The sequence below is a fragment of the Neomonachus schauinslandi genome, chromosome 6 (genome assembly GCF_002201575.2).
Source record: "Neomonachus schauinslandi chromosome 6, ASM220157v2, whole genome shotgun sequence".
In the NCBI taxonomy this organism is placed as follows: domain Eukaryota; kingdom Metazoa; phylum Chordata; class Mammalia; order Carnivora; family Phocidae; genus Neomonachus; species Neomonachus schauinslandi.
The window spans coordinates 76942726-77014554 of record NC_058408.1 but is presented as its reverse complement, the minus strand read 5'-3'; the positions used below and the strand labels follow the sequence as shown (position 1 = coordinate 77014554).

The following is a 71829-nucleotide window of genomic DNA, read 5'->3' as shown; positions in this document are numbered from 1 at the left end:
AATCATCATAACTGTAACATTTATTGAGAACTCATAATGTGTATGCCACTACAAATTATTTTAAATGCTTTTTTAAAAAAATCTAACCCCCCATCATAAGAACTCTATGTAGCATGTACTGATTTTTTTGCTGTCTTACAGAGAGGAAACTGTAATTTAGAGATTTAAATACTTTACTAAGTCACCCGGCTTCTAAGGGGTGGAGTCCGGACTCAAACCCAGGCAGTCTGACTGTAGAGCATAAGCCCATAATCATCACGCTCTGTCATCTCTGTGGTCCTAACTTTACCAGTGTTGGGATCTTGGACAAGTCACTACGATTCCTTGAGTCTTGATTTCCTTGTTTGTCAATTGCAGAGAATAGCACCTGTCCCAGATTTTAAAATGCATGGTCTCAGTTGAGGTTCATGCTCTTTGCAAAGGGTTACATGGCGTTTGGAAAGATATAGCACTGATTTCCTGGGAATGATCTGGAAGAACTCCAACTGCAAAAGCATTTTCTTTTCCTCACACCCCAGAAATTTCCTTAAAGGAATTGCCTTTTATATCTGGGTCTGGGTGTGCAGTGAGTTCACCAACTTAGAAGAATCTTCCTCAGATTGAAATCTTAAGATCTCGAAGTCGAGCAGAGAACTCTGGGTGTCCCTCTCTTTACGAGATATTTCCACCTAATTCTGCTTGGAAAAATGCAAGGGAATCTAAACTGAAAGTCAAGGAGGTAGCCAAAGGGACCTGATCTCTGATTCAACTCTCCTCCAACGCCCTGCGTGCCCGTGAGCAAAATACCTCCTCTGGGTTTTCTCATTAATAAAAATGAAGGCAGTGAATGAAAACGGTCTCTCTAACAAACCTTCAATTTCCCAAATCTATAAAGTTGCTACTTTTGCTCCAACCTTTCAAATTTGGTGATAGGATCCAAGCATAAGAGTAGGATATTAAAAATATTGTTTTATTACTAAAAGAATACATGTTCAATTTAGAAAACATGACAGGACCCAGGAAAGATCATTAAAAACACAAAACCCCCCCGCTTCAAAATAATACCCATCAACGTCTTGGTAAATATAATTAATCTTTTTTCAATGCATAAAATACATTTTTAAATAGAATCATATGATGTTATTTTCTCTAATCTATCATTCTTACATGGAATATACTTTTCCCTATCCTTTATCTTTTCTAATGGCAGCAAGGTATTCTACTACCTGATGTGTAATTTATTAGCCTCTCCTTCACTTGGAAGTTTAGGTTAGCTGTGATTTTCATTAATGGAGAATAACGGTGGCCCCCTAAAATTTAAAGCACCTTCTTAGAAAGTTTCAATTAGCTCTAATGGTTTTCCAAACGTAAAATAACAGTTCTCAGGTCCCAGAAGAGATTTTTCAATACTTTACATTAAACGTTTCAACATCTCAGCATTTCCAAATTTTCCCATGCTGCCCATCCCTCAAAGTCTGCCCTGTTAAGAAAATCTTTAAACGTGATAACCTATCTAGAAAAATGTGTTTGGGTTGATACAGACAGCAAATGCCAGAAACTTCTTTAACATATGACAAATGACTTGTCTCTGTGAAGATCTGATCTCCTAGTCTGATATTCCCATCTGTGCTCTACAGTTGCTCATTCATTCACTTCCTTGGTCATTCTTTTTTTTTTTTTTTAAGATTTTATTTATTCATTTGAGAGAGAGAGAGAGAGAGAGAGAACACGAGCAGGTGGTGGGGCAGAGGGAGAGGGAGAAGGAGACTCCCCGCTGAACAGGGAGCCCGACGTGGGGTCAATACCAGGATCCTGAGATCATGACCTGAGCCAAAGGCTGATGCTTAACCGACTGAGCCACCCAGGCGCCCATTGCTTGGTCATTGTTTAAAGTGCTTCTCAGATGATGGGCCAGCCACTGTGTTGGAGGCCAGTTATGAACTTGGACTTCTGAGTTGTGGCTTGTAAAAAGCTTTCAGGCTAGTTAAAGTACTTTGAGATAAATGCTGTGATAAGGGCCTGTGGTGTGCGCTCTAGGAGTAGAGAGTAGGAGTGGTCAGTCAAGTGCCATGATCTCGGGATGACAGCTGGGTGGGCTTCGTCCCTGTTCCCCTAGGACCCTGTGAAGCAGCTCCATCAAAATGTGTGAAGAGGAGGACAGCACTGCCCTGGTGTGTGACAATGGCTCTGGGCTCTGTAAGGCTGGCTTTGCTGGGGACGATGCTCCCAGGGCTGTTTTCCCATCCATCGTGGGACGCCCCAGACATCAGGTGAGCAATATCGTACCATAATTACCTAACGCGATAAATATCGCAACATTCACAATCACAGGACAACATCGAAATGTATCAAGATAACGGCTGTGCACCTTAAACTCACACAATGTTGCACATCAAATGTATTCAATAAAAACAATTCTGATTGGAATAGAGAGAAACGGGGCTATAGACGAGGTCCCTCTATGTCTGTGTGTCCGTGGGTATCCACAGACCGTCTCTTGCTCTCTGCCCAGAAATTATGTAACCTTGTTATAAACATACCTCTGATGATTGATGTCTAGGAATAAGTATGAATTTCATACACCATGTAGACAGATTATCCGGTGGGTGTCTATCAGACATAAAGTTAACCTTTTCTCACAATTCCTTTTTGTCTCGATACTATCATTATCGTCATCAGAAATACTGTGAGTTACCTAGTAGTGCATACCACAGCCACTCTTTGGAAGGAAATTAAAATAAATGCCTAGATCACTCACTCTCAAAGATCTTGAGATTAGATGGAAGGAGGCATTGCTACCAAATGTAGTTTTACATATTTTAGGAGTCAGTGACATAGGGGACAGCCACCTGGTAATTTTATAGGACGTTACGTGTAAACAAAACGTTGGGGGCACCCACATGGTAAAAAGGGGAGAATTTCACCTTAGAAATTCTCCTTCGCATCAGCAACGTAGTTGCCTATCTGATTGATATTTATGGCTCTCAGTTTGGCATATAGTCATAAGAATAAATAATAGCCTCCTCCAATGAATGAAATCTGAAATCAGCCTCTGAACTGTGTGCAATGGAGATACTTCGCACAAACCACTAGTCATGGCTCTCTAGTAACCACGACTGTTTTGCAATTCTGAAAGTCACTCCAGTGCCATTTAAAATCCCAACAATGAGAATTTCCTTTCTCTTGTTGCTTTTTTTAAGCTTCACTTTAATGATTAAAAACATACTTCCGACTAGTTTAGGCAAATGTCTTAATGTTGATTGGTATGGAGTTATTTATTAGAAATCAAGCACTGAGTGGTCATTTGCCTATATAATGCTTTTGCTTATAATGGTTAGAAAATATTCACATCTCTTGGGTGGGTGACAACTTTAACAGTATAGTTTCAAGGATTTATAAGAGGCAAAGTGCCATTTAACTTATATGTAAAATTTCATGCATTCATTTAACAAGTAATTATTGAGTGATAAGTACTTGCGGGGCAATTGGTTATAATGACGAACAAGACAAGGACAATCTCTGCCCTAACAGAGCTCAGTAAGAAACAGAGCAGATAAAAAAAATACAATGTAAGGTTGCTTTACCCATGGGGCCCTCTGCTATTTAGAGACTGATTCAGGCCTGTTGCCCATCAACTGAGGGACGTTGCTTAAGGGCATAGTGACCATAAGACAGAATGTCAAGTTGCTGGCACCAAAAGAGGAACTTCCTATTGCAACGATTTAACCCTTTGTGATTGGATCATCATCAGTTCACAAGTTCTGGGGGCGGCTGACTCAGGCTGTGTTGAATCTTTGTAGGGAGTGATGGTGGGAATGGGACAAAAGGACAGCTACGTGGGTGACGAAGCACAAAGCAAAAGGGGAATCCTGACCTTGAAGTACCCGATAGAACACGGCATCATCACCAACTGGGACGACATGGAAAAGGTACTGGGAGCTTCTCTGTAGCTTGAGCCTTCAGGATGCATAATTTTCCATGGCCTGGTTCAAAACATCTTGCTACTGTTGAAAAAAAAAAAAATCCTGAAATGCTTCTAAAAAAAAAAAAAAATCCCTTGCCTAACAGGGTTTATAAACTAGTTAGAGGGAGACTGTTTGGCAGATGAGAACAGTAGCCCTTTGCCAGGGGTGGGAATTAATAGTCTGTTGGGTCAGTCAACTGGATTACCCTCCCAGGGCCTGCAGCCAGGGGAATTAACCCACCCCCACCCCCCTTGCTCACCAGCAGCAGAAAGGCTGTGCCTCCCAGGCGAGGAGAGGAGCCAGGCCACGTCTGCCCCATCCATGCTGGAAAGCTTTTCATTAATCACCCTGAACATTTTTTTAAGTGTTTTAGTTTTCACTATACAAGCAGGACCCATGACATTGCAGATTTGGTACATTCCTGAATGTTCCCCAGTATACTGAAGCACAAGGAACTGACAAAAATTTTTAAATATTTTAAAAAGTACCTCTCTGTGTTGCATTAAGTGAATGCTTTATCTCCCAATTTCATATAAAAGAGCTTATGGGAAGAGTTAAATCCTAGGACTTTTTTTTTTTTTTTAGATTGGTGAGGGGCAAATGAGGGCGGGGAGGGGAGGAGGGGCAAGGGGAGAGAGAGAATCTTAAGCAGGTTCCACACCCAGGGCGGAGCCCAGTGCAGGGCTCGATCTCTCTACCCTGAGATCATGACCTGAGCTGAAATCAAGAGTCAGATACTTAACCGACTGAGCCACGCAGGCGCCCCAAATCCTAGGATTTTAATGTTTGTTATTAGACATCGTAGAAACACAAGTGATTGGAGAAAGAGCAGACAGGCTAATGAGAAAATGACATTAATTTTTTTAATGTTGCAAAATATTAGAACCACAATATCTGGACTTTTATTTGTCAGCTCCCTACACACACACACACACACACACATACACACACACACACAGTCTCACCAGTTTAAGAGAAAGAAAATAGTATTGCTAGAATTTATCAGTAATAATGCCAAGGACTCTACTTCTCTTCAACAGCATTTCATTAGGTTTGCTTTGTCTGAGATGCCGGATTTGGTTAAAGCTGCAATTTGCAGAGATGAGAAGGTATTAATAGCAGTAGGAAATACTCTAAGAGTTTCTCCATGAGGCTGGCAGCATCTCAGCTTGCATGCACCTAGAGAATTGGGATGAATAAAGCATTTCGTCATTTCTAAAACTGAAATTTAAAGTGTCTTCTGGAGAGAGAGAGAGAGGCGAGAGAGGGGGTTGGGGAGAGAGGTTTGCCGGCGGGGGGGAGGGGTTGGTTGTTTGCTCAATGTGACATTTCGGGCGGAATTTCTTGAGCACTCTGCTACTTTTATTCCATCAAAGGAGTACAACATTCAAGAGCCTTCTTTCCTTTTTAGAAACCACAACTTCAAAACCAAAGAAACTGGAACAAGATAAAGAATCTTTAAAGTCAATCTGGCTTTTGTGGATTTATAAAACTTTTGCAAGCAGTTCTTGTTTTGTTTTGTTTTGTTTTGTTTCAGTTCTGGATGAATCTAATATTCCTAGTGCTAAAGAAGACTTTTCAGGCCCTTAAAAATAATTAATTTGGCCCCCTTTTTTTTTTTTATTTATTTGAGACAGAGAGAATGAGAGACAGAGAGCATGAGAGGGAGGAGGGTCAGAGGGAGAAGCAGACTCCCTGCCGAGCAGGGAGCCCGATGCGGGACTCGATCCCGGGACTCCAGGATCATGACCTGAGCCGAAGGCAGTCGCTTAACCAACTGAGCCACCCAGGCGCCCTAATTTGGCCCTTTTTACAATGGTCTGTTCTTTTTGGCATTGATGATTAAAGAGGATGCTCAACCATGAAGCGAACACACTCATGTCCAAGTGCATCATACAGATGCGCCATCAATAGGCACAGGCTATTTTCAAAACACCTGAAGGCCAAATATCTGCCCACGAATGGAAGGTCTGGAGCGTGTGCATGAAGGCAGGCTTCTCCTAGCCCTGGAGAGTAGAGAGGGGGACGGAGGAGGTGGAGGTGGAGACGGGGACACCTGTCTTCTTAGCATAGGTTGCAGAGGGAAATTTCCCAAAAAGTATTAAAAATGGTAACTAGATTTTCAGGTCAGTTTCATTCATCTATTCATTCATTCACTCATTTGTCCCTTTACTTGCTAAACTAAATCATTTTCCCATGAATATTAACTGAAGTGGTAGTAGGGGTAAAGATATAGTTGGCACCCGGCTGGCTCAGTCCGAAGAGCATGAGACTCCTGATCTCGGGGTTGTGAGTTCAAACTCCACATTGGGCATAGAGATTACTTTAAACAAAGGTATGGTTGATTAATAATAATAATAATAATATTTGTTCTGGGCCAGGTGCTGGAGTAAATAGTAACTCTAGGGTTCTCGCCAAGACATACTAGTTATTTTCATACTACCCATGGTGAGGTGAGCTGGGAAGGATTAAAATTTGCCTTAGCTCGCACAACCAAGAAGTGGTTGAGCTGGGATTTGAACCCAGATTTGATGCTAGCTAGACCCTGTGCCCTCAACCGCTAAGCCATCCTGCCCCACTGACCTGGGTTTGGGTTTTCGCTGAGTCACCTCCTTGATGTGAATCCTTGGGTAAGTTACTCATAGTCTTTGAGCTTCAGTCTCTGTGTCAGTAAAAATGTGGATATTTTGTGAGGGCTTGTAACATACTATTTGGTCCTAGTTTCAGCTAGCTCATTCTGGTCCCTTTCTGGGGGTCCGCAGCCCTCCACAACATCACCTCATTGTGTTTTTCCTTGGTCCCCCGCTAGATCTGGCACCACTCTTTCTACAATGAGCTTCGCGTTGCCCCTGAAGAGCATCCAACTCTGCTCACCGAGGCGCCCCTGAACCCCAAGGCCAACCGGGAGAAAATGACCCAGGTAAATAGCCGCTCCAGGATCCAGCACTCTGGGACTTGGGGAGAGTCCTATTTGAAAGGGACGGGACAGGACAGCAGAGAGGAGGCCCACCCCAACAGCCCACTTGCAGACCAACAATTTTCCAGGAATTTGGGGATTCCCAAGGACAGAAACATCTTGATGGTACTCATATCCTTATGGGAGGGAACTGCCCCTTGACTCCAAAAGCAATAGGAAATTAGAATATGTAATGGGAAAGGTTGGACGTGTTAAGTTAAAAACTTCTAAGGAGAAATCATTTCAAAATGCAGGGTAACATACAGCCAGGGATCTGTCGCTTCTCAGCTACGTGAGCTTAACGAATCCACTTAATTTCTTGGATTCCTGATTTCCTTGTCTATGTGTTGGGAATAAGACTAGTACTATTATTTTTCAAAGTGTTGATGTGAAGATCAATGAGGCAAAATGTCAAATGTGTTTTGCAGTGCCTGATATAATAAATGTTTAACAAATAATAGTTTTTATTGTCATCATTGTGACTTGTCTGAAGCTCAAAGACTTTCCAGTAGGAAATCATCCATTCCACCAGCCAGACAAGCCTTCCAGTTTGGATGAACTATCAAATAAAAGCATCCAGTGTCAGCTTAATGCTTGCTATAGTGAAGCTCTGGGTTAAGCGGTTTACGTCCATTGTCTCTTTAAATCTGAACAACGTGAAGCAGATTATATTCTATAAATGAATATACAATGATATATCTGATTATATAAATGAACAAGGATCGCATACACGAGGTGAGTGTCCCAAGGTCATACAGCTAGAAGTGGCAGAGGCTGCAGTTGACCTTGGATCTTTGGGGTCAATAAATGTAAATACTGCAGGGCCTTTTCCTCAGAAGAGCTCTGGGTTGGCGTGCTTACACCAACACACGTGCGGTCATTCTCTGCAGGGGGACCTCTGTGCACCTGGGTGTCCCTCCATGTGGCGAGCGATGTCGTTTCTGATGGGTGTTCTTGTCCCTGGGAATGGTGTGGGGGCAGAAAAGCAGTTGGGAATCATGGTGGTCTAGCAAACGATGTCAGATATTCTGGTGGATAGACCAAGCAGGATTTGGTGGATGGGGAAGGGGTGGGCATCTCCGTGTGCTCAGCCTTCTCACGAGTGACCTGCAGCGGCTCTGGTCTTGTCCCCAGACTGTGTGAGCTGAGGCACTGGTGTTCATATAGGGCCCTCTGCTACCAGTGGGCATTTCTCGTCTTCCAGGATCAAGGTCCCTTCCACTGCAGCCAAAGTGGCCTTGGATTCTAGGGCTGACATTGACTCAACAACTACATGAAAAAATGGAACAGATGAACAGGAACCTCAGACGAATCACAGAAATGGGCTCCTTCCCAACCAGTCTGAGCTTCTGGTCAAAGGTCTCCTTCTGTAGACCAGAGAAGTCTGAACCTGAATGTCATCTTTTCTTTATCTTTTGGCTTTGATATCATGAACAGGTCCTAGGCTGCTCACACTGGGAGCTCGCCTAGTCCAGACCCCTCTGTTTACAGTTGAGCGACGAGCAAGGAAGCCCACAGTGGTCAGCTGTATACCCCCACCAGTCATGTGTGCACAGAGCCCCTTCCCTTGCCTGCACCCTCAGGGCACAGTGTCCTCTGCCCAGAGCCAGTCTATATTCTGAGCCCACCTGCAGGGGGCGCTCTCTTGAATATTCTGGCCGAGACTGGCAGCAGCATCACTAACTCAGTGCTTTGGCTTGCCTTGCAGATTATGTTTGAGACTTTCAACGTCCCGGCTATGTATGTGGCTATCCAGGCAGTGCTGTCCCTCTACGCCTCTGGACGCACGACTGGTAGGTGGGAGCCCAGGTTGGGTGCACCGTCCATGATGGGGTTTGATGGTTGTAAACATGGTGTTTGGACGGACCGGGGGCTGGCTAGAGCTGACAAGCCTAATGCCAGCCCACCTTGAAAAATAAGCCCTCGAGCTCTTATTTCCAGCAGGCCTTTTTCTCTCGCTCTTCCTCCTCTTTCTCTATCTTCCCCAAGCCCTGTCCTGCCTGTCCTATGCTCTCACATGCTCTCTCTCTTCTCTTTCAAATCAGAGGCTCAGAAACTCCCCTGCCACTCGGCCAGCCAGGGCCCACGCACCTGCTGCTGCGGTCACTTTCATCGTGCCCATTTGTCCCCCAGGCATCGTGCTGGACTCCGGGGACGGGGTCACCCACAATGTGCCCATCTACGAGGGCTATGCCCTGCCCCACGCCATCATGCGTCTGGACCTGGCCGGCCGTGACCTCACCGACTACCTCATGAAGATCCTGACTGAACGCGGCTACTCCTTCGTGACAACCGGTGAGATGGGTGGGAGGGAGGGCTGGGGGCGAAGGGCCCGCGTCTCCTTCACAGCGACGTGCAGGACCCTGGTGACCACCCAGGGAAACAATGGGAGGGGACCGTGCGGGTGGCAAGGCCTGACTCCAAGGCCCACAACAAAGCACGGTCTTTTTGGCTCAAAGTGATGGTTGGCGCTCTTGGAGACACCAGGGAAGGGCCCAGGGCCTGGTCCTGCCCCCGCCAGCAGGGTGACCCAACCTCACCAAACCATCTGTAGAATGGGGGGTCACCCCTCACATGATTATTGTATTGAACGACACCAAGCACGTGGAATTCCCAGCACTGAGTAAGTCCACATTTGTGAGTCAGTTAGTCAATAACTGTTAGCTAGTTTGAAGGCCAACCCAGCAGAAAGCTATTCACGTGTCTTTGGCCTCCAAGCTGGTGCCGCCCCGTCTGTATCTGCAAGAGGCGACCTCAGCTGGTGCTGGACACGTTGGGGCATCCTCAGTGCCCATGGCCCTGGCTGCCTGCCCTCCCCCCATCGAGCTGGTGGTGTCCACACGTTTCCGTGTCTGGACATGCCTGAGGTTTATTATAGACTCTGAGCTTGAGCTCTGTGGGTGTTAAATTTCCTTCTGGGGTAGGGAGTTGAATTCATTCCTACATTCCTCTTCTGCTCTCCACAAAAGAACCCCAGAAAATTTCCAAAAGGCCCCAGGGGCCTAGGTGCAGCCAACACTTAGAAGTTCAGAGTGCAGGAGTCTGAAAGGTACTGGCTGCCTGCTTCTTCCACACCTCCTTCACTATGCATCCCTGAGCCTCCTGGGCCAGGACCGGTCCTGAGCCAGGGCCTGCCTCCTTCTGGAAGGTGATGAATATGCCAGCGGTGTGAACTGGGACCTACCTGGGCCGGGCAACATGGGTCTCTGGAGCTTTTTGAAAACTGTGGGGGCCCCAAAGCATAAGACTTCCTGGTCAACTGAAAATCCAATATGACAAACTATTATAAGACAATTGTAACAGAGAGTGAATAGTTAATCCTGAAAAAAAAAAAAAAATCCCAAATGTAACGTATAGAAGGATGCCCTGCTCTATGCCTTTAGCTAGCTCCTTTTCTTCCTGTCATGCATTTTCCAGACCATATTTTTGAGGAGCCTATCCCTCTGCTAGGGACAGGAGTGGCTCCCTCGAGGACCTAGAGTTTAATTGCCATCATGGATTTTGGGTTGCATGATATCGAAGTTACACATGGTTTTGAAGGAACCCTTCTTGGAGGAGAGACCCAAGTAAGGTGGGTGGATTTTCACCACCTGCACAAACCCTCATGTTTGTATCTTGACAGCTGAGCGTGAGATCGTCCGGGACATCAAGGAGAAGCTGTGCTACGTGGCTCTGGACTTTGAAAACGAGATGGCCACAGCTGCGTCGTCTTCCTCCCTTGAGAAAAGCTACGAGCTGCCCGATGGGCAGGTGATCACCATCGGGAATGAGCGCTTCCGCTGCCCAGAGACCCTGTTCCAGCCCTCCTTCATCGGTAGGCTTCAGCGTCCTGTCCCTGGGCGGGGGGGGGAGCACCCTAACCCCCCGAATCCAGCCAGCCCCTGGCTCTCAGCACCCTTCTGCATGTGGGGACCTGGGCCAGGGGCCGCAAGACCAAATGCATTTCTAAACCAGGGCAAAGGAAAGAGTGTCAGATTTCTAGAGAGAGCAGAAGAACGTCAGGAAAGGAGTTTTCTTTCTAAGCAAACACGGTCTACGCTGTAGTCAAGCCAGAAGCATCCTTGGTGTGGGAAGTATGGTGAAAAAATCAGATATTGCCTGTGCTAAGGACACAGTGGAGCCATCGAGGGATGGGAAGGGTGTGCTGAATGCTGAGACTTTGGGAGGAGTGCAGGGGTTGGGGGGAGAGGAAAACGGAAGAGCCCATTCCTACATTAGCATTGACCTTGGACAAATATTAGCATAGTTGTTTACAGAGGGTGGGCTCTGGGAGGGATGAGCCCAGGCTTGGGTCTCAGTTCTCCTGTCATGATCTCGGGAAGGTCACTCAATGTCCCCAAGCCTCCGTGTCCTCATGTATGAAATGAGGATTGTGATGGTACCTGCATCACAGGGTGGCCGTGAGAAGTACAGTGTGAGGGGCGCCTGGGTGGCTCAGTCGGTTAAGCGACTGCCTTCGGCTCAGGTCATGATCCTGGAGTCCCGGGATCGAGTCCCGCATCGGGCTCCCTGCTCAACGGGGGGGTCTGCTTCTCCCTCTGACCCTCCTCCCTCTCATGCTCTCTGTCTCTCATTCTCTCTCTCGCAAATAAATAAAATCTTAAAAAAAAAAAAAAAAAGAAGTACAGTGTGGGACACTTAACCCAACGCCTGGCCGAAACAAACACTCAGGAACTATTAGACCTTGTTGATAATGAATAATCAGGTATCATTACAATTACATTCCAGCATCGCAAAAGGTGAAGGGCCACCTGGAGGTTCTTTTCAAAAGACCCACATCAGAAATTTTTAAAAATCCAGGCAAGCAAAACAAAACAAAACAAAACAACCAACCCCAAACACAACTATTATCAAAATTGAAGAAAAAGGAGCCTTTGTCCAAATCGGATGAATCACCTTCCCTGGGATTCGGTGCCCTTTGGCTTTGAGGGGTGCGAGCAAGAGAGCAGGCAGAGAGAGACTTGGGCTAGCCCTGAGCTATGCCTGGGCACGAGCTCTGCACTGGACCTCCTGTGGGGAGCCTGAGACTCCGCCCTTACTTGAACCCCACATAGTGGTGAGTCAGTTATCAGCCCTTACCCCCTGGAGGTGCTGCTGCAAGGCTTCCTCACTAGATAGAGGTGGGAGCGCAGGAGACTCTAAGGACGGGCAGTTTCCACACTGCGATGCCTACCTAGCTTCAGTCCAACGTAAGACCCTCCAACGGCCCATGCAGCTCTTCCTGGGTTTTTCCCCACCACCCAAGGATCATGGCCCGTGTCTCCTTTGCAGGGATGGAGTCTGCTGGCATCCATGAAACCACCTACAACAGTATCATGAAGTGTGACATTGACATCAGGAAGGACCTCTATGCTAACAACGTCCTCTCGGGGGGTACCACCATGTACCCCGGCATTGCTGACCGCATGCAGAAGGAGATCACCGCGCTGGCGCCCAGCACCATGAAGATCAAGGTATGGTTCAGGGTCAGGTGCCACGGCTATGCTTCAGGCTATGATACCAACTCCATCACCAGACGAGACGGGCCTTTCAGAGGCCACGTTGTGCTCACGTGTGCTCGTGGTTTCCAGGGCTAAGCAGTGGGTCCATATCCACAAGTTCTGCTCTTTATAGGATTTAAGTCAGTCCAGTTCATCAGAGAAGCTAAATTATTTTGCACAAAATTTAATCTATAATTACCTTTGTCCGTCAGCTACTTTCAGGAGTGAAGTTCATCAGAGCTCCCCGTGTGAGCATATCCCTTTATTTTTCTATTGAGATGTAACTCACATGTAACATTCTATTAGTTTCAGGTGTACAACGTAATTCAATATTTGCATATATTGTGAAATGATCCCCACAGTAAATCTAGATGATTTCCATTATATCTCTTAAAAGTAGACATGGTGTCATTTTCCCCCATCACAGAACTAGTGCATCTCACACATAAAACATTATAAAAAATCAGATGAGCCAGACGTGTTTCCAAAGAGGTTTAAATACTGTAGATTCTAGAGCATGTACTCTTTTTCCAAAAGTGATCACAGCTCAGTGGCCAAGAATTAAGAGTGGTATCTTCAGCTCTCTGTCTGGCACTCCTTTTGATCTAAGTGCTCAGAAGCACAGAATCCCTCCACGATGACCAAACTTGGTCCCTGAGCTACCAAAGACCCTTATGTTATGTGTTTTGAGTCCCAGTCGCGGGAACTCAGAGATTAAAAGGAGATGGTTCTTTGGAGGCAACTTACGTGTGCCTGGCGACTTCTCAAAAGCTGTTATCCCGCTCTGAAATCAGAAGCCATGCTGGGACTCTCTGACCCGTGTCCCAGGGAGCAGAAGAGAGGACACTCCGCCTGCAGTTCACACCCGCACGCGCGAGAAGTATTCAAACACATTCTCTGTTATTTGCACTCCCTTGTCCTTTTTTGAAGAGGGTTTGCCGATAACAGAAAGAGAGCGAAGCTCTCTGCCTGCATCACAGGCTCTGAAAGACTGCATGGTAAGAGGAGAGACTGTTTCCTGAGGCTGGTGTTTCTTGAATGCTCCTCTGATCGGCTGTCTCCCCCTCTCCCTCGAACACCTGCCGGAGAGACATGCAACCAGCTCTGGGCTCACTGACAAAGCCTGCCCGGGTGGGGGTGTATTACACACAGCAGCAGCAGCCAGAGCTGGCCCGGTCCTGCTTCCCCAAACCTGGCTTCTCGAATAACATGAATGTGGAACGTGGGACTCCCGTGTGGGGAGAGAAAACCCGTTAAAAAATCTGGGGCCGTAAGGTGATGACTTTAGGGAAAACTGAAACTGGATGGCGGGGGTTATAGGAACTCTGGACTGTCTTTTACCTACCACCTTTCTATCCAACTAAAATTACCCCCAAATGGAAAGGTTGTTTCTAAAACAAAATGAAACAAAACAAAACCACACCTGGAAGAGATCCAGGTTTGAATATCTGGTCTGACAGGTGCACAACCAGTGTGACCTACATCAGTTACGTAAACCTCTCTCAGACTCTGTTTCCCCATGTGTAACATGGCACTAATTCAATACTCTCTAAACTGGTTTGAAGTAATACATGTAAAACGCTTAGCATCGTGCTAGGCACATAGTAGGTGCTCAGTAAGTATCAGCTATGTGTATGAAAAATAAACGTTCAAACAGAGCTTGGGGGATACACAGAAATTAAACCTTTCCACCGTGGTTTCGGAAATACCTTGTCTTTTTGCCCAAGTCTCCATATTTGTCTCTACCTAAGTATCCAAGTCGGGAGCGAGATTGGGAAGTGCTCAGCTGTAGCTATGTTTTGGGGTTCCTGCGGGTAGATGGGACCCCTGGCATGAGTCAAGGAGAGCCAGCCAGGGCAGCTTACTGGGACCTACCCCAGGGAAATGGTCATCCAGCAGGGCACCCTGAGCCCTCCAGTGTGAAACAGTGCATCTCAGTGGCCTTAAACAGGTGGAAGAAGACTCATAGAGTAAGTTCGGAGACTCTCATTGGAGAGTCTCTAAATTCACTAGTCGCCTCCGTTGGCTTAGGGTCAACGTGGGGTTAGGGCCAGGCGTCTGACAGCTGAGACTGTCCCCGCTGTCCATGGGACTCCTGCGAGGTCCACCCAGTCTGCACCCTGGGGGAATGCCCGGCCCTGTTCTAGCGTGCTAACCGTCCTTCTTTCTCATCCTGGCCAACAGATCATTGCCCCTCCGGAGCGCAAGTACTCCGTCTGGATAGGGGGCTCCATCCTGGCCTCTCTGTCCACCTTCCAGCAGATGTGGATCAGCAAACAGGAATATGACGAGGCCGGGCCGTCCATTGTCCACCGCAAATGCTTCTAAAACACGTCCTTGCTCTCTGTCTCTGGCACACAACTGTGAACGTTATGTGGAGTAATGCCTTCAATTCTTTTCCAAATCATTCCTAGCCAAAGCTCTGACTTGTTACCTATGTGTTTTTTAATAAATCTGAAATATGTTACTGGTAACCTGCGGACTTGGCCTCTGATGGGCACCCTGCGGCTCCCGTTTCTGTAGGTGGACCAGTGGCTCCCCCTAGTGGTGGATCCTGGGCACGACACCGCTAGGACGGGCTCGCTCACACTAAGCTGGGAAGTTGGACTAAATGCTGTCCGTGGAAAGAACTTGAAAATACACGGGAGATAAATGGAAACGTGGATGAAAGTGTATCGATAGGATAGCCCACCCTGACTTCACAACTTGCCGGGTCATTACATTACCTTGCTGTCTTCTAACCTCAGTACTGGGCCCCTAATGTGCAAAAACAGAATTACAATAACTGTGTATTATAGATACACAGATGTATGATTATAATATATATGAAACATGTGAAACAATAAACATACAGATTTTCCTCGACTTGCAATGAGCGAACATCCCGACAAACCCAACCTGAGTTGGAGATATCGCAAGTCGAAATGCATTTAAGGCACCTAACTACGGAACATGGTCGATGAGCCCAGCCGACCTCAAATGTCCTCAGAACACTGACAGTAGCCTCCAGATGGGCAAAACCATCTAGCACAAAGCCTGTTCTATAAAAAAACAAGTGCTGGATAGCTCATGTAATTTATGAAATACTGTAAAGTGAAAGACAGGATGACTGCATGGGTCCGAAATAGCAGGAAATGTGTTTGTCCTGGACCCTGGGAGCTGTGTTCGCTGCTCCCACCCAGTCTCAAGAGGGCGTATCTACCACACAGCGCTAGCCTGGGGAAACATGAAAATTCAAAGTACAGTTTCTACCAAATGCCTTTTGCTTTCACACCATCATAAAGTTGAAAAATCTTAAGTCGAACCATTGTAAGCTGAGGCCATCTGTAGGTGTATTAAAAGAAAGTATAGAGTCTTTCAGGGGAAGAGATTCCTAAAAGAATAAGAAACTCTGCTCTAAAATCTCATTACACATCTCGATCATCAGTTGCTTTTCTCCTGATCAGTATCTGTCCGAATAAGATGCTACAGATATATTCACACCAGAAGGGATGGGAAAGTTAACAAAAGTCTCCAAGGCCCACCTCTGTCAGTCATCACACAAAGGGTTTTATATATCTCCTCCCTCATCTGTTCTTCAGAACAAGGTGGGCACAATATTACTTTCGTGTCCGTTTTACAGATGAAAAAACAGAAATTGTTCCCTTAATATCATTATACAGAGAAGCTGTCTTCAACTTCTCTTTTACCCATTTGGCCTGGGAGGTACAAAGAAGCATAGAAACGCCTTCCCTACTCATAAGGGCCTTAGTCTCAAAGCGCTTTTCTGCCCAGGCTGTTCAGTGCCCTCAGCAGCCCCCCAGCTGGGCGCTGCTTTTCTCTTGTGTGGGAAAGTCTAAGTGGGAGTCAGCAATCATTGGCTGTCCTTAGAGGGAGACGTCTCTGTCCAATGCAGCATCTGACTGCACAGATTTACCCAAGACTTAATGCCTGTTTGGCCCAGAAAATCCAAGCTTTCCCTGGTCTTCTCTGGCCCTGTAGCTTGAGCTAATTAATATTAATGCTACAAATAATAAGAGTTGGCATGTGCTGGGTACATACCAAACCCTTTATATTAGGACCTCATGTTATCCTACGACAACACTATGGAGTTGATATTCTTACTGCCTTTTGACGGATGGAGGACCTGAGACTCTGAGTGGTCCTACCACTGGCAGAGGGGTAACTTGACCTTGGTTCCAAGCCCAACTCTTAGCCCCTAGGCCAGTGGGTCTCAAGACGTAGGCCACACAGGTCAACTTCATTGGGGGCTCATTTTAAGTGGGCAGATCCCAAGGTCATAATCCAAACCCAGTTGAGCTAGAATCTCTGGATCCGAGGCTGGGAGCCTAAGTTTTAATCAGATTTCTCTGATGATTCCTTCGCACATCAAAATTTGAGAACCGCTGTAACATGCTATGACTGAGGGAAATTTCCCAATTGCAGATTTACATTTACCAGGCAAGGGCACTCCATACCTACTAGAACCTAAACTTGGGCATTAGTGCACAGATAATTGTAAACAGATCGCTCTTGTAATTCAGGCAAAAGTCACCAACCGTTCCCATCCTCACTATTGGGTTTACATAGAGTAAAACCAATTCGCTGCACTTTTTTACTTCATATCTGTCACCAGGGGATGTGAGCTCTCTGATAAGGGAACGAGGGCTTGGAAAAGTCCAAGAATCTGAAAGCACCATGGCCAGAGGCAGAAATCAGGAGAACTAGAACCACTCACTAAATGGGCATCCGTGAAATGCTCCTTCCTTGTGAGCACCCAGCTTAAGTGCCTACGCCCCTTTGCCCAGTCTCAGATCAATACCTCCTCCCCTTGATTCCACAAGATGCCCGGTGATCTGAAGGGCTGGACAGGTGTCAGAGTCTTGTGGATGAGCTTCATATGAATCTCCAGGAGATAAAACCAGCAATATATTTGGCTGCCTCTTGAACCCTGGAGGGGAGGAAGGAACCCCTGGAGGAGGAAGAGGAGGGAATGACCCAGTCCTAGATGTGGCTGTTACATATCAGAGTCTGAAAAATGGATGTACAAGTCATGGTCATTCCCGGGAGACCCAACTTAATTCAGGTGCTGCTTGAAGAGCCACCTGCTGTCAGCCAGGACTGGGACAGCGATAAACCATACAGAGAGGATAGGCATGGCTCTGGTGGGCGGAACTTCCGGTCTAGTTCTAGTCAGGAAGGTGGACATTACACCGGTAGCTAGCGTGCTCTGTGAGGATCACAAAAAGGGAAATATGGCTATGAGGGACCAGTAGGCCCCCCTGAGGAGGTAGTGCTTACGAGAAACTTAGAGTTAACCGGGAAAACAGGGCAGGGACCTGAGGGGGTTGAGGCTGGGTAAGGAGAAGTAGGATGTAGGTGGCCCGGGTTCCTGGCAGAGGCCGAGATGAGGCAGGGTACTCCTATGTGGAACTGAAAAAAGAACCCCAAAGCATCAAACCACACATAGACTTCAGAAGTCTGACTATGACTGTGATTTTCTAAAGCAGAGTTCGTAACGTTTTCTCCGTGAAACGTCAGTCTTGAAATCAGACAGCTGTTACAGACCATGACAGCCATGTTGAGTGAGAAAGTTGGTATCTGTCGGGTTCATGTGCCATTCACGAGTGCTTCATCTGGCAGGTTAAATTCGTCATCCCGTTTTCAGAAATGTATCCGGGAAAACGAACATCCAAGGACTGCTGCCTCTCTGATTTGTTCCTGATGGTTACAGCTCTTCTAGAATGTTCTTGTAATAACTCCATGCCCCCTTTGAAGTCTGAAGGGAATATAAATGATTACAGTTTGCCAGCTGCTTTTGTAACATATGCTATCTTTCAGGAAAACTGATGAGAACACAGGCTTTTACGTAGTATAGTTAATGACAGTTTTTCAGAGGCTGAAGCTCAGATGTCCCTTTGAGAAAAATCGGTGGCACTCTAGACCCACCAAATCCAAAGATGGTATTTTCGTATTCTTTCTTAGGTCATGTCTCTTTCTTACACTCCACATTTGGTTTTGAAGCTTATTCCTCTGTCCTATCATTGGACTGATCATTTCCTCCTCTCTTTAGATCGCTCTGCAGAGGCTACAACCCGAAACCCCTTAAGAAATGGCCTAAAATCATCCAACATCAGATCTTCCTTTACAAAATGGCATCACCTGTCCACACAAAAATTCCGTCCTTCAAATTAAGAACTAGCCCTTGTTCTTAAAAAAAGGAAAAGTTTTTGATTTCAGATGGATGCTCCCAGGTAGCCTTCTCCCGTGTGAATACATCAACCACTGAGTTTCACACAAATAAAAGTAGTATTTAAGTGCCATTGGTATGGCTCTTGTCAGTTCTCTCTCCTGTATTTCTAAGATTTTTTTTATTCATTTATTTAAAAGAGAGAACAGGCAGGGGGAGGAGCAGAGGGAGAGGGAGAAGCAGACTTTCCACCAAGGAGGGAGCCCGACGTGGGGCTTGATCCCAGGACCCCTGGGATCACAACCTGAGCTGAAGGCAAACTCTCAACCAACTGAGCCACCCAGACGCCCCTCTCTCCTGTATTTCTAATCCTACCCAGTCAAAAGAGTTGACCTTGATAGATGCCTGGGACTGGATGTCCCACAATCTGTGATGACAGAGAGTTCTAGAAGCCTCAGGCATCTTCATAATCAGCTTGGATTTTATTATTAGAATTTGACTTTGGGATGCCTGGCTGGCTCAGTCAAAGAGTGTGTGACTCCTGATCTCGGGGTGGTGGGTTCGAGCCCCACAATGGGTGTAGAGATTAAATAAATATTTTTTTAAATTTTGACTTTAAAAGAATTAAGTTAATAATGTACTGTTCTGTCAGAACCACTATGAGATACTACAAAACACACCTACTAGGATGGCTATCATAAAAAAAAATAAGTGTTGGCAAAGATGTGCAGAAATTAGAACCCTTGTACATTGCTGGCAGGAATGCAAAATGGTTCAGCTTCTATGGAAAACAGTTTGGTGGTCTCTCAAAAAGTTAAAGATAGAATTACTATATGATCCTGCCATTCTACTCCTATGTATATACCCCCAAACAATGAAAACAGATACTCAAAAAGGACATCTACACACATGTTCATAGAAGCACTATTCACAATAGCCCAAAGGGGGGACACATTCCAAACATCCATCACTGGATGACTGGATGAACAAATTGTGACATATCCATTCAGTGGAATATTAGTCAGGCATTAAAAAGGAACGAAGTACTGATACATGGTACAATGTGATGAACCTTCACAATGTTAAGGTAAAAGAAACCAGACACAAAAGTTCACACATTGCATGATTTCAATTATATGAAATCTCCAGAATAGATAAATTTATAAAGACAATGCAAGTCAGTGGTTGCCAGAAGCCAGAGGGAAGGAAATGGGGAGGAACAGCTTAGTGGGTGAGGAGTTTCACTTCGGAGTGATGGCAATGTTTTGGAACTAGTCAGAGGTAGTGGTTGCACGATATTACGTAGGTACTGAGTGTCACTGAATTTTTCACTTTAAAATGGTTAGTTTTACGTCGCATGAGTTTTACCTCAACAAATAGTTTTTTAAAAACAGGAAAAAAATATAATGTATTGCCTTGCAAAAAAACTTCAATAAGTACAACATTTTATTGCTGCAAGGAACCTGCCAAATCAGTAATTCATACACCTCATTTCTAGAAGTGAAGAAACCTTGCCTGAACTCAGGAATAGAGCAAACGTCTTCTAGTTGTTTTGTTTTGTTTTTCTTGTCCATCAGCCTTTAGTGAGAGAAAACCTTGTGAAACTTATTTTTTGACCAGTCTGTCCATGCACTTCTCTCTTGGAATAACTGCACAGAAGAATTTTAAACTTGAATAAATGTGGCTGTGTAGGGGGCGCCTGGGTGGCTCAGTTGGTTAAGCGACTGCCTTCGGCTCAGGTCATGATCCTGGAGTCCCGGGATCGAGTCCCGCATCAGGCTCCCTGCTCGGCAGGGAGTCTGCTTCTCCCTCTGACCTTCCTCCTTCTCATGCTCTCTGTCTCTCATTCTCTCTCTCTCAAATAAATAAATAAAATCTTTAAAAAAAAAATGTGGCTGTGTAGGTAATCCTCCCTGCTGGAGGGGAAAAATTATCTCCATGGTTTTAGAGTGTCTTTTGCTTTAGATAATGCCCAAGGTATTTACTTCAAGAAAATTCGGTACGGCAGTCTACAACACTCATCCTACCCACCCCTTCCCTGTTACTCTGTTTTCTCTCCCTCATCCTCTGCACTGCCCCAACTGCACGCTGAATTCTGGCTAGTTTCCTTTCTAAGTAATGTTCTCTCCCCTGGATTTTTGTCATCTTTTCCATTTCTCCAGCTCCTCTCTGATCATTCAAACATATACAGGAGTATGGATTTTATTAAATTATTTTAATTATAAAAAATATTGTAAGATTAAAAGCATAAGTATAAAACTTTAATATAAGATATATTGCTTTAATTAAAAAAAAACACAACCCTTTCTTTTAGAGAAATTTGTTCTTGGAAACTAATACCTAGTATGACTTAATCAACTGACAACTATCTTCTTAATTCCGTAGATCTGTTTGAAGGCATTTGAACACCAGATCACAGGGACTAGAATAACAGCTATTCACATTCTCATGAATGGTTCTTTTTAATGTAATTATGGGATTTCAGATGTACAGCAACGTTTCCAAAAAAAAAAAAAAGGCAAATGGATAAAACATTAGCTTTTTGGCACTTGCCTTGCTATGGACTGAATGTTTGTACCTCCCTCCCCCGCCCCCACATCCGTATGTTGAAATCGAGTCCCCAGGGTGATGGTGTGTGGGGGTGGCTGAGTCAGGAGGGTGGAGCCCTGATGATGGGACTTTAGTGTCCTTATAAGAAGACACTGGAGGAAGATGAGCTCTGAACCCAAACGTGCTGGCATTCCCTCAGACGTCGGGTCTCCAGAACTGAGAGAAATAAATGTCTGTTGTTTAAGCCACCCAGCCTGTGGTATTTTTGTCAAAGCAATCCAAAAGAAGACGTGCCTTTTGATAACTAAAAAAAGAGTCTTCTCGGACATCAGTATGATGACTCAGAGCCACTAACGTTTTTGTCAACTGTCCCCAAGGAAAAGACATTCTTGCCTCATGAAGAGCCAAGACACTAGAAAAGGAAACACGTTTCTTAAAGGAACAGAGGAGAGTTTTTTGGCTTATTTGTTGTCTTTGTGACAAATAACACGCTAAATTCCAAGAATAAGGAGCTGAACGTTTTCCTCTTTTCCTTGATCAGTGCCCAACACTTGACATTTCTCAAGCATCCTCTTCACATAGAACATTCTCTCACTACATAATTCTATAAGACGTGCCAGGTGAGAAACATCTGCTTTCCACGTGTGGGGTCACTGTGGCTGGTTCCCCAATAAAAACCTCAGTCTCAGTCCAAGCAGCTGTAATAACACAGTCTCTGGCATGACCTGTGTGTCTGCAGCGTGGGATGAAGTGGGGGGAGATATATGGAACCAGCCCTGGGATATGACCTTCACTGACACTGCATCTCGAATATAATACCAATTGTTCCGCAAACAAACCACTTCTCAGAAGAATCCAGGAGCACCTTCAGGAGCTGAGAAAAACCCACAGAAACCTGCCTTGCTCTTCTACAACTGACAAGGTCTGTGGAGAAGAGAGTAATTTCTGCGTGACAACAAAGAAAGTCATTTCCAATTCCGTCCCGCGAGAGAAAAAAGAAAACAACGTCAGTAAATATTTATTAAGTACTGTATGAGTTTGCTGGATTGCCATAATAAAATACCACAGATTGAGTGGTTCAGACGACGTGGAAATTTATTTTCTCATGGTTCTGGAGGCTGGAGGTCTGGGATCAAGGCATGGACAGGTCTGGTTTCTTTGGAAGCATCTTTCCTTGTAGAGGGTTGTCTTTTCCCTGTGTCCTCTCGTGGTCTTCCCTCTGTGTCTGCATCCTAATCTCTTCTTCATTAAGGACCCCAGTCAGATTGGATTAGGGCCCTCTAGTGGCCTCATTTTACCTTAATTGCCCCTTTATTTTTTATTTTATTTTATTTATTTTTAAAGATTTTATTTATTTATTTGACAGAGAAAGACACAGCAAGAGAGGGGACACAAGCAGGGGGAGTGGGAAAGGGAGAAGCAGGCTTCCCGCGGAGCAGGGAGCCTGATGTGGGGCTCCATCCCAGGACCCTGGGATCATGACCTGAGCCGAAGGCAGACGCTTAATGACTGAGCCACCCAGGCGCCCCTTAATTGCCCCTTTAAACGTTTTACCTCTGAATACGGTCACATTCTGTCTCCACAAAGTTTTTCCTCCTAATTCAACTGGCCAATGTAGTCCACAAACCTCCCCTTCCTTCTATTTAATCCCTGTCTTTTGACCCAGGTAAATGCTTTTATTATCTAGATACCAGTCACAAATCCCAATCGAAGCCTTGGTAAAACCATGTTGTATTTATGTCACCTTATTCAGCTTAAGGGTATTTTTCTTCCAGTTCCCTGTGCCTTGATTTATAGGTAGGTGCTTTTAATTGCAAGCACACTTTCCAAATTATTTTCTTATTCTCTTAGGCTGAGAATTATCAGTTATTTCCTACATTTCATTTCTTCTTCCCATCGCCCCTATTAACTTTCACGGTAACAAGCTGTACACTTTCATCTGAGTCTTTTTTCATTCTTCTCTCAAGCGTCTCTGCTTTTAGTCCTCTCAATCAAGTTAATGAATCATCTGCTAACCCCAAGCCCTCTGGTACCCCTCCCTGAGCAGAAGCTCGCTCTTCTGGTATCCTCCACTAGGATCCGCTGCAGACGTATCTCTGAGCTTGACACTGAACACAAGACGGCTCTACCGTCTACAGCCACGTTTCTTCTCACACGTGGAAACTGCTCATTTTCGACCACAGGGAAGCGTGGCAGAAACAGACGGCCTGTCTGAGAGACCCCCTGGTACTCAGCATCTCTTGTTTGGAACAACCTTTAATAGGAACGAGGACAAGAAAAATACAGCGAAGCATGGAAAGCTCTGAAAATGCGCGCGGAGACCTCTACGAACACCGGACGTACTGTTGTTTGCAGCATTATTTATGGTGTGGTTGTAGTATCTGGGCGCATTCACAGCTATTGATGGAACCCAACTGTGACTTCTCCGGAGACAGAGCAACCCAGAAAGGAAACTTCAAAATGGGCAAGAACAATAAATATCAAACTTTCTGATCTAAAATGTATAAATACAAAATATCAGTCACTTCAGGAAACGTCTTAAGAAAATCCACAACTGCACGTCCACGGGTAGGTGTCTGGGGTCGACGGTGCTAATCTTCGGAACACATCACCTTAGATCCAGCATGGTTATTTTTATGTCTTTTACCAACACATGTTTGCATATCTAGGTGAGAAAAAAATTGGTTTTACATCGTAATGTTTACCCTGGTTCTCTGCAGAAAGGGAATATGAATTTCCTAGCTTAAAAACGTTCCTAATTTTGAAAATGTTTCCGATCAGAACAAATAGAATCGTATTTATTCATTTCCAACCGAAACACACGTACAGACGTTGCCAAGTAATTGTCATTTTAAGTAGATTCTAACTTCAAAATAATGTTTCTCTGACGTTACCACCAGAGAACCACCAGGCAAGCATTTAGAAAGAAAAGATGTAGTCAAATAGTGTTTCTTTGGGGCTATACATAGCTAACCAAGAAGTATGCTTACAGTTTTCAGTGTACTGTTACGAAAAAATTAATCTGGCCACATCGGGCAGAAAGAATTTATGAGACACTAAATATCATTTTATTTCATTGTGCTTACTTGGAGTCTGAGGAAAACTGCATTTCCTTAAGTATCACAGAGAAACATTTAGAAATGGAAAGGTAACTTTATGCACAATCAACTGTGCTCTGTAGCTGGTATTCTCTTGTAAATAAAATGATCGTGCAAAGAAATCAGAAGTAACTACAAAGTTTGATTAATTTTCAGGATAAGAAAGCCCCAAACTAAGCACTTCAGTGTTTTATCCCATATTATACTGTTACTGTTTCTCTCCTTCAAGGAGAAAAGAAAAAGGAAGAGGTGAAAAATAAGTATCTGTTAAAAAAAAAAAAAATAGCCAGCGCAGTCTACTCACACTGAACAGCCTGGGGTCCTTGGTGTGTGGATGAAAACCCTTCTTTTTACAAGCAGAAACCTCGAGCATGCCAGCGTTGGTGAGTCTGAAAATGCCAGTGCTGTTACAGGGTGGAAACAAAAGGAATAGAAATTAAAGATCATTTGGCTTTCCAGGGCGAGCAGGTGGGGGAGGAGGGGGAGAGAGAGGGAATCTTAAGCAGACTCCACGCTCAGCGAGTAGCTCGACGCAGGGCTCGATCTCATGACCCTGAGCTGAAATCAAGAGTCTGACGCTTAACCTACTGAGCCGCCCAGGCGCCCTCCATAGCGATCTTTTAAACCAATTTTGCAACCACTGGCCCAGAGCAGAGAAACTCCCGAGGGGCCAAGGCGAACTCCACGCACCTGCTGGGCTGTAATGGGGAAGAGGGGCAGCTGAACTGTCCTGTGAGACCAGAATGGAAAATGGAGGCCCCGTGGGAGGAAATCACAGGTGGAAAATATTTCTACTTTCTCTAATAACACAGACACTGTTTAAAGAAACAGCAAATATTTGTCAAGTGCTAACTGTGGGACCAGGCACTATGCTAAGCCCTTTCTACACATCAGCTTCTTCACATCAATCCCGACGGGTGGTGTCAGAGATAAAGAGACTGAGGCTCATAGTGGTCAGGTATCCTGCTAGTCACACACCATTTGAGGCTGGAGGCAGGATTCCACTCGAAGTTTGTCTGACTCCTCTGCTCATAATCACTCTCTCACAGTCACTGTCTCCCAAACCTAGAAAGGCTTTGGAGGTCATTAAGCTAAGGCTAGAAATTTTCTTACAACAGGAGAATCATGATCTCAAAAGGCAAACTGAAATAACATCCAGTTTATCCACTTGGAGATCATGCTCACTAAGTAAAGACAGCCAGTAATTCTACTATGAAAGGACCTTAAAAACCAAAAGACTGCTGAGCTATCGGTAAAAGGGAGCTGGCTGGCACCAATCTCTGCTTCCCAAGGGCACCGGGTGCCTGTCTATCCAAGAGCCACCACCTGCCACGTGGACGCACTTGAACCCAGCAGCCCCAGACAACGCCTCACTTGGACCCCGTCCACAGGTACACTTACTCTTTATGCTTTGGTGAACAAACAATGGCAATAGCCTCTGGCAGCATGAGCTGATAGGAACAGTGAGTGTGAAGATCAACACTGGACAAGAACGCAGTTTGGGTCGGGTGTGTCTATAAACAGAAAAGAGGACAATCTTATTGGAGGAGTTGTCTTAGCCGAGGCCACAGCCCATTCGAAGAGAAATCTCTCATAATTGGCTTTTTCTTTTTTACCGTCATTAATCAAACCAGGATTTTAAAAAATATGTCGCTGACATAATCCTTCCCCTCATGCACCTTGGCAATAACCACGACTTTGAGAAGAGGCTCTTGGAAGTGTTCATGCACTTTCTGCTTATTAGAACAGACAGAACTCTTCTCATCACAACGCAGCTAGGGGATGCTTCTATTAGCATCTCAGTTTCACACACAGGATCCCGAGGTTCCTTTAAGTAACTTGCCCGTGGTCACACAGCTGGTCAGGAACACAGCTGTGATCGGAAACACAGAGATACTTTATACAAAACCATGGACACAAAAGGAATGCTTTCAATGAATTTACCACATTTTGCTGTGTGTCCTTTTGTGGATCATCATTCCCTACAAATGGGAGAACAGAATTCTCCGAGTTGTTGGAGGCGTTTGGGACTGATCTCCCACAGTAAGTAAATACCCATATGATGAGAAGGAATGGGAGATTATAAATCGAAAGATGTATCTTCCAGGTTTTTGGCTATATACAAGCTTGTGTATACGAGAGACAGATCAGAGGTACACACTTGAATATGAAAAATACCTGCACCCAACATGATTTTAAAATTCACAGTCAACCCCAGTTACCCTTGAAAAAGGAATGTGACCACTTTAAGCATGAAACCAAGGTCCCCGGCATGCACTGTCTGGGTCCTGGGCCCATCGCTCACTGGCTGTATGATACTAAGATTAACCCCCTCATGCCCATTTCATCAGCTATAAAATAAGGACAGTAATCATTTTCTTCATGGGGTCGCTACATTAAAATTAAATGAGACAATCCATATAAAATTCTTAGAACAGTGCCTAGCACAGAAAGGAATCAAAATCATTCCCTGTGTTATTGCTGTTGTTATTTTAATATCATCTTTTTTTTTTTGAGGGGAGCAGGGGGAGAAGGAAGAGAGAATCTCAAGCAGACTCCCTGCTGAGCATAGAGCCCCATGTGGGGCTTGATCTCATGACTCTGAGATTGTGACCTAAGCCGAAACCAAGAGCTGGGGGCTTAACCGACTGAACCACCCATGCACCCCAATATCGTCATTATTAACTAAAGGGCACGGCTTCATGCCTTTACACGTAACTATGGTCTGCTAAAGAAATGCAGGATATTACAACTCATTTCCACTTTATTTAACAGATTTAACAGAATGAAAGTAAAAGTCATTGATATCTATTTACAGAAGTTATGTATTCTGTGAGGAAAAAGTAACTCTTGGTCTTGGTCTACAAAGATGGAGGTCAACTTAGGACTGGAAATTATCCTACCTTTTATTTTATTTTTTTATTTTTTTAAATGTTTTATTTATTTATTCATGAGAGTCAGAGAGAGAGAGAGAGGCAGAGGCAGAGAGAGAAGCAGGCTCCCCGCCTAGCAGGGAGCCCAATGCGGGACTCGATCCCGGGACCCTGGGATCATGACTTGAGCCGAAGGCAGACGCTTAACCGTCTGAGCCACCCAGGCGCCCTTATCCTACCTTTTAAAACCCAAAGCTTTAGTGAGGGTATGAGTAGGAGGGTCTGACTGCCTGTTCATCTGATTCAATGCAAACCTTCTGTTACTACATACAACTGTCTATGCCTCGGTGAGAAAGTATGAATTGCTCAATGGGACTCCAGCGCTGTGGAGGCGGCAAGCAGACTGTCAAAGAGACAAATCACTCTGCCTGTCCATTTATTTGCAGACTGAAAGCACATTTCTGCCAGGAGGAATCACTGCTACTCAGATAATAATAGCTCTTCCATGGGAGAATGGCGCTCCCACCTCACGCCCTCGATGGAAATAAAAATGACCATGACCATGGCCAGGACCACGATGATGATGATGGCTGCAGATGTCATTCGCTCAGGCACTGAGCAAATCACCTCCCATGCATTACCTCATTCAACTCTTACAACAACATGAGAAAAGTGCTATTACCATGCCCATTTTACAGATGAGAAGACTGAGGTAAGCAAGAGAGTAAATAATGCCAACGTTCGGGGAGCCAGTTAAGCTAAGTCCACATGCAAATCTAGCCCTATTTGATTCTGATTCAGCCCTTCTTTCCTAGGACTAGCTTACATCTGAAAAAAAGCTAGCTCTGGAATGTGTTGCTACTATTATTCAATAAAAAAAAAAAATCACAAAATGTCATTTGCAACCATTAAAATTTAGAAATACAATGTTTTAGGGTTTGCATCAAACCACAATGATTTGCCATGGTGAAATAAACAAAAAGCAAAATCCTGGAATTCTAAAATTTTGCCAAATTCATCATCTAAATGACTTAACTTCACTATTGCATATATTATATACACAGGCCATAAAGGGAAAACCTGTTTTTAATTTGGGAAATGTTTTATAAGATAAACTAACACTGACTCTTCGGTGTAAGTATAATATAATGGACTGTCATTCTTACTCAGTTTGTGTTATAATTTCTTTGCTGCAATTTATTTTGCTTTAAAATACATCCCTGTTACAGAAAATCACATTAAACTAAAGAGTGCCTTTAAAATTCAGCAATTTCTAAGCACCCACTAAGGCACATTTCTTACTGTTAAGTAAAACAAATAGACATATGGAAGGTTTTGTCAACTCTTCATCATCCATCATTTCTTGCGTTTGAGAGGTGGTTTATATTTTTCAAAGGGCTTTCACACTTGATGTCTTGTTTATGGCTCACACAAAGCCAGTGAGGGAGAGAGGGCACTCATTAGCCCCAGCTGCTCAATGCGGCACCTGGAAGCAAGGAAGTGACGAAGAACACATAGGAACCTAGGTGGAGGGGGCGCCTGGGTGGCTCAGTTGGTTAAGTGTCTGCCCTCAGCTCAGGTCATGATCTCAGAGTCCTGGGATGGAGCCCTAGGTCAGGCTCCCTGCTCAGTGGGGAGTCTGCTTCTCCCTCTCCCTCTGCCCCTCTTCCTGCTCATGCTCTCGCTATCTCTCTCTCACAAATAAATAAATAAAATCTTAAAAAAAAAGGAACTTAGGTAGAGCTGGGACTAAAGTCTCTTCTACCTCTGAAATTATGTAACACCAAGTGCTTGCCGATTTTGTGGGTGGGGAGGGATGGGGCCATCCAAGCATGTGTTCTGCCCCTCTCTCTGCAAGGGCTCTTGAATTCTTCTTCATTCTCTCTGAAAATCTTGGCCATCATCCCATGATAGTGGGATGATTTGTCTCTACCCCAGGTCCACATGTACAAGACTGAATGGAAAAATGTCCCCCAGACAGATTAAACCATGGACAGGAAAAGTAGAGCATCATCACCAAAACCAATGGCTACCATTTTTTGAGTTCCTAGAAAAATGTGTCACGAAATTCACTGGCATTATCTCATTTACTGCGGATCACTGCAGGAAGTCAATTATTATGACATCTGTTCTATGGATGATAAAACTGATGCCCAGATTGTTTACATAATTTACCAACATTCCTGTAAGGAATTTTTAGCAGAACTGAGATTTAAACTCATGTCTTTCATTCATGCCAAGCCTTTTCTTGCTCCTATGATGGCCCAGTAGATGTTGGAACCCAATATTTTTGGCCCCACCACAGCTGTTTGTACAGTGATAAATTCCTCCTTGGCCTGGAGGGGAGATGTGGAAGAATGTATGGTTCCTGTTTAATATATAAAAACATCTGTTTCAAAGAAACATTTTCAGCAATTTTCTTAAAATAATCTACTTTTGACCCATGGCAAAGAGAAAGAGAACATTAATAATGGTCTCATCGAATTAGTTAAAAATCTGACTAGGTCTCCATTAGACTCTATAAAATCATCAAAGCAAGTCACCCAATTTCCAAATGTTTCTCTCTTTTAACGTTGGATGGTAGGAAAAAAAGCATAATATAAGCCTGTCCAAATCCAGATCTGACAGATTTAGACATGACCTAACATTGAAGAGAATGTTTAATATGATGACCTTTATTCCACCTGAAAAAAATCAAGAAGAAATGATTTAAAGGAAGCTAAATTTCCTCAAGAAGGAAAACGGCACCCCACGGAAAATATACTGAAAGCCAAAGGTCACACGTACGTGGATCCATCCGAGTGTGAGGAGGCCATGTTGGTCCTGAACGCCAAATAATTCTTCCACATTCTCCACGTCACAGTAGTCCGGCCCCGCAGACTGCTTTGGCACAATTACATGGGTGATAGTAAATTCATTATGTGTCTAAAAAACAATCAGCAAAAAGAATAACAAGCATCTGGGAGGAAAAAAAAAAACAAAAAAAACAAAAGACCACAGCCTGAGCTGGAACTACAATGTTTTGCTGTAAGACTAGAGAGTGCCCCACCATCCACATCCTCAAAATCAAAGCCTCACACTTAAAAATGGATAATCTGCCAAAAATCTGAGAGGTAGCTCTCTGGACCTCAAAACCTCTTTTCACAATAGAAAATGTATAACAAATAGGAGTTCGCACCCCGGGCTGGTCCATGATCGTTCAGTTAATAAATAATGTCTTGATGTACTACATTTGCAGAGGAAAAAAATCCGAACAAAATAGCAGCAGGCTTATTTGGAGGGGGAGATACTAGTTAAATGATTTTGTGGCTTTACTGAGGGACACTTCTAAGGTTTGTGGAGGTTGATGGTCTCGTTTTTATTTTATTAATGATACTTCATTTCACGTCCAGACCTAATTTTCCTCCTGCCACCGGGGGAACTCACTGAGATTTTCCATAAGTAAGGTGATGTTTTGGGTTTGCATTTAGAAAATGAAAAAGGAAAAACACATTGCTCCCTTCAGGTCAAGGGAGGAGTTGAAGGAAGGGGGCTGAGAAGAGGTGATAGGATGCTCAGGGAGGAGCTGCTGGTACTGGGAGGGGCTGTCCGCCCTCCACAAACACCCCCTTCTCTCTGGTCTAAGGGCTTTCCTGCCCCACTGAGAATTAATCATCTGGCTGGTTGTTCAGAGGCATCATGTGAGAAAAGACTATGGCTGTTGGAGGCTACAGAATGCCAAAACCAAGCACAGTGCCTGGCACATCTAGGTACTCAGTACATGTCTGTCCGATGAAGGAGCAAATGAGGGAATGAGTGAAGAATGAATGAATGACTCCATCAATCAATCAAACTAGGTACCACATATGGTCTTGAGGAAGCATCCAGAGCACATTGCCCCTGAAGGACAAACAAGGTGGCTGAGGGGAGCACAGGGTGGGTCACACTCCTATGTTGGGTCATCTGTGCTTCCTCTCTCCTGGAGGACACATGAAGATGCAGAATGGGAATACGGTAGGGACACTGTGTGCTGAATAGAACGTATTCGGTTAAGCAACAGTTCCCAAGCTAAATGTTTAGGGTGGAAAATGCGCCTGGACCCAAGTGACACCATAAAGGGCACCTTCCACAAGACATTATTTAACCTTCTTGCAACTAGCAAATTAAATGCATCTTCTCTCTGTGGCCCTCCTTCTATTTTGACATTGTCTTTCATCACATATTTCTGATAAAATCTTCCATACGTAAATAGGACCTGTGCCGTAAGATTTCAGCTTGTTGAAACTCCTGTCTGCAACTAAAAAAACAAAAAACCCAAACAACAGAACCCTAGTTTTATTCCACATGGATCTGCAAAAGGGTGGCGAGATGACACTTGCCTCAGATCAGAACAGGGAGTTAATTAGATAAATATATGGGAAACTAACAATTGCAATAGAAATCTGATTTAGAAAACTAGATGGCTTTGGAAATCTGGAGACCTATAATCCATCATTTTTCCTTTTTTTTTTTTAAATTTTATTTATTTATTTGACAGAGAGAAAGAGAGACAGCAGGTGGGGAGGGGCAGAGGGAGAGAGAGACTCTCAAGAAGACTCCGAACTCAGCACGGAGCTGGACTCGGGGCTCGATCTCACGACCCTGAGATCATAACCTGAGCTGAAACCAAGAGTCGGATGCTCAACCGACTCAGCCCCCCGGGTGGCCCTAATCCATCATTTTTTTAAACAAAGGTTTACATGTGGTTTGAGTCATTCTTTACAATAAGTTTTTACGGTATCCCTAAAATTTTACAACCCATTTCCTGAAAGGGCCATTCCACGAATAATGACAGTGGTTTTGTGTTCATTAATCTAGGTAAAGATAACCTCATAATTTTTGCAACTGTTAGGATGCGTTTATTCTGTTCTGCTTATGACGAGAAAGTCACGACGACTGAACGTATCGTGGGCAGAAAGATATGAAACAAAGGGCATACCAGTTTTCCACAGAGTATTCCACAGGTTTCTATTCCTCTGAGTGTGTTAGATTCTGCCAGCAGCAGAAATCTCTGGCAAAGGTCTCTTGATAAAACTACACACCGCAGTCCTTCGACCACTAAATCTAAGAAACAGGAAAGGCAGAACAAGCTAAAGAAACAAATCTTACATCCCATCCATCAGAGCTGTTTTTGGCAAGCAACTGCAGGGCCATCGAAACATAAAAGATGAAATTTTTAGGCGCTCCACTTTCTGTATTTTATTTTTAAACTCTTTAACAGTAAGCATTAACGAGAAGGAAGGTAAAATTCCGCTTTGCCTATAAATTGTCTCATGAACAAGGGGGGGAGGCACCAGCATTTTAACACCTTTGCACCTTAGATCAACTGTTTACACGTATGTGTGAGGTTTTTTTTGTTATTATTATTATTTTTTTTTTGTGGCACAGAGCAAATACACTGCTAAGTGCCAAGGTTGCAGAGCATATATCTCACAGACCGTAAGACATAGGAGAGATGCTCTTCACTGTGTCTTCCACATGTTACTTTATGTCTTTATGGAAGTTGGTGATGGTTAAATAAGAGCACTGTTTTCAGGAATAATTCGCGATGGGGTAATTTATAAAGCGGTTGCCTACCACAACTCTTTTAAAATAAATGGAAACAAGACACCATCTGACAGGGTCTGCGTTTGGATTTGGGAACTTGTCGGCGGGGATGGAGCCGCCCCCGAGCAGCCCTAACTGTGGGCAGAAGCACATAATCCACCTGGAGGTTGACTACCTGTGTGCGCAAGACCCTCCTGGGGCAGGTAAAGGCGAAACACTGACGTTTTAACCCGAGGTCTGCGCCAACCATTTTCTCGGCATCTTCTTTCCAGTGTTTAAGTGTCCACCTTTAAGATTCAGGTGTTTCTTGGTAGAAAATACAGGAAAGAAAAAAAAATGCTCGGAATTCTCTTTTCAAATCTCTGGCCCCATGACCACATAAGGGCCCCGTTTATGAGAGAGTTGCTGCTCTACGGGGGGGTGGGGGGGGAGCAAATTGTGCTGCCTGAACGTTAGGTTACGGCTGCGGGAAAGCCGGATGGCACTGAAATTCACACCACACCCTGCCGCCGCGCTACCACAGCGGATAATGGGAAGAGGAGCCCCGTCCCAGCCGTCGCGGAAAGGAGGCTCGGTCAGAAGCGAGGCCGGGCCTGGCAGGGAGGCCGCCCGTCACTTACTGTGCACGGCGCTCAGAGCGGCCGCGGGCTTTAAAGCCCGGTTTACGGGAGGTGAGTGCCTGGCGTCAGGGGCCGCCTCGCTCTTAGGAGGCTGGTCTGCGAACACATTCAGCAGGGCACTGTTCCGCTGCGCGGACAAGCAGGACAAAGCGCTCCCGTCAATCTGCTCCGCCAGCGCCGGGGTTTCCTGGCTTCGCATCTGACCCCGGGCTAATTCCTGCTTCTTGAGCTGGTCTTCGAAAAATAGGAACTGCTCAGACTCCAGCTGCTGCTGGCGCATCCGAGCCACCCGCTTCCTTTCGGCCTCGATCAGGCTCTGATGTTCCAGTTGTTTGAGAATTTCCGCCTTGTATTTGTTCTGGAAAAGGCGCCAGCCAACTGGGATTAGACATTTAACTTCCCCGCTTGCCAAGGACAGAGAGACACAGACGCTGCGGTTCGCGCGCAGGGACACGCAGGTGACAGCGAGGGAAATAAGAAACCATCACGGCAAGAGCCCCTTAGTCTGATCAAGGCGGCAGCTCCACGTCCACTCATTATGTTACTGGGGGCAGGCCGTGACAGTCACGTCCCCTCCATTCCCCTGCGCGTTAGAAGAATATTAGAAAATCAAGGTCACGGTTGGCGGCGTGGCCTGCCTCACCGATAACCAGAGCGAAATATCTCGGGAACGGTTCTATCACCCCAGACCTCACTGGCCAATACAGTAGCTGCCAGCCCTGTGGGCTACTTAAGTTTAAATTAATTCAAGTCTAATGACGTTAGACATTGAGTTCCGCAGTCCTGCCAGCCACCTTTTAAGTATCACGTGGCTGGCGGCTTCCGCACGGAACATTTTTCTACCATGGGAGGAAGCTCTGTTGGCCGGTGTTGCCCTAGAACCTCTTGCCTTGGACTCTAGAACTCAGACTGCTGGAACTTTACAGAGAAGGGGGAACCCCTAGGAAACGGTTCTCAAAATGGGGTCCAATCATCTCCATCAGGACGAGCCAGGAATTTTGTTAAAATGAGGATTCCCAGGCTCCCTAGTCTTAGAAAAAAAAAATCCAGGCATTATTAGGTCAGAGAATATAAATCTTTAATAAGCTCCTCAAGTGGTTTTGATTAAAAGTCACTTTGGGAAGGGCAGGGTGGGGGACACAGCTTACGGCAGCAGTTTGGGGGTGCGCACGAATCCCCCAGGGTCTCGTCAGAAGGGCTGATTCTGACTCAGCAGGAGTGGGGGGTGGCCTGAGAGTCTGCATTTCGAACAAGCTCCCGATGATGCCCGTGCTGCCTATGGCAAGGACTTACTGATGGGCATGTCCATCTCTCCTAGGCATAAAGGCTGCCACTCTATCTCCACACAGATTTCTCTGTGACATATACTTTGGGACACTGTTGCCCACTGGGACCGAATTGGTGTCATCAAAGGCAGACCGGGCTGTCCCTCCCTGGGAGACCCTGAGGGGACGACCACACGCACACTGCTGATGGGAAGGAAGACTGGCCTGGGCCTTTCTCTCCTTTGCCGTTGCTTTGTCTGAACCTCCAAGAGCATTCTCATCTATCATAGTTCAAGTCAAATCCAAATCATCCATAGCCGCACTTGAGGCAACGTTCGGATTTCAACATTCCCTCTATCCCTTGGTCAAAACGCCGCACTCAACCCTGACTTCCAGCTACGCCCACAGGAAGCCCGGAGGTTCCCGGGGCCACATTCAGAGTTCATGAGCCTGAACTCAAGCGAGAGCCAGCACAAGTGACAATTTCAAAGCACATAAACACACAGTCCAACAAAAAAAGCAAAGCGATTTTTATAACATTGCTGAAGACATTAAGAGTTTGAGTTTTGAACTCGAGGTCCTAGAGATCAATTTTTTCTCTTAATGCCATTCAATCTCTTAGACATCATTATCATTGTCACTCTTTATGTAATAATGATGCAGAAGCCACCATCCATTGGTGATACGATTACATTTCACTCATTCCCTCTCAATGTAATATTGACTGTAAGACTGAAGAATCGAATTCACATTTCCAAGGCCTGCATAATAAGGTAAGTCAGAAACTATGTACTATTCTCCCTATCTCCCACTGCCTCTGTTCATCACCAAAGAGCAGTCATCTGCCTCAAGGTTACAGTGGCCAAGAGTTGGTCAAAAAGCTCCATTTAAATTCACTGTAGGAAGTTTATTTTCTAATGCATTACATGATTAGGTGTTGCAGGGTAATAAAAATACCACATCTTTGGTGCAAGTGCTTAACCCGTATATCAACATGAATTTTTTATTGATTTTACATCACTGCGTCTTTAATTTTTAATTTAAATGCACAAGCCATTCGAAAAACTCACATGAACATGAAATTAAAAAAAAATGTTTGCACAGAAAACAGTCATGAAACAAATGTACCAATTGAACTTACTTTGCTTTGCAAATATTCTTGGTATTCTATGTTATATTTCTTTAAAAGGTCCTTTTTCAATTCATCTGTCCTTGGGAATGCAATCTCCTTCAGTTTCTTTTAAAAATATATATATACATATTGATTAGTGGGATTCTCAGTATAGTCTTTCAGATCATCAGCTGAGAAAGAAAAACAACTTGTATGTGTATTAGAAATCAAGACACAAGTAACCAAAGATGATGGTGGACATATAAACCTCTCCTTGCTATGGCTCCAAAACACAAATTTTCAGTAGGGAAGGGAAAGCATTATCCCTCTCGTAAGACCTCAATCGACTCGGTTAGATAAGCATTCCGTCTAGGTAGGTACCCCGTTTTAAGCAGTGGGTTTGTAACTGCACATTCCACTGTATGCAAATGCTATGGCATCATAGTTCGAAGCGACGCTGGAGAACACGGTAGGTAGGAATTGCTAGGCTTGACTGCAAAAAAGAGGCTGAGGCACTTTGTATACAAATACAGATTCCTAGGCCTCCTCCCAGTTCCCCTGAATCAACATGTTTAGAGAAGGGGTTGGGGGATCTGGATCTCAAACAATTTTCCTGTGATTCTTCTTAGTGGACAGAAAATCTGGGAAATCTGATTAAGTCCAAGTACCACCCTCCTTTTCAGAGATGAGGGAACAAAGGCCTATAGAGATTAGAAGTACTACTAGCTAGTGGCCCCATTATGACTAGAATCCAAGTCTGACTCTGGCCAGGCTCTTCCACTAAAATTTCTTTTCTCTTAATCTTCTGCCATCCATCCATCCGTCCATCTATATCCATCCTCCCATCTATCCATCCATCCTCCCATCCTCCACCCATCCATTTATTCAACAAGCATAAACAAAGAAAATGTATATGCTTTCAGAGAATGGCTTCCTATGAGAAGAAATAAGAATAAAACTAAATCAGAGTAAAAGAGTCAGCTTGGCAGAACATACAGAACAGCCTGAGTTTGAATGAACAAGAGAATTCGGTGGAAAGGCTACACAAGGCATGGCAGTGAGTGCCCCTTCAGATAAGTGTGTATAGAAATTTTTAAAAATGTAGATGACCATTTGACACAATCTGGGTTCTTACAGGCAGCCTCAGGCCAGACATAGTGGTAAGAGAGCCTCTCATCCATTATATGGTCAAGCATCTTCGGAGAGTTACTTAAAATTTCATGGCTTTGTATATACCGTGTTATCTTCCTCCAGATATAAGATCAACCAAACTACTTAACACAGATACATGGGAAACATTTTAAAAATGTTATTTAAAAGGATATATATATATATTCTCAGCTAAAAATACTTGAAGCTCTATCGGCTGCCAAGGTTGACGGTGAATACAGAACTTTTCAGCAACCATCTTCCTTTTCCTTGAGACTATTTCAAGCCACCCCTTACCCTTAAACACTTGGTTACACCGTAGGCTAGCACCCCACAACACCTTCATAATATCCTGCTTTTCTGGGTACTACAAGAAAAGAACTAGAACTTTGGGGCCACCTTTTAATCAACACTGATTTTCAAACACTTCTGAGGTTCAGGACTGTATGGAAGAATCAAAACCCGCCAAAATGACTCTCAAACAAATCCGGGGAATTGAACCACCTTTCTTGCAATCCCTGGGAAGAACAGTGAATAATTCCTTCTTCTCGCCACAAAGAGATTGAGCACATTCTCGATCTTTTTATTTTCTCCCCACTTCCAGTTTCAATTAGACATCCCACACTGGCTCTGGAGCAATGATTAAAGGTCCAAGAAGAAATCGAAATATCTTGGCTAATGGAATGAATTTTCTGTGCTCAAACTCTCCAGAGGATGAGATGAAGGAAGGGAGGAGGAGGAGGAGATCAATAATGGAGACATGTGGAGCATTTGACCCCCGGGGGGAGAATCGACCTCACAATACCTTCATAATATCCTGCTTTTCTGGGACTGCACATTGCTGGTAATCTCGATGGCTGGGAAGCTTTTCTACAAACAAGCTAGGAAAAGAGAAAGCACATCCTTAGCATTATATGACAGGAAAAGCTCAGCAATGGTTTCTTTTTTTCTTAAAGATTTTATTTATTTATTTTGAGACAGAGAGAGAGAGAGAGAGAGAGAGAGAAGGCATGCATGAGCAGGGGGAGGGGCAGAGGGAGAAGGAGAGGGAGAGAAGTAGACTCTGCTGAGCGTGGAGCCCAGTATGGGGCTCGATCTCACGACCCTGAGATCACGACCTGAGCTGAAACCAAGAGTCAGACACTAAACCGATTGAGCCACCCAGGCGCCCCTGTCAGTGAAGGTTTCTAATACGAGAACGAAACTCCTTTTCAAAAAGGACGTGCTTAATACATTATTATTTAACCTATATTCCTTCCATCAGCCTTTCCACCAAAGGCTGGCATGAGTATGATTTTGGCATTACAGGGAAGTAAGCTCTGTGGACTGAGTGCTGAGGCTAAGAGGGTTAGGATGCTCCCTAAGAGACGATGTCAATTTGGTCCTTCTTGGGTCCTGGGTGCTTGATCCGCCAGAACACTATCTCACTCACGTATGCTGCTGGCAACACAGAGGATCATGTAAAAATGTTAAGAGTTTAGGAAGATCGGAGTGGTGGGGGTGGGAGGGATGGGGTGGCTGGGTGATAGACACTGGGGAGGGTATGTGCTATGGTGAGCGCTGTGAATTGTGCAAGACTGTTGAATCACAGATCTGTACCTCTGAAACAAATAATGCAATATACGTTAAGAAAAAAAAAAAAAGAAGATAGCAGGAGGGGAAGAATGAAGGGGGGGAAATCGGAGGGGGAGATGAACCATGAGAGATGATGGACTCTGAAAAACAAACTGAAGGTTCTAGAGGGGAGGGGGGTGAGAGGATGGGTTAGCCTGGTGATGGGTATTAAAGAGGGCATGTTCTGCATGGAGTACTGGGTGTTATACTCAAACAATGAATCATGGAACACTACCTCAAAAACTAATGATGTAATGTATGGTGATTAACATAACAATAAAAAATTTAAAAAAAAAAGAGTTTAGGAAGATCAATGTAATCTCTTCTTACCGTTGAAAAAGACTCAGAGGACCACTGATGAATCAGGAGTGCCATGGTGTCTATGTGTCTATATCGAAAATTCTTTTTTTTTAAAGATTTTATTTATTTATGTGTGTGTTAGAGAGAGGGAGAGGGAGAACGGGGTGGAGCCAAGGAGCCCAACGCGGGACTCGATCCCAGGACCCTGGGATCGTTACCTGACCGAAGGCAGACGCTTCACTAACCGAGCCACCCAGGTGCCCTGATATCAGAAACTCTTAACTGAAAATTCACAACTAAGAGAAATGATAGTCAGAATCCGTAGTGGATGAGGAGGTGCTAATTAGGAGTTCATTATTTTTCATCACTTTTTTGAGGAACAAGGGACAGCAGAGGTAAAGGGAAATCCTTAGACCAAACCAGATGCATCACTTCCACGTAAAATGAAGATTTTGCTTTCACAAGGGCAGGGAATTCTGGGTTTCTTTTTTTCTTACTGAAGTATCCCTAGCCAGTAGAATAGTGTCCAGCTAATGATGTGTGCTCAGTAAATATTTGTTGAATAAACGAAAAGTCCTTCCTTGATAGACCATGATGGGCTACAAATACTACTTAAGATCAACTAATACATGATACCTTATAATTATTGGTGTCCTCTCACTTACAGATCACGCGTGCTCTCATCATGTGGCCTACAGGGGACACTGGGTTGGTAAAATAACTCATTTCTTGAATGAGGAAGTTATGGTTTAAAGAGGCTACAGAAATTGTTAGTTGCCTAAAGTAGCTATTCTTTATAAATAGAATAAAGTCACAAATGTTTGGAGTTGAAGAGAGCTTAGAGAAGTCTTCCATTTGGAGATAAGAGAGACTTCTGCCCCTACGTCTTCCATTTGTAATGAGGAACTGAGGCCCACGGGGGATACGTGCATTGCAGATTGTCACGTGGTTCATGACAGAAGGGAACTCCAACATTCCGGTGACTCGGTAATGTGGACAGTGGAGTGGTCTTTCGCTTAACCACACTTACGACCCCACAGGAACGTGGGCAAAAAACACCAGCAGAAGGCAACACAAAAATATTAGCAACTGGTGACCTAGAGTTCAGAAATTAAAGTTTTTGGAGAATGTGTGCTATCAATTCTGCCCAACAGCTTCCGATTTCATATTTATTATTAGCTCTCTAGAAACCAGTGGTTTCCCCATGTAGGCTGAGTGTTGCCAACTGTCCAGTTCTCAGATGTTCTCAGGTTAAGTCCCCAAGTGAACGAGGGAGTCAATCATCATGTGACTTTTAATTAAGCTAAAAGTACGGGTTTCAGGTAGCTGCTTTCACTAAACACTTTGGAAGCTGTTTTATACCTAGCACTATTACACAGCTAAATAAATTGACTCTTTTTTTTTTAATAGATTCTATTTATTTGAGAGAGAGAGTGCGAACGAGCGGGGGTGGGGGGCAGAGGGAGAAGCAGACTCCCCGCTGAGCAGGGAGCCTGATGTGGGGTCGATCCCAGGACCCTGGGATCATGACCTGAACTGAAGTCAGTTGCTTAGCCGACAGAGCCACCCAGGTGCCCCAAAAAATTGCCTTTTTAAAAAATACTAACTAGGGGCATCTGGGTGGCTCCATTGGTTAAGTGGCCGAGTCTTGATTTCGGCTCAGGTCATGATCTCAGGATCCTGGGATCAAGCCTCATGTCAGGCTCCAAGCTCAGTGGGGAGTCTGCTTGAGATTCTCTCTCCCTGCCCCCTCCCACTCTCTCTCTTTCTCAAATCAATAAATAAATCTTTAAAAAAATACTAACTATAATGTGAAACTGCTACTTTCTATCCCTGAATCAGAGCCTTCCTATAACTGCCAACTTACCGCCCCGTCCCAACCCATCAAGTCAAATTTTAAAACTGTTAATGGTCTGTTCCAGGCGCTGGTCTGTTCCAGGCGCTGTGGATGGAGCTGCAATATGGTTCCTGCTCTCACAAAGCTGACATTCCTGTGGGGGGAGGACAGCATAAAACAGGACATTCTCTTGGTGAAGAGTGCCAAAGGCAGGCACATGCACGTCACTACACAGGGCTATTGAGAGACTTGTTCATGTCCCTGAGGCTTGCTCCATGCCTGAGCCTCAGAGCTGGTGTGGGGATGCCTCTGAATACATTACTTGGTAACCTAAAAACGTGGGACAGTTAATGCTTTTGGAGATTGCAAAATTGGTCTGAATATGAAAATATTCCTGAAGTCCAAACCGTTTCACTAAAACAGCATGTAAATATTTTCCCATTTCGAAGACCTCCCAAACAAAAGACTTACGTTATAAATTTGTTATAAAGGACAAAGGCATTTTCCAAATTTCCTTCTTCCAAATACACCGACGCCATTCTCTCCATCTCTACTCCAGATCTAAAGTAGCGGCGTGGGGTGATATCTTCAGTGATGGTGATATTACACCCGAGCTTGCTGAGGGCACGGACTCGCTCCTCTGGGCTGAGGGAGACATCCGTATGGTCAGGCAGAGCAGCTAACTTTTTCTGCAAAGCAAAAATGGAACCTCTGAGTAGAAATAAGAAATGAACAGGACTGAAATTACAGGTGTATTTTCTGCACTAAATACCCGACACCAGTCCCTAAGGAAAGTGTTTCCTAAGAGTTAATGATACCATAAAAGTGCAATCTTTGTGCAGAAACACATGGGCCAGACACCAAGAAGACATGTATCTCTAGGATAGACACACCTTTGTGTTGGGGGCAAATCTCCTTTAGGGTTCAGGGTACAATTATGTGGCAGTTCCTGGGTATGCAAATGCTTTAGGTCATTTTAGGTAAAGTATCATTGACCCTTATGTCCTCATGGATACTTCCATTCCGGCTCACGTGAAGCAGACCAGCAGGTGGACTCTTGTCTGGGGAGGGCTCACGTCATGCTCCTCTGAGGGGTCTCCAAGAGGTGGTCTGCATTCAAAAGTTACTCTAAGGATTCAGTGCTCTTCCACTATAAATATACCCAGTTTAATAAGAAGCTTTTAGGACCTGTTTTTTCACCAAGTGAACGAAACCTCACCAATAAGTCCTTTTCAAGGATACCCCCTATTTCTTTTTAACATAAAAAGACTCTTAGACCTGCACATAATAATTATAGTACATTAACAGGCACGGTTAATTAGTCCCTGACTGAGAAAATAATGAAAATCATTACTAAGAAAAAGTCAGTGATATTAAGACATACATTTGTACTTTATTCATAAAAATAGCATCTGTACACATTTGGGAAAACACAGAACGTATGCATTCAGGATAATTATTCAATGATTCAATGAAAAGCTCAGTGCTTCGGAAAGGCAAAAAAGTCAACAAATCTTTTTTCTGTTGAAGGCTGGATAGCAAACATTTTGGGCTTTGCAGGCCCTAGAGTCCCCACCACAACTACTTAGCCCTGCCGATGTGCAAGCAGCCACAAACGTAAGCAAATGATCCTGGCTCTGTTTTCAAAACAAGCAGGTGACTTTGGCGCTCAGACCATGGTTTGCTGACCCCAGCTTCAGACCACTGCTTCTCCAAGTGCGGTCCATGCTCCAGCAGTATCAGCATCAACTGGGAGTTTCTTAAAAGTACAAATTCCCGGGCACCTGGGTGGCTCAGTCGGTTAAGCGTCTGCCTCTGGCTCAGGTCATGGTTCCAGAGTCCTGGGATTGAGCCCTGCATCGGGCTCCCTGCTCAGCGGGGAGCCTGCTTTTCCCTCTGCCATTCCCCCTGCTTGTGTTCCCTCTCTCACTGTGTCTCTCTCTGTCAAATAAATAAATAAAGTCTTTAAAAAAAATGTTAAAAAAAAAAGTACAAATTCTCAACAGGCATCTCCTGGCATCTACAGATTGGAGGCAGGCTTGAAGAACCCATGTTTCAACTGGTGTTCCCAGAGGCACTGATGCATGCTGCAGTTTGAGAAACGCTGCTTTAGACACCTCTAGCAACCTTTGATCAACAGGAATGGAATTAGCCCAGAGCAAATTTAGCTCCCCGAGTCGGCCTCTGTCAGTCAAGGGCAGCGCATTTGATTAAAAGGTCTGTAGAAAGTTAAAAAAGAAATCCACAGGTGGAATGGTTTTAGTCTGGCCATGAATGACGGATCCAAGCTGTCAGGGCAGGCTGCAATGAATCTTCCGATGCCCTGGGGTCCACTGTGGTGGCAATTTTGTAACAGATAGAACCCTAGAGACCTGGAATGATTCTTCTTTCTTTTTTTTTTTTTTTAAGATTTTATTTATTTATTTGAGAGAGTGAGCACGAGCAGGAGGGAACAGCAGAGGGAGAGGGAGAAGCAGGCTTCCCGCGGAGCGGGGAGCCCGATGCGGGGCTCGATCCCAGGACCCTGAGATCACGACCTGAGCTGAAGGCAGACGTTTAACCCACTGAGCCACCCAGGCGCCCTGATTCTTGTTTCTAAAGGTGAAATTTATAACCAACCAGAGAGGCATAAACCTGTTCTCCTCCCCGTTTCCTTCTCCCAAGAGGAGGCTCTCAGGGCCTGGGCTTCCTGGTGCTGAAGTCTCCAGCGATCCTTCCTGAGATTGGGTAGCCAGTTCAATTTAGAGCGGAAGGGATAAGGAGACTTACTAGTCTCCCAGAATCTGTCTCCAGGGCCAAGTGATAAAGAATAAAGTGTACACTGGATTTTTGACCTTGGCATCTTCAGTCAATTACCCTTGGTCCAGAATTCTGAGAACAGAGAGGTGTGACTGAACATAACCCCCAGCCCTACCTCAGTGACCTCACCTTACATGAAGGCACACTTCCTTCTAGCCAAACCCTGTCTTGCTGCTCCTCTCGTTTTCAAAAAGACTTTCTAATTTCTGAGAAGCCGCCAGAGGCTTCCCCTCCTCAGAAGCAGGAATCGAAGCTTGTGACGTCTGAGCCTCAGGCCTGAGTGTGTGCCTTGTCTGAGCCGCAGCCCGCCCTTCCCTCACCCAGAGCGCCCAGCAGCCCTCAAGGAAAATGCTGCTATTTGACCACAGGTGAAGGCGTCAATGACATCAGAAAATGATCGGGAAAAAAAACTATGGAAATTAGCACATTTTTCCAAAGAGGGTTTCCAGGCTCCTGAACGTGCAAAAGTAATTTGCCCACTTTTTATTACTGTACAGTCTGCACTGAATTACAATTATTTGTGTGCAGTGTCCATCCATCCCTGTTTCCTAGGATGTAGCATGTTCCTTGCAGCACAGACGATAATCAAAACATGTACCAAATAAAAGAGGAAGAGAGAAACAGGTGCAATGTGATTGTAACTGGATTATCTTTTTACCAGGAAGTAAAAGTAAGATTTGTTTTTGCTCTCCTGAATGGCCCTATCCTTCCCAAATTAGCAAAAGTGATTTCAGAAGTAAACGGGGAAAGAGCCTCATGTCTTCATCAATCTATAATGTTGGGTTTGTGATACCTTACAAAATACAAAATCTCCAGATGAAAAAGCCTTAGTGTTCATTTTACAGTGACATGTCCACTAACATTTTATTTTTATTTTTTTATTAAAAAAAATTTTTTTTAAATGTTTTATTTATTTATTCGTAAGAGTCAGAGAGAGAGAGAGAGAGAGGCAGAAGCAGAGGGAGAAGCAGGCTCCCTGCCTAGCAGGGAGCCCGATGTGGGACTCGATCCCAGGACCCTGGGATCATGACCTGAGCCGAAGGCAGACGCTTAACCATCTGAGCCACCCAGGCGCCCGCCACTAACATTTTAATCATTGCTACCTAATGTTCTAGAAAACACCTAAGACATGCCAAAAGGATGATCCCTTCCTCTGCAGGTGGGAAAGGGGGCTGCCTTTACTCCCCCACAGTGCGCTGACAGCGTGGGGTCAGAAAGTGAAGAAGTTCCTACAGTTCTCCGCTCTTCCTCCTGTCAAAGCAACTGAGCATCTGTGAAGGACATTCCTGGCAAGGAGGACGGGGGTCACAACCTATTTCAGAGCAAGAACCAGGCCCTCCATTTCTTTGTGTTTTTTTTTTTTTTTAAGATTTATATATTTATTTATTTGACGGAGAGAGAGAGAAAGAGCAGAAGGGGAGCAGCAGAGGGAGAAGCAGGCTTCCCATTGAGCAGGGAGCCCGATGCGGGGCCCGATCCCAGGACCCTGGGATCAAGACCTGAGCCGAAGGTAGAAGCTCAACTGACTGAGCCACCCAGGTGCCCCCTCCATTTCCTTGTGATCTGGGGCTAAAGCTTTGCGAGGGCAGGTATTCAGTATACTGCTGGTCGTCAGGAGAAGGCTAACGGTCGTGAGAGCTTCCTTTGATCAAGACCCCACGATTGGCTGGGAACATTAAAAATATTGTCCCCAACTGTCGTAATGTGCCAAGTACAAAAATGGGGCCATGGAGGTTATATAATGTGCCTACATTCTCACCCAGAGAGTGATCTGGGACTCACAGTATGTCCCTGTGATCTCAGGGCTCCTGTTATTTCGTCTCAGGCATGTTGTTCCTTCTAAGATGTAGCTCGAGAAGGCACGGACCGTGCTGGGTTCTAAAGGGCAAAGTGAGAAGAACGAGAATTTCAAGTGTGGAGACCTTTACGCCGGATCCCAAAGTAACATCTGCGTGTCGTATATAGAACGTCTCCCTCGGTCATTACCACACAAGGGAAGCTTCCAGTTTTTATCCGTGAAGAAGCTGAAGCACAAAGAGGTTGAAGTCCCTGCTTACAAAGTCAATTCTGAAGTTCCCCTCCCCCACACTCCTGGAATCTAACCAGAGAGATTAAAATTTCACGCTTTTGTGGACAAAAAGAATTATTTTTAGCTCTAGCAAAGATGGCTTTATTAGTCACTTCCTCAAAGGAGAGGACCCCACAGATGGATGAGGAGCGACAAGTGCTCAACTTTGTGAAGTAACGGTGACTCATTTCACACGTGTTATGTTTTTGTTCTTCTTTCCGGGTTTTCAGGCCATATGTAGGGTATCAGTTGGTGCTACCTACCAGAGAATTCACAGTAAATGGCTGATCCATGCTGTCCTTTCCACAGAACGAAGGTGTTCACTGTTTCTTCTCAATCACTTCATCTGTTTCAAAGACAAAAAGCAGAGCTACGGTTATTTATCTAATTTTTTTTTTTTTTTGGAGAACGCGAGTCTCAAATCTCAAACCCCAGGGTTATTTCTGGCTCAGAATATAAACACATCGAAATGACTTATATAACCTGAGTTTTTAGAGAGACTTTGGAAATCTCTTCCTGAAAATACACAATGGCAGGTGGTTAAAAGCAGGCCTTAAGAGCAGACCTTTTAAAGCAGGGGTTTGACGAGAATACACTATTGCTTAGCACCCAGTGTGTCTTCTGGGGGTTTTCTTACTCAGAACTCCATGCAAGGTTATAAAGTGGGTTTACTTTGTTCAAAGGGAGAAAGATCCTAACTGTGAAGAGCCTGGACACTGGGGCCATGGACTCCCACACCTGGAGTCCGTCTGGGCCTAGGTTGAGATTTACTAGCTGTGGAAGGCAGAATTATAAGACAGCTCTCTGACTCCTTCCCCTCGGTATCCAGAGGTTTGTGTAACCCCCCCCCCCCCACTTTGAGTGTGGAGGAGACCTGTAACTGACTTCTAAACAACAGAACACAGCAAAAGTGATGGAATACTACTCCCATGTTTACGTTATGTCACACAGCAGGGATGAAGAGATGTTGTAGACAGATTAAGCTGTCTAACCAGCTGGATTGAAGCAATCCAAAGAAAGATGATCCTGGGTGGGCCTGGCCTAATCAGGGGAGGCCTTTCAAAGACTAAGACAGTCTCCTGCTGGCCTTGAACACTCAGCTGCCATAAATACCACAGCCACAGGGAAATGAATTCTGCCAGTAATCATGTGAGATTGGAAGAGCACCCCGAGCCTCAGATGAGACCCTTACCCTGGTCAGCACCTCCATTGCTGCCTTGTGAGATCCTGAGCAAGGGACAGTGGGGGAAATAATATGATCTATGTCATATTTTTGTGATAAGGATGAAATCAGTGAGCATATGAAGTGCTTGGAATAGTTGCTAGCACAGTCAAGATTATAGACGTGTCAGCTATTATTAGAATCTTTATTTTGCAGTTGTAGAAACTGAGGCTCAGGGTTACGTGAATGTGCTCAAGTTCAAATAGTCACTCCATGAATATTAATTAGTCTCCTCTCTTATGCTACTTCAGGTCAGGCTCTGCATTCACTTCCCACTTCTTCTAAATTCATTTTGGCCTTTTACTCCACTAAATCATTTATGTGATGCTGGGCACATCTTCTCTTTAGTTCCTCATTTATGACAAGAGGAGCTTAACCTACATTCATTCATTCAGATCACAGCATTCTGTGATTCTAGAAATCTCACATGTAGATCATTCAACCCTTCCTGCTTTTTCTCTGGCCTGAATCCATGCCTGAGAAACCCTCCAAGGAAAGTCACGTGGCATGTGCTCATCTTTCCCCTTCATCCTCTCTAGTGATGCCTGGAATAAACAGGGAGATCTAAGCTTGCAGGCTGCAGATATGGCTGGGAAAGAAATGACCTGGGGAGTGCCACAGTCACAGTGTAGCTTAAAACCCTAATTAATTCTGGTGTTCTGGTGTCACAGAGTGTAGGCAACCTCATTTGGGGAATTACCAGCCCTCAGTAAGAAGAAATAAACCAGGGAAAGAAAGGAAAGAAAAGAAAAGAAAAGAAGGAAGGAAGGGAGAGAGGAAAGGAAGGAAGGAGTGAAGGAAGGAAGGAAGAGAAAGAAAGACATTAAAACAGTTAAAGAGACAGAACAAAAAGGCTTATGGGGAATTTGGGGCTGGGTGCGGGGAAGGGAGGGAAGGGGACAACGAAACACTAGTTAGTCATTGACTAGGGTCTTGTGAAAGCCTAGAGTTATTTTTGGGGAGTTACTCAGATCCTTAAATGGAGACAAATAATTTTTAAAATTAAAAACATTGTAACAGTGGTTCTTAAATTTTACTGTATCTAAAAGTTACGCAAGCCTGAGGCTTATTTAAAATGCAGACTCCTAGAATCTGAATCCATCAGTTGTCAGCCCACCAATCGGCACTGATGGTTAGGATGTGGCGCAGGTAAATCTGATACACGAGGTTTCCAAACAATACTTGCAGAGATGCTGTCTTTGGGAATGCATCAAGCAGGGTTCTTAGTTGCAAGCGAAGGCACTGACTCTTGAATTCATAGGACAGTAGAAAGATCACAGATTTCCAGGAGGGCCAGGGAAATGGGGCTTGGAGGCTACATATCCAGAAACAGCCCCCCAAATCACTCAGCAGCACTGGTCTGATGGGGAGGGGGGCCCCCCCAGCTTCCAGCACCACCACCAGCGGCCATGTCTTGCTTGATGTCACCAGTTCCTAGTTCAAAGTATGGGACGGGGGTGCGTGGCTGGCAGAGCCTAGGTCACATGCCGGCAGGCTGGCACCGGAAAAATGCAAACCCCCAGCACTTGACACTTCCACAGGAGGCGGTGGGATGTGCCCAGTGAGAAAAGGTACCGGGTGGCCAGCCTGGGTGGCCAAAAACAATGATAAGCATGCACAAGACTCAAACAAACTTCTCTGTAATGAGCTTCTGAATGTACAAAATGTGTAATTCAATATATCTTGAATACCAGATTTTATTAATTTGCCATAGATGCAAACCCATCACTATTAACGCCCACACATAAATTTATTTATAATTCAGAAATAGAAACCAACTCCCCTCAGATATAAGATGAAAGAAGTTTATAGATGGGTCGGTCAACTTATTTCTTTGGACCATTAACTACTCAATGGCAGTGGTCCCGTCTTAATTTGTTTTTTAACCTCTAATCTTAGCATGTATCAGTTTCAACACCAACTATCACCCAAGTCAACATAACCAGTTATGTTCTCTTGACCAGTAGCTATCCAAGTGTGGTACAGGATCCCCAAGACCCCTTTAAGGGGTGTGCAAGGTCAATATTATTTTCATAATATCACTCAAACGTTATTTGCTCCTTTACTATCAATATGTCACAATTCTGCAGTGGAGACTTCTAGAGGGTCCAAGTTAACTGAATGCTTATTTGCATATTCCTGTCAATGTCCGTTTCAATTTTCAATATGGTAAATATAAATCCATATAGCCCACATAAGCAAAGTTTTTTAGTATCCTTAGTACTTTTTAAGAGTGCAAAGGGGTCCCAAGACCAAGACATTTGAAAAACACTGCTCTAGACCAACTACGCAAACAAACAAAACAAAACAAAATCTCGCCATGTGACTTCAATCTAAACACAAATAGTGTGGTCCAGAAGAAACTAAAAGAGAAAAAAATACATGTTGAGTATCACCTTCCGTTGGCGCTACTGGGGTCCTGCTAAAATAATTTAAAAAGCTGAGGGCAGGGGCGCCTGAGTGGCTCAGTTGGTTAAGTGACTGCCTTCGGCTCAGGTCATGATCCTGGAGTCCCGGGATCGAGTCCCGCATCGGGCTCCCTGCTCAGCAGGGAGTCTGCTTCTCCCTCTGACCCTCCTCCCTCTCATGCTCTCTGTCTCTGTCATTCTCTCTGTCTCAAATAAATAAATAAAATCTTAAAAAAAAAAAAAAAAAAAAGCTGACGGCAGGTGCTCCTGGGTGGCTCAGTCGGTTAACTGTCTGACTGTTGATTTCGGCTCAGCTGGTGATCTCAGGGTTGTGAGATTGAGCCCCGCGTCAGGCTCCAGGCTCAGCGGGGAGTCTGCTGGAGATTCTCTCTCCCTCTCCCTCTGCCCCGCCCCCTTCTCTCTAAAAAAAAAAACTAACTAACTAAATAAATCTTAAAAACAAAACCAAACCCAAAAAACTGAGGGCACTGTAAGAAGTGCCCGACCGCAACAGAACCTGAGACCCAGAAAAGCAAATGCCATATACTGCTTGATATCTGTGATATCCACTCTCTTTTTCTAGTAGAAAAATATAATTTTTTGATGATATATAACCCAGGTAAAAACCTACATTTTCCAGCCTGTCCTGGCCTTAGACATGGCCGTGTCCCCAAGCCCTGCCAATGGGGTGTGAACAGAAGTACGGGGATCAAAGTCTGGATCGTGCCCTCTAGAGAAAGGGACCCGGTCTCCTCACCCACCCTGGCCCTTCCTGGCGGCTGGAATGTGGCGGAGCAGGTGTGGGGAGCCGGTCAGGAGCACGAGGTAGAGCAAAGCAAGAAGAGAAAGGAAGCACTCCAGTTTGCTTACGCTCAGACCGTGACAGACACAAACGTCTATCTTGTGCAATACTGTGTCTTGTTTAGGCAGCTGGACCTGCATGCTGACAAATGCAATGGTTTAACCTAGAAAGGATGAGGCAGCGTGGCCCAAGGGAGACCGTGGCCGATACCGACAACCCTCCATCATGCCCCCCACGCCCCAGCGCTCGGCTGTGCTGCGTCCACGTCTTTGCTCCAGGGACAGAGAGTAGCAGAAACATCCTCCTCCCTCCTCGTGACCTCACAACTCACCCAAATCCTGCCCAACCTGGGAGATCCCACATGCCCAGCCAGAAGTTTCACACTTCTTCAGATATTATTAAACTACAGCCCCAAAGGCAACATTTGATTGTTATAAATGTTTAATTTGGTTGTTAGAGTAAATTAAAAAAATTCTAATTTAGTTATCAATATTTAAAAATCGGGAGGTTTCATATAAAAATTCAGGTTTTAGCTTCTCAAAAAAAAAAAAAATCAGAGGATCTGGCACCACTGGGCCCAGTACTTGGGACATTGGTTTGTTTTTATCTTCTAACCTGAGTTTAGAACAGTGCCTGTTACTCGTACGTATTTGTTGTGTGAATGAGGAAACAGTTTCCTTAAAGTCTACAGTATACTCCCCATCACATTCCCAGGCGCTTGGTAAGTGTTTGGCACTAAATCTGTGCTAAAATACATCCCCCAAATGCACCAGCCTTCAAGAACTTACGGATAGCTCATTTAATTCTCTTAACACACGTCTGTTCATTAATTCAGTCACATATTCATTCAACAAACAGCAACCGAACATCTAGGATATACCAGGCATTATTCCAAGCATGCGGGACATGAACTGAATTGGCAAAGGTTCCTGCCCTTTGTGGAGTTTACATTCTAGTCGGAAGAGACAGATAAACAACAAATCTTTTAAATAAATCGTATCATAAGTTAGAAGGTGATACGTGCTTTTGAAAAAAGAAAAAGAGCAAAGGGAACGAGAGGCCCTGTGGAGGGGGTAGGCTGGGCAGCAGATGCCAGTATGAAACAGAATTTTCAAGGTAGGTCTTACCTGAAGCCAAAAATGAAGCAAGGGCTTGAAGGAGTTGAGGGAGAGGAGAGAGATGGTGCAAAGGCCCTGGGGTAGAAGCACCACGTGCTTGAGAGAGAGCAAGGCAGCTGGCTGGAGGAGGCCAGCCAGCCCAACACTGGCCGCACCATGTTCTGGAGCTCCTTGCTCATCAGCAAGCATCGTGGGAAGCAGGCCAACGATGACTTCAGGTGTTAAAGATAAGATAAACACTGGAATTTGGAGGATCAGAAATAAATAGCAGAGAATGCCAAAGGCGGACAGGAAGTACTCAGCATCATGCACCAGTAACACCTAAGTTCCCTTTGGAAGCGGAGGCTCGAGGGGCACGAAGAACAAAGGCAGCCTCTGCAGCCGGCCTGGCTGGGAGTCTTGGCTGCATCGTCCACTTGCCGCTCATCCTTCCTGGACCCTCCCAGGCTCCCCTCCCTCCTGCACAACTGGGCTCATCACTTTGGAGTGGCCCACAACCAACTGCAAACATTCACCAGGAACACCGGCTTCAATCTCAACTTGCTCCCTAGCCTCCCTCCACCCCAGGGGAGCCCACATTTCTGTGACTTCATAAATCTGAACCACGGCCCACAGATACATTTAACCTGTAGGGCACCTCTCGAGAGTTCTTTTTGCTTTAGAGCCCCCTGTCTTCTTGCCTGGACCTCCAGCCCCTTTTCCTCCCTGTAGCTTCCACAGACACACCATTTTCCTCTTTCAAGGACTTTTTAAAGAGGAAGAGGGGGAGTGTCTGCCTTCCATGAATCCTGGCACTCAAGGGCTTGGGGAACTGGTCAAAACCATATATATTCACACTGAACACATGCAGGCCAACTCCTGTCCAGCTAAGGGGTACCTCCTGGAAACAACGGAACAATTCCCAACCAGGCCCAGGGCGGATGGGACAGAAAGCGGGTCTCACTCATGAGTGGCCTGGGAGGGGGGAGGAACCCTCTCCTAGCTGACACCTCACAGCTCTGAGTTTGTGAGAGTTTACTCTCCCTCTGTCCCCATAGATTTACAGCCCAATAGTAGAATTCTTTTTGAATTTGGGGTCCCAGCTGGCTCTCTCCAAGTCTCAACTGCTCCTCCCCGCCAAAAGCAGTGTGAAAGCAGCTCTATGAGGCTGCTTTTGCATTAAAAACCAGCCGCTGCGGCACCTGGGTGGCTCAGTCGGTTAAGCGTCTGCCTTCGGCTCAGGTTATGATCCCGGGGTCCTGGGATTGAGTCCCGCATCGGGCTCCCTGCTCAGCGGGGAGTTTGCTTCTCTCTCTGCCCTTCACCCCGCTTATGCTCTCTCTCTCCCTCAAATAAATAAATAAAATCCTTAAAAACAAATAAATAAATAAAAAGAAAAACCAGCTGCAGATAATGCCAAGAATGAAGAAGAAAATATCTCGCCTAGCACACTGTTTATCTCATGACCTTTTACTTTAAGTCCCTTAACTTTCTTTTGTGTGTGTCTGTGTGCGTCTGTGTGTGTGTGCATCTGTGTGTGTGTGTGTGCTTCTTTTTGTGGCTAAGCTCAGAATTCTGACCCACTTCCATGCACACAACCATATTTTCCAGAATACAGGGGCATCCAGCGGGCAATGAGCAGTCTCCTCCGAGAGCCAGCACACAGAAGAGGCAGCCAGGTGAGATCCCGGGTGTGGCATTTGCTCGCCGGCACTCCCTCGGACCAGACTGCTGGGGTGAACTGGAAAAGCAGGAGCACCCTGCCAGCCGGTGACACAGGCTGGGAGCACCTCATGCCACCTCCCAGGCTATCATTTCTAACTGGCCGACCAGCAGCCTTTCCTGTCCCCACTGGGTTAGAGTTTATGTTTTTCAGGAACGACATGGGGCAATTTACTATGGTGGAGATAAATAAAGGAAGTGATCATCAGCTAGGCTGTGAGCTACAGTGTCATCATCTGATTTAGAGAAAAGCAGGTAAAGGGTCATTCTCAAGCCTTAAAGGACACGAGCAGAGAGGAGCATCTCCCAAGTCACTCTCTTGCAGGTTGGGACCGGCTTTAGGAATGAAATGACCTAGGCCCACACGTGCTGTTCACTTCAAAAGATTTAAAAATTCAGACATTAAAACCAAAGATTACTTTCTCTTATTCTCCTCTGTAAATACCTGCAAATCAGAAATAAGCTGATACAAATAAATATGCCTTTACATATAAGATAACACCTTACTTGTACTAAAACATTGAGAAGATAAATATGAAACTGGGTAAGAATATTAGAAATAGTTTTATTGCATTTTCCCCCTATACTTGTAAGTACCATATGGGAGCACCTACCAGATAGCAGGTGCTTGTCTCTTAGCCCTAGAGGGATAGTCCAGGTTAAACATACCACAATAGTGTGGTTTAGATTTGATCAATCAGCAAGAATGCAGTTGCTACAGGAAAGGTTATTAAATAAATTATTGCTCTGATGCATGTTTTAAATTACTTCAAGGTTAGTCTAGGCTACACTGAAAGCTATCAAGTCTCATTTTGGCCATAAAGTAATTATTTCTCATAGCATAATAGCATTTTTGTCCTGACATCAGAAGGAAATGGCTGGGGACCTTTAGCACCAACGGCTCAGGCTTTGGGGCCATATACACCTGTAGGAGAATCCAACTTCCACCATTTATGAGTTGGGAGTGCTACAACATCTTTTTTTTTTTTTTAAGATTTTATTTGTTTATTTGAGAGAGAGCACAAGCAGGTGAGGAGAGGGAGAGAGAAGCAGACTCCCCGATGAGCAGGGAGCCTGGCTCGGGACTCGATCCCAGGACGCTGGGCTCATGACCTGAGCCGAAGGCAGATGCTTAACCGACTGAGCCACCCAGGCGCCCCTATGACATCTTATATAACCTTCTCTGTGTACTTATTCTTCCTCTATTAAATAGGGGGAAAGAACACCTTTCCAGAAGAACTCAACAGAACTTAAATATATAAGAGAGATATATGTAAGGCAAAACATAAGGTAATAAATAGAAGTTCTATTACAGTTCCTGGCACACAGTAGAAAAGTCAAAGAAAACCAGCCCCTTCTCACATGAGGTGATTAGGGAAGTGAGGTTAATTGCCTCTGTCCCCCAGTGTTGATTTCTGTTATAGAGATCAGAGATGATCGATGTGGAGGGACTTGCTTCATTGCAGTTAGTTTTTGACAGACACTCTCAGTTATCCACCCAGCAACTACTTGCCCCCCATGCCCGCCATGTTTTCCTTGCCAGCAGGTGCTAACCTCACCAGAGACCTTCCCGTTCCCAGTGTCCCTTGCACTCAGGACTAGTTGGCTAGTTGGTAAGTGACCAAATCTTGGACAATGGGACCAAAAGGGGAATACTATTGGGAGGACTGTGAGAGGTTTTCATCTCTAATACCAGGAGACATTCTGGAGAATATGTACGTGCCTTCTCATCGGCTGGACATGTGTCTTCATGCAAGACTTGAAATGCAACTGCCATCTTGCAGCACGGGAGTCAAGCCTGAGAAGCTCTTGGTGTGCCAAAGGGTGGAATGAGGTGGGATTCTTGTTGAGGCTGCCGAGGTGCCGAGTTTTACCCTACAACTATCCTCCTCTGAACTGTTGTTACCATATAAGATGTAAGTGCCATTGTTTGGGACACTCCCAGGATTCTGTAAGATATTGCCTTGATATAGGGTTTCTCTGGCAACATAACGAACTCTTCAGCTATGTAATTCCTTCCAATGGCAAAAAGTAGTGATTCTGTATCACTAAAATAATAACAATAGAATTCTGTAAGATTTAACCATTTTTGAATATCTCCAAGATATTACATCTTCTTTGATTAAAATGTAATTACTATTTAACTCTTTCTTGATGAGTCAACCGTATTTCAATGTACCTTCCCATAGCAATGCTTTGCTCCATTTCTCATTTGCTCTTATATACAAAATCAATTAAAAAAGAACTGCTTTATTTAACTTCCCTCTAACTTGTCTTTCTATCCTTTTAATTTTAGCTCACTGATGAAATAATTTACACTTATTTGTAAAATTAAAGTTTAGACTGGACACGGATCTCAAGGGGTCCCCCTGTGAGTAAACTGTATGCTGATTACAGTGAAGGTGCTACATGATTTCCAAACTGGCTACACAAAGACCATTTTCTTACCCCCTTTTTTTTTTTCCTCCACTGTCTCCTAGATAAGAGCAAGGTGAGTTCTGGGCAGGTGAGGGATTATTGTAGCACTATACATCCTTTAATATAGCAAAAGAGCTATCATCATCATAATGACTATGAACAGAAAGCTTTCCTTCCCTGGTTAACTGGAATAACCCGCTAACCCTCACCAAAGCCTGAACAGATAGGGGGCATTTGAGCCTAGAGATCAAATGTGCAACCTCCAGGGTCAGACCACCTGGGTTCATATTCTGACTCCAACCACTAAATGCAGGATGGCAGCTTCTCCAGCTGCAAAGTGGGGTTGAGAACAGTAAGTAAGGAAAAGGCTGTGGATGCCTATAAAACATAGAGCACGATGCTTGGTGCTAACAAATGACTACACCATTATCTTCATGTTACAGATGAGGAAACAAGAGTCCAGAATAGGGGCGCCTGGGTGGCTCAGTCGTTAAGCGTCTGCCTTCGGCTCAGGTCATGATCCCAGGGTCCTGGGATCGAGCCCCACATCGGGCTCCCTGCTCTGCAGGAAGCCTGCTTCTCCCTCTCCCACTCCCCCTGCTTGTGTCCCCTCTCTCGCTGTATCTCTCTTTGTCAAATAAATAAATAAAATCTTTAAAAAAAAAAAAAAAGAGCCCAGAATAGGTAAGTAACCTGAGCAAGGGGTGGAGCAGGGACTCAGAACTAAGTGCATAGGATTCCCGAGTTCAAGCTCAAGCAGCACGTGATAGTTGATGGTGAAATCAGGGCAAAGTCAGATCCTTGGGGCTTGGATAAGAATGATAGGATTTACTGCAGAAATGAAAGTTCACGCCTTTAAAATCATCTGACCCAGGGAATATACATGGAGGTGGTGTGGGGGGGTGGGGCAACTGGGGAGAAACTCCTTTATTTTTAAAGATTATTTATTTATTTATTTGACAGAGAGAGAGAGAGACAGCGAGAGCAGGAACACAAGCAGGGGGAGTGGGAGAGAGAGAAGCAGGCTTCCCACTGAGCAGGGAGCCCGATACGGGGCTCGATCCCAGGACCCTGGGATCATGACCTGAGCCGAAGGCAGACGCTTAATGACTGAGCCACCCAGTCACCCCTATGAGAAACTTCTAACTACTGACTGGAGTGTTTTAATGGTTATTGTATTATTCAGGTATTCTGCTTTCTCCTGGAGTCAATTTTAGTAGCTCAGATTTTCTATTTTTCCCCCATTTTATCTGTTTGTCAAATGCAGATAGTGTTCTCTTCAGATGTTTTAAATTATTAATGGGTCATGGGGTGCCTGGCTGGCTCAGTCGGTTAGGCGTCCAACTCTTGGTGTCGGCTCAGGTTCTGATGTCAGGGTTGTGAGATCAAGCCCCATGTTGTGCTCCATGCTCAGCATGGAATCTGTTTGAGATTCTCTCCCTCTCCCTCTGCCCCTCCCCCTGCCCCCTGCTCTCTCTCTCAAATGAATAAATAAATAAAAGCTTTCCAAAATAAATAAATAATTAATGGGTCTGTAATTATAGTTTTCATTCCTAATATTAATTATTTGTGGGTTTTCCTCTTTCTTTCTGGGTTAACGTTGTCAGAAATTTAGCTACTTCATCAATGATTTCCAAAGAATCAGCTTTTGGGCTGGTTTTTCCTCGCAACCTTATCTGATTAATTTCTGTTCTTATTTTTATTATCTCATTACTTTCACCATCTTTAGAATTAAGATACCACTTCACTTCTAGCTTCCTGAGGACTGTTCCTTGTATTCTATGTTTCGTGATTTTTCAGCAAATGTATTTAAGCGGAGAAAAGAGAAAAAGGAAATTTCAGTTCGGCATTACAAAGATCTGATTCATAATCTTGTCTATGCCAAAAAAAGAAAAGAGCATTCATTCCCTTCACTTGTTTTATAGTCTGTGGATTGACCACCTGGAATATGGAGTTGAGAAATTCAAACACATAATTATTCTACCAAGACTCAGTTCAATTCAATTATGTGCTGGTTTTTAATGTAAGTTCTAAATTGTGGTTTTCAAAAGGCATTTCACATGCACATAAATGTGCTGATTTAGGATTCTGTTTTTTTTTTTCTTAATGAGATGATCCAATTAATATGCATCATAAAACACTTAGAAAATGAATCTGAGGTATCGGGGAGAAATTCACTTTTGTACAAATTATTTTGTTATCCTAAAACCATACGAGCATGTTAATTTTGTTATTTTGCTGTTGAGGTACTAAAATTTCCTGGAAATTATGCCTTCTAAAAATAAGCCATCCAAAAAAAAAAAAAAATTAAGCCATCCGTAAGCCACTAAGCTTTAATGTATACTTGAACATACTTCCCTTTTTTTTTGCTGCAATAAGCTTGTAACAAAATACTATCCAGGAGTTATCTAATTCGATGAAGCATAATGAGTCAGAATAAATTTTAAAAATAACCTCATTTTCTTGCCTGCCAGTTGCCTGAAGCTCAGAGATACAAGGTCAGTCCTTGGGCATTATGAATCCATTTTATTTAATTTTCATAGATTTCCTAAGGACGGTCCATGACCAAGATGAATTGAGCCCAGCACTACTACTCAAAAGCAAAAGCTGTCCTCGAATACTTCTCAAGGAGCCTTTCTCCAATGCTCCCCGACCACAGGAATTGTAACAGTTCGACACGTTCCTGTGGACAGGCGATCACATTTTCGGTTTTGTACTAGACAATCTCTTCGACACAGTGGACCAAAACAAAATTGGCTGTGTCCTTCCATAGTCTTGCCTGGCAGGCAGTCCATTTAAAGATGCTTAATGAGCCCCTCACGCTGCCAAAGTGGTTAGCAGGGGCCCGGCTGGCTTCTGTGCCTGCATGCTCACCACTCACCCGCTTCCTAATTTCCCGCCCTGTCACTGACATCCCCCTCCTCTACGTGGAGTTTCCTCTGACTGTGGTTCCCAGGCCACCTGCATCGTAATGACTTGGTAGAGGAGGAGAGCGCCTGTCACAAGAAAACAGATTTCCAGATGCCACCAAGACAGATTTTCTGAGAAGACTGCCCCATAAATCTCTATTTTTACCAAGCACCCCAGCAGATCTTGATGCACGTGGAAACCCGAGGCTCACATTTGATAAAACTGCCCTAAGATGGCTACAAATAACCTCCTAAAAGCCTGGCCTTGACCAGCTGCATATTCCCTACCGCAGCAGGAGCTCCTGCCTAGACCTCCAGGAAGTGGAGGTGTCCCCCCACACCTGTCCTCACCCTGCATCTCAAATATTAATTTTCTGTCTTTCCCGTTAACATACCTTTATTCCATAGGACACAGTTTTTCATGACTCGACTGATGCTTCATCCGAGCGTTCACCCTGTGTCTTCAAATGTCTTCCATACCCTTCCACCAGGACACCCAACTGTGATTTCTCACTGAGTACGTTCCACGGCTAAATGCATCTTTCCTACAAATATTGCTGGCTCCAAGGAAATCCAGCCCTTCATTTATTTGTACAACATTATTTATTAACGACAGTCTGTGCTAGGAGCTAGTGATACAATGGTGACCAAAGAGACAGATCATATCCGATCTTACGACACGAACATTCTGCTAGGGGCAGGGTGAGGCAGAGACGTGTGGGAACTGCTACAAAGACAAAATACAGGAAACAGAGACAGTTATGCACTTTTTTTTTTTGCAAAACAATACCTCAGAAACAACCGCGTGTCTTCCTCAGTGCAAAGGGAGGCAGTGTTTTGCCCCATTATCGGTGATGCCAACTTTGATCTCTTGTTTTAAATCATGTCTGCCAGGCTTCTTCCCTGCAAAGATACTAATTTTTCCTTCGTAATTACAAAGTATCTTTAGGGAGTTACTTCGAGAATCTGCGAATACACCTCGGCCCACTAACTGTAGCATCCAAGATGATTCTTGCCTGAACAATGATTAGTATGGTGTCTGAGAATGTAAAATTTTCTATTTCCATCCTCCCTTTGACATTTTTTAGTTTAGGTGGCATTTTTGGTTGAAGGTTGTTTAGTTTTTGTACAAAGTGTTTACATTGCAGCCTCTTAAATGGTTCCATCTCTTCTTTACGGGATCTGGGTTTTAAAGGTCCTCAAACCCACTAATGCCAAAGAAACTTCCTAAAATATGTCCACCAATCTTTTCTTCCAGTACTTTTACGGTTGGATATTTCTGAATAAATACATTTGATCTGTGTGGAATTAGTTTTTTGTAAGGAGTAAGACAAGGCTACAGTTTCCTTTTACCACTAGGCGGAATGGCCCTGAAACTCCTCGATTGCACTTAGCTTCTTATTTAACTCACAACTTTGCCCCATAAGGTGATCTGGCCAAACTAGGCACTTAGTACATATTTATTAAATTAAACTGGTCTCTGCCAATTACACCTCAATAAAGCTGAAAGGGGGAAAAAAAAGTCTAGCAGCAATGGATAAAATCATAGAGGAGAGGAACTGGCCCCCCACAGGATAGGAGGCAATTGTGGATAAGGTACCCCAGATCTGGACTGAGTGGTGAAATGACTGAAGAAGGATAAATAGTTATTGAGGGAGATTCTGAGGAAAAGACATAGACCTTGGAAGTTATATTGAGGTCTGGGACAAAAGCAGGCAAAGATACTGTCAATGCTGACGCTGGAATGGCAGATGGTGGTGCTTCTGACTCGCACAGAGGAAACTGAGTGAACGGTACCAACATCTACTCAATTGCACAACCCCTGCCAAAATCGGGAAATAGCCCCCCTGTGTCTGCTGCCTCCCTGAAGTCCACAGCCAATCTGCCACTGCGCACACACACACACACACACACACATGCTCATGAAGAAATGTTAGACCCACCCACATGCAGAGAGTTTCCATAAAACAACTGGCTATTGCTCTTAAAAAGTGTCAAGATGATGAAAGACAGAGAAAGACTGAGGCACAGTTTCAAATTAAAAGAGAACTCGGAGAAAAGATACCTAAATGCCAGGCACGATCCTGCAGGGGATCCTGGACCAGAAGGATGCTGGGGAAATGTGAATAAGACCTGTGCATTAGACAGTAACAATGTGACAGTATTACTTTCCTGATTTTGATAACTACTGTGATTATGTAAGCTGTTAATATTTGGGGAAAGGGGCGGGGAAAAGGTATACAGAAATTCCATGTACTATTTTTGCAATTTTTTGGAAGTCTGACATGATTTAATTTTTTTAAAGTCTGACATTATTTTAAAGCATTGTTTTTAATGCTCAATTAGTACCTTAAAAATCCCTCAGAAAGGAAAAGGACAACAAAAGGAAAAGAGTTCCTATCCCTTGTGACAGTTATAACATCTATCGCTTCTAAAGCATAGGGAGCATTTGCAGAAAAATAAGAGATAGAGTTGAATAAAAACAGGCAAATGGAATGAATGAGTCACAAGAGAAATATAAACAACTAAGTAATATGAAAAATGCTTCATTTTCTAATAATTAAGAAACCACAAATTGGAACAAGACATCTTCCTTTATTTGATTGATAAAATTTGCACGATTGATCATACTAAACATTGATGAGGATTGGAAGAAAAATTAGCAATTTTTTAAATAATATGCGTTCCTGTTAACCAAGCAATTCCAATTCTAAGATGTCCCCTTAGGCCATATAATATAACACACACATACACACAAACACACACCTCCCTCCCTCTCTCTCATCTCAGCATGGTTTAAAAATATGAAAATTTAGGAAGTAAAAATATCCACCAAAAGGGTGTTACTTAAAATAAAGAATATCTCTAGTTGATGAAGCCATTAGAAAGGACTCACACCTACACGCACTGAACCAGGAAGATGTCCAAGTTCTAGCATTATTAAGTGGGAAAAGAAGCCAGTTGTAAAGTAACATATAAAGCATGACTCCATCCTTGTGATGCTTATACATATGCAGTTAATGTATATTGGCATTTGCAAGAAAAAAGTCTGAACAACACACACTGAATTTTTCCCAGCTGCTCTCTCAAGGATGGGATCATGAAGGCCTTTCACGTTCAATTCATTCATTTCTGTACAGTTTGTTACCAAGAGGTATCACTTCATAATCAGATAAATTATACTTTTGTGACATCTATCAATTTTGAGTAGGTAGCTCCAGATTTTAATCCTGGCCCTGCCAGGTTCCAGATATGTGAATTTGGGTAAATTACTCTCTGAGTCTGTTCGTCCAGTCCAAACAGAGCTTAATTGTGCCCTTCTTCCTTCACAATATTTTTAAGGTAATGGGTAGCTGTAGTAGTTTACTCAGGGGCTTTCTAAACCCAGAGGAGCTGCCCTGGCCTCATGGCCGAGCTGAGTGCCGGGAAGAGCACGGAACTGGCTACAGGCCTTTAGAAACACAGAGAAATCCGCTGCATAAACCCTTCACTGTCACTTCTGCCGAATTCAAGGCCCCAAGTGCTCCCCCTTGCTCCCTTCTGCCTTTTGGTGACAAACCAGTTGGCTTTGCCCGCCTCTTCCTTAATTCTCTGTTTCTGGACCAGATGCTGTGTGTCCCGAGCGTGGGTCTAACACTTGTTTGCATCAGGTTAGTCCCCGGCTCAACAAGGCACACTGGTAACCTAGTGCCTACCAGCAGAGGTCTAAATACCCTTCCTTGGAGGCCCTTCAGTGCCAGAGACCTGACCGCTTTTCTTGGGCACGAAGAGACTTTGTATCCCATTGCTCCCCACCGTATGTCTCCCCGCTACTTCCCTCTTTGATCAAACCCTCTTTGCTCCATCCCAACATCTGCCATTCAGGATGTGCGATGTTCCGTCTAAATATTCCCACCAACCCTGTGGTTTTCTGATTCCCTCCATCCAAAAAGTGGTATTAATAAGAAAATGAAACACAATATATACTGCCGTTATAAAAACTCCAAGATGGCCTTACTGTATACGTTATTACTTAAAAGTAGAAATACAAATCTGAATAAGAAATCAGATCTAGCTCTTTAGGCTTCTTTTCTCTCAAAGTGTGGTTTATTGACCATCTGCACATCAGAATCCTCTGCAAAGCTTGTTAAAATGAAGGTTCCCGGCCCCACCCAAACTTACTGAATTATGTCAGTGGGATGGAGGCCATTTTGGTTTTTGGAGACTAGTTAAAGACGCATCACCCCAGTTATTTAACTAAGTCTTTCAATAACGTTATACTTGGCAACAGAAAAATAACTTTTATGTGATAAGAATGTGATAGCCATCTACATGTCTTTAAAGCTGTATTTTAATCTCATGGATTTGATAGCCATCTACATGTCTTTAAACCTGTATTTTAATCTCATGGCTTTTCCATTAATTGGAAAAACAAAGTTCTGCACCCACTGATTCCAAGTGATTTTCATCTTTTTTGTTTTGTTTTGTCTGCTGAAAGTACTATCTTGATTCAGTGAGCCGTTTCTCTGACTCATTTTTACAAAAAAGAGCTGATTTCAGGCCTCTCTCTTCTAATTTTGTTCCACCCGTCCTGTCTATTTGTTTCTATTAAAGAAAACTTATCTTGTGGAACAGTTCATAAACCAGCCTTTCAAGGACAAAACAGACTGGAAAAAGAACCTGAGTCAACCTATCAGAAGATTGAAGCATGAACCCACAGACATAAAGGCCTCTCTACATCTCTTCTTCGCGGTTGAAATGCACATTTCTGGTGTTAAAAGCTATGGCTCTAGCAACAGGGTGAATAAAATCACACGGTCCTTAGATGAGCTGAATGTAACCATAAATGTGATTACTGATTCTAGTTTTCTTTCTGCCTTTAACTAAAAGGTGCAGAGCTGGTTGTTGCCCCAGCCATTGACGTCTGAAATGCTATACTCATAAGGGACCCACACTGCAGCTGCTTTCTGAGGACCTGCAAAGGAAAGCAGACAGGCAATGTTCACCCTGAGCCAGGAAGGGTTAATAATGAGTCATCACCGGCCTCCTGTTTCCAAATGACCCAGAGGGTCATCAAGTCAAACAATCAAAATGAATAATTCCTGATGGGTCCCTGAACAGTTATCTCTTGTATGAGCCTGAGTTGATTCTCTGGTTCAGTTACTATGATACCACTAAGCAAAAGTATAGCAAAGGTTTTAAAAAACAAAACACCAAATCCACCGGAACTCAAATTCTTTCATCCCTAATAAGGGTTTTTTTGTTTGTTTTTTTAATTTAGAAAAACGTTTGTCTCTGGTGCTCTTTCGCTCCCTGGGAGAACAAGGCCACGGGGCATCTCGTTCAACCTCCTGACTTGCTTGGCATCTTAGGGGCGGTGGTAATAACCCCAGGCTACTGAAAGAGGGACTGATGAGCTAGCTTGGCCCACGAGGGCAGGAGGTGTGGTGAGAAAAAAAAGTGCTTGCCAGCCGGCTCCTCCCAACCCACAAGTAGGCTCCCAGTGATCAATCCCAGGTAAGAAACCTTCCAGGCTCACCACGGCCACAGGTGGAGACCCGTGGCCGTCCCACCTTTTTTTCTTTATTTATTTTTATTTTTAAAATTTTTTTAAAGATTTTATTTATTTGACAGAGAGAGACACAGCGAGAGAGGGAACACAAGCAGGGGGAGTGGGAGAGGGAGAAGCAGGCTTCTGCCGAGCAGGGAGCCTGATGTGGGGCTCCATCCCAGGACCCTGGGATCATGACCTGAGCCAAAGGCAGACACTTTACGACTGAGCCACCCAGGCGCCCCACCTTTTTTTCTTTAAATCAGGTTTAAATTCACAAAACCCTAAAAACAGTTCCTTTAAAAATAATTGAACTTTAGGGATGCCTGGGTGGCTCAGCATCTGGCTTCGGCTCAGGTCATGATCTCAGGGTCCTGGGATGGAGCCCTGCATCGGGCTCCCTGCTCAGCAGGGAGCCTGCTTCTCCCTCTCCCTCTGCCTCCCTGTCTGCTTGCTTGTGATCTCTCTCTGTCAAATAAATAAATAAAATCTTTAAAAAAAATAAAAGGAATTGAACTTTGGTTAAATAAATGTATAACTGATATGAAAAATTAAATCAAAGGATGCAGACAGTATTTTTAAAGACGAGATTTAAAAATTTTCCTCAACTAAATAGTACCCATTAACTTTTTACAAGACCAAGGAAAGCTTTTGCCTCCTTAGAAAAAAGCAATACCAGTTACAGATTTCTGGAAGCTATTTATAAGAACAAAGAATTACAAGAACTAATGTAATGCTAAAATATTGAAATCAGTGATGATGTATTCCATCCTAAAGAAGCTCTGGCGGAATTACGGATTTTTTACTCTTTGTTGCTCTGGCAGTCTTCCCACCTATAATTAAAATGTGGCCTCTTAAAATTAAACATAATTACCTCAACACGACAAAAAATAGCTAAAATTATTTTGCCATTACTCTCTAAAATATTCTGAATACACATGGTTGTTGTTTTAAAGATTTATTTATTTATTTTAGAGAGAGCCAGAGAGCGGGGAGGAGGAACAGAGAAAATCTCAAGCAGACTCTGGCTGAGCACGGAGCGTGACATGGGGCTCGATCCCATGACCCCAAGATCATGACCTGAGCCAAAATCAAGAGCTGGACACTTAAACGACTGAGCCACCCAGATGCCCCGTGAATAACAATGGCTATGAAATGTCATCATAACTCCACTGCGGCTCAGGAATGGAAGACATATGAGACTCTGGGGGTGTAGAGATGGGCATAGGTGGTGGATGGTGTTTTCCAGAATGCTGATATCTTCCCAATAATACAATATACACATACTCATTAGTAACATCTCTCCTCATACCCAGTGACTCCTTACATATACTGTGTCTCCTTAACATAATGTATGATATAGTATTTATTATATAATGTATAGAGATGTATATAATACACGTCATATATAGTCTATACACTGTATAAACCCTATATACCCTATATTATACAAATACACAGTATTACATTATATAAATAATATATAATGGATACATTATAGTGTTATGCATTCATTAGGGAGACGTATCCTCTCTGCCTCCAGCAAAGAATCACTGAGTATAAGGAGATGTAACAAATGGATATTCCCTGCATATGTCACGTCAGAAACAAAAAAAAGCCTGTTTTTCAAGCACATGTGAAAACGCACACTGGAACCCCTCTTAATAAAGAACTTCATGAAAAGGGGCACCTGGGTGGCTCAGTTGTTAAGCATCTGCCTTCGGCTCAGGTCATGATCCCAGGGTCCTGGGATCGATCCCCGCATTGGGCTTCCTGCTAGGCGGGAAGCCTGCTTCTCCCTCTCCCACTCCCCCTTGTGTTCCCTCTCTCGCTATGTCTCTCTCTGTCAAATAAATAAATATATAAATAAAATCTTTTAAAAAAAATAAAATAAAATAAAGAACTTCATGAAAAATCACGATTCCCCAAAGACCAAAACATCTAGGAAAACTAGCAAAAATTCTGTACACTGGGTATTCATTCTATATTGGAGATGGCCAATTCCACAATGGAAATGACTGGCGCCCTGAATCTCCAGGGGACCCGCACCCACGTTTCCTGCCCCAAGTAGCATTCCGAGCACCGCGCATGCAGGATAGCAGACAGCCCTGTATACACGTTATGAAAGCAAGCCCTGGGATCATTGTCTGCCTTTCACTCCCAGCTATGACCCTGAGCCTCTTTGTACTCAATTTTTTACTCTTCAAAATGATACCTATTGCATAAGGTTGTTTTATGAATTAATAATAACAACACATACAGCACTTAACGTCATGTCAGAAACTTCTAAACACTTTTCATTTACACCTACTTTATTCATTTAACCCTGCTCCAAACCTTATGAGACAGAAATGAATATCTCAATTGAAAAATGAAGAAACCAAGGCTCAGAGAAATTAGTAACTTGCCCAAGGACACACAGCTCGTCAATGGCAAAGAATCCATGTTTCTAACCATGCCACCATCCTTGAGATGACATGTGTTAAGGTTTTGTACAGTGCCTGGTACTTTATTTATTAATAAATATCTGGCCAGTGTTTGCAAGATTCTGAGGTTACACCAGGGCTCAGCAGGAAAGGATGCTGTGATCAACTGGAGGGGGATCAAGTGAGGTCATGGTCATGGTCAGGTGCACTGACCCTCATCCACATATGACATCGGTCTGACTGCCTGACATTCTCCCTTGTCCATTTGGTGTCATTGGGATGCTACGTCAGGCCATCATTATCTGCCACTAGATTCTACCCCAATTCCCTTCTTCTACGAATCCACTCAAGTGCCAAATAGCCAGGTGCCAAATACTCTTCTAAAAGGACGCTTTTGTCACTTACTCCTTTCAATGAACCGACCTTGAATTGGCCACCTCGTCTAATCAAAATGCCACACCCTGGCTTTCGAGGGCCTTAATAAGACATGGAAAGAACATTCCTTTAACTCAGGTTCAAGTGATCAATGCCTACTTACCAAATAAATCCTTAATAAGAATGGTTATGCTTAGGGGCGCCTAGGTGGCTCAGCCATTAAGCGTCTGCCTTTGGCTCAGGTCATGTTCCCAGGGTCTTGGGATCGAGTCCCGGGATCGAACCCCACATAGGGCTCCCTGCTCAGCAGGAAGCCTGCTTCTCCCTCTCATACTCCCCTTGCTGTGTTCCCTCTCTCGCAGTCTCTCTCTCTGTCAAATAAATAAAATCTTAAAAAAAAAAGAATGATCATGCTTCATTACATAGAGAACAGCAGTGTTGATGTTACTTCAAAACCACAGTGATAAACAATGTTTTATTTTACATATTTATTTTGAACATAGCCCAATAGAAAAAAATTTTAAATGTTGAAGGATCTCATCTGACTTTTGTTCAGAATGAAACAAGCCTGACTGAAAGACATAAAGGGAAGGATAACAAAGAGAAAATGTCATTATTAATGTGCACTCTAATGTTAATATCCAGGTAAATTTCAGACAGCTTTCTAATCTTTCACTCTGAAACTAGATCATGAACCACAGGGTAAACTTCTAAGGATTGGGGATGGAAAGTCACCCTATTTAAAAAAAAAAAAAAGAAAGGTATAATACCCTTAATATCCAAGATCAGAGAATGCACCCATTTCCAAGAGTACCTTGAGAGGCTAACCAGAGCAAATCAAAATATACGAATTATTTGTATTTATATCCAGGGGCTGCTTTTAATAAATCTAAGTTACTAAGTAACCAGCAGTCTGAATTAATATCTCTAAGGCAATCACATCAATGGACAAACATAACATGGATTTAATTTAAAATTTAAAAAATCAAACAACATGGGTTTTGAAGACTTAGCAATTTGCCAGATGTTTAATTGGCTCTTCTACTTAACATGAGGAGATACAGGAATGTACCAGAAGTTCACCTGATTTGCTTAGAAATGCAAATCATTTCTGACAAAAGCCACATCCAGATGTAGCCACATCCAGATTATTCCTGAGTTGAACATTCTGATGTCAACTCAGGATTTCTGAATGGCCACTCACATGTCCAACTGGACAATTCACAATTTCAAATAGCTGGGATGAGCAAGTCAACAGGTACCAATACATTGCTGTTTGCTTGCTTTTGTTTGTTTTGGAGGGATTCTTACAGTTCCTTTGGTTGAGGAAGTCAGTCTTAGTTGAGTGTATCAACTGGGCTTCAATTGGATGAAATGATTGCTAATTCATACCAAGTTATGGCTAAAAATCATCCATATTAGAAGAGGTGATAGAGTTAAATTGGGAAGATAAACATTTTAGAATTGCTATTCATGTAACAAATATTTATTGAGCAGCTGTAATCCATTAGCCTAAGGGACCAAAAACTCACTCACATATTCTCAAGGATGACCATGAGTCATTTCTCATAGTTTCAACCCAGGTTACTTACAAATCCCTCACAGTGCTGAGAAAAAAATGCTAGCTTTGGACACAATCATAAACCCAGGGGATTAAAATGTAGTCTAACTGGTAAATGTATCCTTCCAGGTAGGCAGCTGGGATTTCTGGGCACCTCTCACATTCCTCCTGCCCCCTCATATTTTGAGCAAGAAGTACCAGGCTTTTCTTCTCTGTAAAAGGCAACCTCACTTCCGGGATTGTACCTGTAAGTAGGCTTGGGAAGGGTCCTTAAAGGAGGAATATGAACCAAGCTGTGTTAAGTCCTATGTGCCGAAAGTAAAAAGAGGTAGCTATTACTAACAACTCCCTAACTATTTTTATCTGTCTTTTCAGGAGCCAACCCCAGAGACGTTTCTCCTCTCCAGGAGAAACCTCTCTGGGGAAGATACCCTGGGGCCATGATTCTGCCATTTCTTCCTCCAAGCCTCTCACCGGTAATGGGTCCTACCAAAAGACCCAAGAGTAGGCAAGAAACTGGCCCCCGGAAGTTGGCAATATGAATAAAGGGCTAGGATTCTCTGCCTGATCATTTAAATGGTGCTTATTTCACGAAAGAGTATAAGAAAGCACATTTCTTCTTAAAATTTCCAAGAACCAGCTCATACAGAAATGACAGCTGAAGTATATGCAAAAACAGATTCCTGAGGGGCAAACTATTTGCTGTCTATATGCTTGGACAGAAAACAAGCAGCCCGTTCATTTTCTAGGTAGATTCCAGTAACATTTCATGTCTTTGAATGAAGATGCTGCAATGGAGAAAATGGGAAACAAGAGGAGCGTCTTTCTCAAAGGCACTAACCTGAATTAGAAAGAAACAGAAATATTTAGAGGGTAGCTACACAATGCCTACAAGACTGCCAACCGAAAGGAGGTCTGGAAAGAAACAGAACACAGTGGCTTAATCTCTGTGTAAAACCACCATAGAAAAAGTAATTCTTCCCCTCCCCCTCACCCCCGACCCCCAATCTTGGAACAGGAAATCAAACATCCAGGTGTAATTTAACTGCTGGAACAAATCTGCCATATTGACCTTGACAGGGCCTTGAATCATGAGATCGTAAATCCGCACCCTAGATAGCCACGATCATTTTGGACACCCCTAAAACCCAGGACTTCGTTTCATTCTCAGTGATTAGCAGGATGTTTGCAAAGCAGGGTGCTCGCTGGGGCTTACTTTGAAAGATGTCTGTTGTACTTACATCAAACACTGATTTCCAGAAAGCCACCCCTCCCCCCACGCCAACCAAACACAAGACCTTCTCCAATCCTCTCGATCAGGTTCTGTTTCCTAAACAACTTATTACTTATACAACTTTAATTTTTTTTTCTTTTCAGTAATTAGAGCACCTTAGGCTCTTGGATCCGCAGCGAGGGTTGTTTCAGAGAGTTTTGGAAAATTATGTCTCAGCCACATTCCACTTCCTTTGTGGACTTCATTAAAAGGCTTTGGTTAAGGCTTCAATGATCCAGGTGAGGGGACGTGTCTTAGAGTCGCTGAGAGAAGGCACAAAATCAAACACCATCTAGAAAGGCGCGCCTCTCCTCCTGCAGGGGTGAGGGTCCGTTTGTGCAGCGCGCCCCAGAAGCAGAGCGGCGGTCCTTCGGGACGCCGGACCCTCCCCCAGGCTGCATCCCCAGTGGGAATCAGAAGCACACTCGCAGAGGTCGCCGCCGGAGTCCCGCCCCGCCACCGGCAGCCACGGCTTCCTGCCTTCCCCATCAAGGTGAACGCAACCCCTAGGGGCCGGCGGGGGCCGCGCCCCGGCAGCGCGGCGGAGGCGGCCGCTCGCAGGACCGCCAGGAAGGAAGTGAGCCCCGGCAGCGCGCCTTTTCTCCCCGCCGAGCAAAGCCCGGGACCGGACGCCGCGGGCGGAAAAGGGGCCCGCGGGCACCTGCCCCCCCCGCCCCCGCCGGCGTGCACCCTCGCCCCGGGCCGGAGCGGGCTCACACTCACGCACGCGCGCGTCCACTCACCAGCAGCCCCCGGTGTCCGGAGCCCGCGTGGGACGGCGGCTGTCCCCGCGCCTGCCGTGTGGCCTTGGCATCCGTCTGGCCGCTGCAGCCCGGGCCGCGGTGGCTTTTGCTGGAAGGGCCTGCAGCCGGGTGATGTGCCCCCCCTCCCCGAACCCCCGCCCCGCCCCGCCCCGGTGAGGAGCGCCCGCTCGCCGGCCTTGGCCGTGCCGTCTCCGCTTCTCCGCCGCGCCCCGCTCTCCTCCGCCGCCGCCGCCCCTCGGCGGCCAGGCTGCCCAGAAGCCGCACCGAGCCAGGTCCCTGTGGAACCACGCGCAGGCCGGCCGACCCGAGCCTGCAGCCGGCCCCGCCGCCGCCGCGCTGGTCCCGGCCTCCCCGGCCCCGGGGCCCTGGGCGTCGCCTCCGCCCCTGCCTCCGCCCCTGCCTCCGCGGCGGCGGCTCCCGCATTCTGCAGAGAAAGCTCGCGGGTGGCAGGCAGCGAGTCCCCGCGGCGGGCCTAGGGCGCCAGGGAAACCACCCGCAGCCACTTTCTCCTCCGAAACGCTGCGCGTCACCTCCCCAGCCCGAACCCCTGGGACTCTTGTGCGCCACCATGGGCTTCACCCAGGCGGCCCCGAGAGGGTGCCCTTTGAACGCTGCGGTGTACGCGCGCCCCGTGCAGCTGGACGTGGCCGTGACCCTCGCACGGGAGTCCGAGGAAGGCTGGCGCGTGGGTGGAAACCCCACTTAGTCCTCGTGTTAGGAATTCGCCTGGAGGGTCATCCATAACTCACCCCCACCGTGAAACGCGTTAGTCCTCTTCCTTCCCCCCCACCCTCCGGGTAACGCGGACGAGTCAGCTACCTTCTGGGTATCGTGTTATTATCCTGAGGCGCGTTTTTTAGTATGGTCCTGGCACTGTGTCCGGCACGATCAGCGTGAAATCTTATTTCATCCTCTCCACAGCCTTATGAAAAGTGCTCTCACGTTTCCCGTGATTGCGACCTGGAGAAGTAATTTGTCTCTGGTTACCCACTTAGAAAGTAGTACGAGTTAAGATTTAAATTCTGATCTGACGTCACTACACGGTATTTCTTTCTGTCGCCCCAGCAGATTCTATGAATTTATAAACATTTTACAAACGCTGCTTCTGCTGGAAGAAACACAGACACTGTTCTACTTTTCCCGAATTTGGGGAGGACGTTATTTCCAGGAGAAGTGATTGCAGAGACATGTAGTGAAACATTGGCTTTTCCTAATCTGCTTTTCCTGGGGAGACCAAATTTCCAGCCCTGCCTCTGGCCCCAGCTGAGCTTCTGAGCCTCAGGCATGCCCCACCTTCTTAGGCCTCATCTCCCTGTTTTGGTTTTGAAAATGAAGAGGTTTGACTCTTGGAGGCGGCCTGCAGCCCTGATTTTTGAAAAGCGATGGTGTCATTGTTTTTCTCATTTTGAATTTAGTTCCAAATTTTAAAATCAGGAAATTTCACAAAAACGCAGACTCTTGGTGTGTTCTGAGAAGTTGAAAGAATTGGCAACCTTTGGTTCATGGTGGGTTCTAGCAACCATCAGCTGAAGCCAAGTCAGAGGTGTCCCCTTGACCCTGGGATGATGCTCTTCAGTTTTCCACAGTCCCCACCACCCCCGTATGCTTCATGCCCCTGACATTTGAAGATAGGATAGACATTTGAGTTTGCAGTTCTGGACTAGATAATCTCATGACCCACTAGACAATCTAAAAATTCAGTTGTAATTAAAAGATTAATCAGATTCCTAAAAAATATTATGAAACAAAGAATTTTACGTAAATATTTATAGTGGTCATTGATCAAGGTCTTGCTACCTAGAATCCAAATGATCATAAAAGCCAAAATGGCCCAGTACTCAGTCTCCACCCCCTAGTATCCCCGGCACCATCATGTGACCTCAGTTCAGCCCATCAGAGATTCCTATCCAGGTCTTTGAATCCA

At 44.6% G+C, this 71829-nt stretch overlaps 2 protein-coding genes across 2 annotated transcripts in view; one reads left to right on the top strand and one right to left on the bottom strand.

Annotated features, from left to right (window-relative positions):
• The window catches only part of ACTA2 (actin alpha 2, smooth muscle), a 16896-nt gene extending 2042 nt beyond the window's left edge, over positions 1-14854 (top strand). Inside the window, exons 2-9 of the mRNA XM_021696133.2 lie at positions 2096-2249; positions 3780-3908; positions 6754-6864; positions 8609-8693; positions 9034-9195; positions 10523-10714; positions 12172-12353; positions 14565-14854. Coding sequence (XP_021551808.1) covers positions 2121-2249; positions 3780-3908; positions 6754-6864; positions 8609-8693; positions 9034-9195; positions 10523-10714; positions 12172-12353; positions 14565-14708 — 1134 coding nt within the window. The 5' untranslated portion in view covers positions 2096-2120 and the 3' untranslated portion in view covers positions 14709-14854. The remainder of the gene's footprint in view (positions 1-2095; positions 2250-3779; positions 3909-6753; positions 6865-8608; positions 8694-9033; positions 9196-10522; positions 10715-12171; positions 12354-14564) is intronic.
• An 8493-nt stretch (positions 14855-23347) lies between these two features.
• STAMBPL1 (STAM binding protein like 1) lies at positions 23348-45731 on the bottom strand. The gene is made up of 10 exons (XM_021696161.2): positions 45662-45731; positions 41003-41220; positions 37586-37661; positions 35662-35757; positions 33256-33613; positions 32028-32152; positions 29858-29995; positions 25599-25711; positions 24502-24601; positions 23348-23764 (listed from the first exon to the last, which is right to left on the bottom strand). The coding sequence occupies exons 1-10, from the start codon at positions 45689-45691 to the stop codon at positions 23708-23710; spliced, it is 1311 nt and encodes a 436-aa protein (XP_021551836.1). The 5' UTR covers positions 45692-45731; the 3' UTR covers positions 23348-23707.
• Positions 45732-71829: the final 26098 nt, after the last annotated feature.

Excerpts from the sequence above, each read along its gene's own strand:
- STAMBPL1 (XM_021696161.2), bottom strand. The coding sequence starts at position 45,691 with ATGGATCAGCCATTTACTGTGAATTCTCTG. Across the intron at positions 37,662-41,002 it reads CTTTATAACAAATTTATAAC|CTTGTTTGTAGAAAAGCTTC; the intron begins GTAAGTCTTTTG and ends CTCTTTTCCTAG. Across the intron at positions 32,153-33,255 it reads CGCTCTGAGCGCCGTGCACA|ATTTAGTGGTCGAAGGACTG; the intron begins GTAAGTGACGGG and ends CCTGTTTCTTAG.